This window comes from Pecten maximus, chromosome 12, assembly GCF_902652985.1.
Source record: "Pecten maximus chromosome 12, xPecMax1.1, whole genome shotgun sequence".
Taxonomy (NCBI): Eukaryota; Metazoa; Mollusca; class Bivalvia; order Pectinida; family Pectinidae; genus Pecten; species Pecten maximus.
In genome coordinates, this window is record NC_047026.1 from 6,512,534 (window position 1) to 6,584,622 (window position 72,089).

At 34.7% G+C, this 72,089-nt stretch overlaps 2 protein-coding genes across 4 annotated transcripts; both read left to right on the forward strand.

The window, feature by feature from the left end:
• The first annotated feature begins 23,172 nt into the window (after positions 1 to 23,172).
• LOC117339522 lies at positions 23,173 to 57,852 on the forward strand. 3 transcript variants are annotated; one of them, XM_033901172.1, is made up of 24 exons: positions 23,173 to 23,302; positions 24,757 to 24,912; positions 25,275 to 25,419; positions 31,140 to 31,274; positions 32,192 to 32,273; positions 41,572 to 41,647; positions 41,757 to 41,827; positions 42,213 to 42,291; positions 43,123 to 43,241; positions 43,485 to 43,615; positions 44,041 to 44,105; positions 44,472 to 44,653; positions 46,256 to 46,371; positions 47,053 to 47,209; positions 47,615 to 47,635; positions 49,533 to 49,613; positions 50,208 to 50,408; positions 50,960 to 51,112; positions 51,647 to 51,772; positions 52,303 to 52,498; positions 52,984 to 53,088; positions 53,427 to 53,517; positions 54,594 to 54,636; positions 57,071 to 57,204. In XM_033901172.1, exons 1-24 carry the CDS (start codon positions 23,248 to 23,250, stop codon positions 57,077 to 57,079), a joined length of 2,595 nt encoding a protein of 864 aa, XP_033757063.1. In that variant the 5' UTR covers positions 23,173 to 23,247; the 3' UTR covers positions 57,080 to 57,204. The 3 variants fall into 3 exon arrangements, with proteins under 3 accessions (XP_033757063.1, XP_033757062.1, XP_033757065.1); XM_033901171.1 differs by lacking the exon at positions 54,594 to 54,636 and having other exon boundaries at positions 57,071 to 57,852; XM_033901174.1 differs by lacking the exons at positions 47,615 to 47,635; positions 54,594 to 54,636 and having other exon boundaries at positions 57,071 to 57,852.
• Positions 57,853 to 63,793: 5,941 nt separating this feature from the next.
• On the forward strand, positions 63,794 to 69,748 carry LOC117339897. The gene is made up of 4 exons (XM_033901609.1): positions 63,794 to 64,109; positions 65,647 to 65,780; positions 67,457 to 67,620; positions 68,456 to 69,748. Exons 2-4 carry the CDS (start codon positions 65,722 to 65,724, stop codon positions 68,746 to 68,748), a joined length of 516 nt encoding a protein of 171 aa, XP_033757500.1. The 5' UTR covers positions 63,794 to 64,109; positions 65,647 to 65,721; the 3' UTR covers positions 68,749 to 69,748.
• The last annotated feature ends 2,341 nt before the right edge of the window (positions 69,749 to 72,089 follow it).

Genomic DNA, 72,089 nt, shown 5'->3' on the forward strand with positions numbered 1-72,089 from the left:
ACCCGTAAAGACCCATTACCTGTGCCACTTTTCATTAGAATGATACTTAAGAATCAAGGCAAACCTGTTGAATTGAAAATTCATCAGCAGAGCAGTCACACCTCTCAATAGATTAAACTAAACACATTTGAAAAGCACTGTTGAATATGATTAGATAGAGTGCAAGCCAATTTATGAGTCAAAACTGTATCAGACAGCCAACACGTAGTTCAGGGTTTTGTGAGCTGGTCGAACTTTGATAATATATTCAACCTTGATAATGTAGTATACCTCTTGTACATATTGTACAGTACATATCTGTTAAATCTCTGTCGCAGAAGCTTTATTTTTATCTTTTAAACGTCATCACACTGACTCGTGTTTTATTGATTATTACCCTGTTGTTCACACATATAAACGCTTATGGTAAAAAAAAGATAATATAACACGACAACAACAACAACAACAACAACGACAACAACAACCCGACGAGACGACGACGAAGAAGACAACATCGACGACGACGAAGACAACAACAGCGACGATGACGACAACAACGACAACAACAGCAACGACGACAACAATAACGACGACGACGACAACAACAACGACAACAACGACGACGACGACAGCAACAACGACAACAACGATGACAACAACAACGACGACAACAACAACAACTAGAACGACAACAAATATCTGACTTTGAATCTAAGTTGTCAACATTGGCCATTGACCCTGGCAACTCTATAAAATCATGGTTTTGTTATCTATATATTAATACAATGTACTGCCTTACAAAGAGTAACGATTTAAATGTGACATATAAATTACATAGCAGTGGAGACTGATAGATAGATCCTGCTGGATCGCGAAATGAATGTTTTCAGTTTTGTCATAAATGTGGCAATTATCAGCCAATTATTATTGCAATACTGTCGGGAAATGTCAAGACATTAAGCTAAATAGCAAAAATTACAACTACGCGAAACGATAATTCTCACCTGATTTTTTTAAATTGCGATTTTGTCACAAGCGAAACGGAAGCAATCCATCATAAAGCGGTATCATAGCTGAGGTTGCATAAGCACCAATTTTATGTTGGCAATGTTCCAAACAATGGTTAAAGCTATTTCTATGGCTGTTAATATCCACAGAGAAACGGTTTACCTCAGTACACCAAATCGCCAAGACCACCTGAAAGTAGAAGGATGAGGTCTATGAGATATCGATATAGAAATAACTCAACCCCATTTCATCACTGGACACAGACCCTCCAGTCAACTCTACACGAGATATTTTACCAGGGCATTTGTCTATAGAAGCTTACCATTGCAGTATTTTCACCAAATACGACACCGACGTTTTTGCATTATATGTAAGTGCTTGAGTAATGTTATCAAATAATGATCACATCGCTTTCCCGTTTTTGTTTTTTTTTGTTTTTTTGTTTTTCTTCTGGATTACTCAACTTTTTTTCCCTAGAATCACAGACGACTCCTACAAGGACAAAACAGTGCTGTCCCTGCCATCACTGACGAGTTGTAGAAACATGAAACAGCTGTGTGTTGTCCCTAACATTACAGATGAGTTATAGAAGGACGAAATAGCTGTATGATGTCCCTAACATTACTGACGAGTCCTAGAAGGACGGAACTACTGTATGACCTCCCTAGCAACACTGACGAATCCTAGAAGGACAGAACAGCTGTATTATGTCCCTAGCATCACTGACGAGTCCTAGAAGGACGGAACAGCTGTATGATGTCCTTAACATCACTGACGAGTCCTAGAAGGACAGAACAGCTGTATGGTGTCCTTAACATCCCTGGCGAGTCCTAGAAGGACGAAACAGCTGTATGATGTCCTTAACATCACTGCCGAGTCCTAGAAGGACAGAAACAGCTGTATGGTGTCCTTAACATCTCTGACGAGTCCTAGAAGGACGAAACAGCTGTATGGTGTCCTTTACATCCCTGGCGAGTCCTAGAAGGACGAAACAGCTGTATGTTGTCCATAGCATCAATGACGAGTCCTAGAAGGACGAAACAGCTGTATGGTGTCCTTGACATCATTGCCGAGTCCTAGAAGGACAGAACAGCTGTATGGTGTCCTTAACATCCCTGGCGAATCCTAGAAGGACGAAACAGCTGTATGTTACAGTTTTATGTTCATTATCCGGTTTAAACTGTATATGTTACATAAATTAGTATTGACATGATATTTTGCTTGACTTTTCTTCAGTACTTTTATCTATTTACGGTAATATCATGTACGATAAAGACATCAGACGATCACGGCGGCAACATGCCGCCTTAGTTCCACATCAAGATACCCTAAATTAATAGGTTTTCTAATATAAATCGTCGTGTTCTGAAATAAACAACATGAAATAAAAGATGTACATTATTGCGACATCACAGGAGGCTTAAATTCTCATTACACCATGTGTGTAATAAAGATGGCAGTAGGACCTTTAACATATCCTACATTTTAATACAATGATGGCTATAGACAGATGTCATGCTGACTTCTTTGCGCAGATAAATTGAAAAACAGTTATATCCCCTTGATTAGAGTTCGTTTCATGTACTTACTTTTTCCTTGGGCTATTAGATACCTTTTTTTATATTTCCCAAAGGAGTGCTAACCCAACGATAGAACTTTTGAAGGCAACGAGAAAGGATCGCTTCGTTTGTAAATACATGTATCTGATCAACTTTCGGAACAAAGCACACTTTAAGCATAGTCATCAAATTGGATTGATGCTTTAAATAGTGTTTCTAATCAATTAGTTCATCTTATCTCTCCTATTGTTGTGTGTATTGTCTTTTTTCACGCATGACCGTAAACCCCGCGGAAAACAGAAAGCGTTCTGACATCAGAAACGCGTCGACTAGTGGACACACATCAAATTCATCTGACCTCATCAAATGGGTTTAAATAACTTTTTAGTACAAAGCTATTTGGTAAAAGCATATACTGACAGTATCAATACTGTGTACTGGCATGGACCATTCCACATATATTCACACACATTCTCACCGACGCAGCATTTAGGGCAAAGGGGTTAATAGATATATGGGTTTGTGTTCCTATTTGGGACTGTATGACCATGTTTGCATTACAATGTTGTCCAGTATGAATGACGTATGTGTTCTGTAGGACGGATCACGGGAAAGACTTTACCATTCCATCCATCTTTATTGAATTCTCGATCACAGGGAGGCTTTCAATCAACGGTAACATTTGGTCAAGAGTGATTGGGTTCGTTGTAGCCTTTGTGATAACAGCCCTTCTGTGCCAGAAGGACAGGGCGCGTTCACACATCTCCAGACAAACACACAAAGCTATATTCTACAGAGCCTTGGTCAATCAAATTAATGGTTGTGTCCATACAATCCACATCACATTAACGCTATCATCACTCATACTTAACGCATTTTCAATTGACATATTTTACAAACTGTTGAATGTTAAATTTCAATCATGGCGAATTGATATCGATTTTTAGTGACTGGAGAATGTCCCAAGTGGACAATGTTGTTTTTTTCCGAAATGAAGTGTCCCGAAATCGTTTTATTTTGTATAAGGACACGTTGACACTAAACAGACAGCATGTTGTGTATTTGTTCTGGCTGTAGACATAGCGGAAATAGCCTCGCTGTTTTATAATTACAATATTTCAATTATGTATCAGTCCTTACCGGCCGGACGGGTCGTTAGCAACTTAAGTACTCTAGGTAAACCCCTGTTCTGTATTTTATTTAGAAATATTACGTGGTTGCATTATTGGATTGTTAATTTCTCACTAATATTTACACAACATGTTTTTATTATTTCAACAGTTTTCGTTTTATCTGTACACTTCTGAAATGTAATGTATATTATCCTGTATGATAAGATATTTATGATATTGAATTTACCAAATACACCTCCTCCAAAAAATTAGAAATTCGTAAATGTAAAGTCATAGCTTGAATTTCTGTTTTAGAAGAAATTGTCAACCAAAACAATTACAATTATCATAAACTTATAAACTTTGTCGCCTTTTTTTAATTCAAAAAAAAAAAAAATTGTCTGATTTCTGAAGTCTCAAAATTTCATGTTTTACCATTACACTGCAGTATACTTTCCGGTATTTATCCCATGCTTCCAGGTGTAGATGGACCAACTTGCATATGTTTACCTAAGAGATAGTTTCTACGCCGATATGGCTTGTCTATGACGTATATTTAGAATGTTCACATAAACAAAGGTCTGCGCTATCTGTAAGACGTCGGTCCATACCACATTGGTAACCATAGCCGCATTTATTTTTTCAAAAATACATTTATATTGTTAACATAATTTGTATAATTCGTTTGTCGTGTTAAGTTGAATATTTTTTGCTTACCATTTACTGGCATTAATGACCAGGTGTTGACTGGCCGTTCAGTATAGTTAAAGAATGATAATATGGACTACTCTGCACCTCACAAACCATATAACATTGCAAAACTTGACTGTACCCTAAACAACAATTTAGCACAGGTACATACACTGTAGAATACTAGACAACATTCACCTTTGATAAATCTCGTCAACAACGGCATTAGACGCCACGTGCAATTATTGACAAAATCCACGCGTTATTGTATACATAGAATAACAATGGTTTACATCTAAGTACAGTAGACTTTATGTCCGGTCGTCCTGTGTAATGATTGCTCCTAAGGGAAAACAACAGGAAGCGCTTTAGGATCACACCCTTAGATAAACATTGCCGAAGCAATTTTCTGCAATATTTGTCTCCGAAGCATTAGACATGTTCGTGGAATCGTGGCAACATCGCATCACCACAGCAATGTTCGTGTGCACTTTAATTTCCACATCCGTAGACTCCGGGATGACAGGTGGGGGTCCGCCATTATGTAAATTTGGTTCACACATGTTACAATTGTATCTTAATCAACATCAAATTGGTCTTAATTGGCAGCATAGGGAGATTACTACTTCTTGCTGATGTCGACAACATAAAGAAACATACATTTAGAGGATTATACTAATAGACGTAAACGTGATTCATACCTCTTTATATAGCGAAAATGTGCCATGCGCTGAAACAATAAATCCAAAACTGCACCACACAGATATTTCGGAGGTGATACTGAGGACATACTGATATTTCCTCCTTCTAGGACTCGTCTGTGATGTTAGGGACATCATACAGCTGTTTATGCCCTTCTAGGACTCGTCAGTTCTATAAAAGACATCATACAGTTTTCCGTACTTCTAGGATTAAAGAGCTCTGAAACAGTAAAAAAAATAGCTTAGAGCTGTTCCAGGAAATCATATATTGGCCGGGGGAGGCACTTTGAAATTAGGGGACCCACCGATAGAAGTGATTTAATTTTTTTTTTTTGTAAACGGTACCCTGGCATAGAAGCGAGTTTGATGTAAAAAAAAAAACGTACAAATACATTAAATTCACCTAACAACAGAATCAATTTATTTCACATTTCACCAACCCATAGAAGTTATTTTGATTTGAACCCACCCCTGCACATATATATTTTTTAAAGTGCCTTCCTCCTCCCTTTCCATATATATTTTCCTGGAACAGCCCTTACGTAAACGAAGGATTTAATTTACATTGAACAGACACTGCAAAGTGTTAGGTATTAATGACATGTTTTAACATCGCGTGGATATTTTTGCCTGATTAACTTTATATATATATAACTATTATCTTTCTGTATTTCGACCAATTAAGCTGTTTAATGTTTCAATAAATAATATTAACTATTGAAATAAAAGGCCTAAAGGATACGGCGATATGACAAAAGCATGCCTGTCGCGACGTCATCTGTGTTGTGCAAGATTTTAAGACGTTTATTGAAAGAAACTTATGTTGGGAATCTCGGAAGAGTTACCTCCTCTAGTGTGGCCTTTCTTGTGGCGGAAGATGCAATTCGCTCTCTTTCGACTAAAACTATGAACCAGCAGGACGTGTGGTAATTCCCCATGTCATTTACTTAGTCGGATTTGAGCGTTTGGTGGCCTCTCCGGGTCTTTGTGAGCGGGGACGGCTACAACAGGGATCTGTGTGACCCTTTCTATGTTAAATGTAGATTTGTTTAGTTGTTGTAAACCTGTTATCGTAAATAAAGTCTGTTGAAATCTTACACTTACATAGATAGTGTCGCGCAGATCCCTGTTACCAGCACTTTCGCTCACACTGATCCGGAGGACTGGTTTAATGCTCAAAACGAACCAAGTTTGCGAGGTACTCACAGAAACTGTATACTGGTTGGGTCGATAGAGAGCGAACGTTTCTCCCGCCACATGACAGTTCTCATCAGGGGCAATAACTCCGCCAAATATTCCAAACATTTTTATTTTGATCTTGTTAAGCATATAAAGCGTAAAACAGAATTTTATAACTACTTATCACAGGTCGTTGCGTATTAATCAATAATCAGATAAATATCAATAAAATGTTTAATATCTTTTGGTTTTAGTTAATATCCTCCTTAGGTAGGGATATTTATGATTTGTTTTTGTTTCTGAATTATTTGTGTAATATATCTGCAACAGTCTTTGCATTCATGTTAGATAGTGTATGTGGAACTTTGATGACAAAAAAAAATGCAATTTTCTGCATGCACAAATCAAAGATAAAAAATACTGACAATCAAAATTTGAATAACAGGATAAATCATTAATAGGTCGTATTTCATCAGGAATCGCGAATTACCTTAATTCCAATCTTCTCTAGATCTTATTTATATAATCATTGGTGTAAAACGATTGTTAGACATGTTATGTGTATTTAATGCTCGGAATGGCATTCATCGTTGTTTAAAGGTGATTTCCGTAATCAATATTTACTAGAATAAAAAAGAATAAAAATGTCTATCATGGCGTCGTCGACTTGAATTGCAGTAAAATAGCAATTAATCTGCCCGACAATCTTGATATTGCCTTATGGAGATTGTCGTGGACATTACCAATCTCCCACGTGAACAAAGTCTCATTGGTGGTAAAGGTTCAATGATTACTCGTTGGTATGTCCAAATGTATAAATTGAATTATTTTACGTCTTAGATGATACCTAAGAGAGGAGATATAGTTTGATGCGGTGTAATGGTTAATAAGATAGGGAGTAACCACAAGGATCTGTTCTCGGCCCACTTCTTTTTCTTCTTTATATTATTTGCAGATGTCTCTTCTTTATATGTTAGTGTATATAAAAACCGAGCTCAAGCAACACAAGCACTACCCACAGCCAACATAAACACTACCATAAACACTAACCAGACCTTTCTTACGTCAATGAATGGAAAGATATTGAGACATGAATTTTAACAATAACAAACTCAAAAAAAAATGTAAATTTTAAAACACAATTAAGAAAGTATGTTAGTTTTATGCTATTTCTTCTGGTGCCGCTTTATATACAACAGGGTGCATTGTATCTATGTTTTGTCTGAGCATGCGTAGGTCTGTATGTGTCTGATTATCTGTGATGAATTGTGAGTTATCGCCCTTTAGTTGATCAATTGTTTACTTGTTTCAAAGTACATGTGTATATGAACGATTTGTTCATCATTCTACTATTAGGTTGTAAATATTCGCGGGGTATTTGTTTTGCGATATTTGCAGTCATGAAATAAAGCAGGGAAATACATACCTACCGATTATCTATGTCTACACTGAAACGTGTGTCTACTAACTAATGTGTAGAATGCATGATTGCACGAAATTCACGACCCTAAAACTTGGTCCGACTGGAAAACCCGCGAAATATTAGGCTCTTGAAACAACTCTGCAGTATAATGTAATTCTACAGCTATAGTCACATACCGAAAACAATTTTTAGGTTTGCCTGTTGTTCAATCCATTTGACTTCTTGTCTTATTAAATCTATTGAAATGAAAAGATGTGGGAACAGAAACCTCCTTTTTTTATGGCAGACCTAAGCTCCACGAAGACTATTGTTTCTTATCTTCGGCTAACCTTCATTACATTATCACTAGCGAAACCCTGACGTCAAAGATGTCTTATATTTTTAATGATCGGGTGGCATTCTTCGTTGTTTAAACGTGATTTCCCTGAACGCCATCTACTAGCAAAAGAATAAAAAATATTTATCACGGCTTCGTCGACATAAAATGCAGTAAAATAAAACTAAATCTGCCTGATAATCTTGATGTTGCCATGTCGAAAATGTCATAAACATTTACCATTCTCCAAAGTGAACATAGCCGCAATGGTGATAAATGTTCAATGATTACTCATTGGTTGGCAGTGGTAATGTCCGAATCCATGAGAATTCATTGAATTATTTCATATATAGGATAAAGCCAAATATGGGAGATACATTTTGTGGCAGTGTAACGGCGAATCCGATAGGGAGTAATCACGTAGAGTAAGCCTGTGATGTTGTACTGTACGATATACATTTATTTCCACTTTATTGAGGGAAACTTTAATGTTTGATTAGAAAGTTAATCGTTTACTGTCTTCAATCGCATTTCTAATCCAAACGTTTTATTGCTTTTTCTGTACAGGCGATGTAACAACTATTCTCGCGAGAGGCACACGTGACAATGAGATAGCCGGCTTGTAGAAGGTTTTCAATATAAGTAACAGTTCATGTGACCTTTGGAGTGGATTGTATACACAGAAGGCGAATTTTATGTTGAGAAATTCAACCTGTTCATTAAGAATGTTCAAAGTGCATTGTATCATACTGTGTATAATGAAATTTTCGTTGTGTAAAAATCTTTGCGGTTTCTTTGGCTAATAATAAGCTTGAAAATCTAAACAAATTACATAAATGTTGTGCTAAAGGTTTATTCATGTATGCATATAAGGTTAACATTCATGTTTGTCAATTTTCTTTTTTAAGCACGCGATCTCGAGGATTAAATTAATGTAAATATGTACACTTAAATAATGTGAGAACGATTTGAGTACACAACTAGGGAATGTAAATAAATTAACAAATTATTCTATTTCCTTATGCAATATGACTTCAGACGTGGTTGAAGCATATTGATATACTTGGCGGGTCCATTGCCACTACTCTAACTTCCATTTCAGATGATCACTTAACCCGGATTTGACCTAGATTTGTATGGCGGGTGTCGTTGATTTGACCTAGATTTGTATGGCGGGTGTCGTTGATTTGACCTAGATTTGTATGGCGGGTGTCGTTGATTTGACCTAGATTTATATGGCGGGTGTCGTTGATTTGACCTAGATTTGTATAGCGGATGTGGTCGATTTGACCTAGATTTGTATGGCGGTGTTGTTGATTTGACCTAGATTTATATGGCGGTGTCGTTAATTTGACGTAGATTTGTATGGCGGTGTCGTTAATTTGACGTATATTTGTATGACGGGTGTTGTTGATTTGACGTAGATTTGTATGGCGGGTGTTGTTGATTTGACGTAGATTTGTATGGCGGGTGTTGTTGATTTGGCCTAGATTTGTATGGCGGGTGTTGTTGATTTGACGTAGATTTGTATGGCGGTGTCGTTGATTTGACGTAGATTTGTATGATGGGTGTTGTTGATGAAGCAGAAGACGTTCTCTCTTCCGGAGCACCAGATCTTATCAACCTTGTTCCTTTTTCAATGATCTCCATGCAAGTTTATATTATCCCCTCGAGTTGGAGTTTTGGTTTGGTTATGATGTCGGAAATCTTCATTGTTTTTATGATAAGCTGTAAGAGGAAAGCCCTCCTGCAAGAGATGAAATTTTGATGGTAAAACAAATCCAGTGTAAATTCTATTAATTTCGACTACAGAGGTTGTTTGGAATGACTGAACCATTTAGATGATAAATATTGTAAATTTGACCGATGGTATTAATACAGTGGAAAATATTGTTTATAAAAACATATAGACTTTTTGGGGCCACGTCAATGAAAATGAAATGTAAAAATCCTGAGCTCAGAGAAAAAAAAGGCAGCGTTAACGCAACTATGTAGTGACTGACATTAGTCATCAATATTTCCCCTCGTTGGCAGGCAGAGGTGTCCTTGAGATGTTTGATATGATACAGGACATGACATGGCCTCCACAAATCACCTCAACAAGATAAGGCTATGTTTTTTTGTAGCGTTAACCATTTTTATTTTAAACAGAATATTGATGTCAAAAGAAGAACAAGTGTAGCTATGTCAGCAGATCTAGATAGAATCACCAGTCGGTGACGATTCTGGGAGGCAAGGATCGGAAACCGTCGGCAGTTTCCATGAAAAAAAGTACGGAAAATACCGACAGTCCCCGAATGAGAGTACGGGTAGCCAGCCTTAGCCGTAAAGCAATGTTTTGTTTGTTTGGTTGGCTTTTGTTTTGTTCTTGTTTTTTGTTTTATTAATATATATATATAAACGAAAATAAGTTATATACTTTGATTAGCCATTCTCTAAAATTCCAGAAAGTTTTTGTCATTTGAGATACAATTATCTTCCCCTGTCTTTATTTGCAGATTTCATCACCTGATGTTACCAGTCTGCGCTGATTTCCTGTCTTAACATGAATGAGACATTCAGCATTATATAAAGCCATTTAATATTTGATTCTTGTAACTTTAGTTGACCTTCCTTAAAATTACTTTGATGAATTAGCTCATCCCAGGAGAATTTAAATCTTATGAATTATGAGTGCGCGGTCGTTTGAGTATCTCAAAGTGCGGCCATTACCAAACATACCATGTTTAGATTATTTTGAATAGCGAGTAGCTCAGAATGTGTCCCCGCATGGTTGATTTTCTTTTGAAATTATTCAGTTAGGAAATGAATGCATTCCTTTTCTATATTCTAACATTAGGTCAACCTCATAATATTGTTTTTCTAAACTTCCTTTCTGGATTTCAAAGCGTTTAGTCCCTAGTATTACTGACAAGTCCAAAACAGCTCTATGATGTCCCAAACATCATTGACAGGTCCTAGAAAGATGAAACAGTTGTATGATGTTCCCATAAAATCACTGACGCGTCCTAAAAGGACGACACAGCAGTATTATGTCCCTAACATCTCTGACGAGTCCTAGAAGGACGGAACAGTTGTATAAATGTCCCTTAGCATCATTGATAAGTCCTAGAAAGACGAAACAGCTGCATGATGTCTCTATCATCACTGACGAGTCATGGAAGGACAAAACAGCAGTATGGTGCAGATTCAATGAGGGTAATATACCACTTTGACACTGACGCCAGCGTTCAGTGTTCCTCCTTAACATCGCTTTTAAAGATGAACTATTCTTCTTCGACACCTGCTCTTTTGGTAAAGCCATATTTACTGAAAGTTTCAACGTAGCCTCCACTCCCTGTTCTCTCCTGTTGAAAACAATAAATAAAATAAACAGTTTACAACAAATGAAAGATTCCAGACAAACATACCAAGACGTCAGCCTAGGTTTGGCCCTGACGCAATGTCTAAAATAGACATGGTGTCAGGGCCAGAGGAACTAGAGCTAATCAAGACGTGCAGTTATAGGTACACATATAGCTATGAAAGAGGCAAATCGCAACTGTATAAGTCAACATTAAAAAGGAGAAGGAGAAAGTATTATTCTAAATTTCGGTGTTATTTTCCATTGACATACATTTATCTAGTAACAACTCTTTTCCCTTTGAATGGTGGTCGGGCAGTGTTGTCTGGGGAGTCTGGGGAGGAAATATGACGGGTTAGGGAACTATTCATTCGTAGTCTATCACGGAGCAATTTCCTCGGGAAGGGGTCGTAACTGCTCCCCAGTGGTGTCGTTACCGGACGATTTGTCCTTGGTCATTTACCTCGCTATTCCAGATGTCATCTCGATGAAATATCAATGCATTTGATTGGTCACTTTCTGTCTGGATATAAGATCCATTGTTCCGTCTGAATCAGACATCATGCTGCTGTCTCTGTTTCGTTCAAGGTCTCTAATGCACACCGTGTCTAATAAAGATATCCTTTACTCTCGATGTTGCGATATACTCGGGGCAAAATGGATAAACTCGTAGACGCTCGCCTTCCTCCTGTTGTAGTGTATCTTGTAATTTCGACACAAAGGCATGTGTCTTGTGTAGTAATAACTTTGACTGAACCACTGTTCCTAATCTGTCAATCCCAACTGAAAACTTAGAATCTAGTCCAAAAATCACTTCTATTGCGTGAAAAACGAGCAAACTTAATTTAACCAAATCGATTTGTTTCGTTTCCGCGATAGATGTCGACTGCTGGCGGCAAAACTTGCGACACCGCGTTTCGGGAGTTGCAGATTTATAAAACCTTAACGAATGGTTGAGGCACGCTAATATATCTGGCAGTTCCGTTGTCACTACCTTGGTTGTTATTTTGAGAATATGACATCCTCTAAATTGATTTATAGTGTGGAGTGTGGCCGATATAGCAGAAAACTTTTGCCATCTCTTGGTCTTATTATCCTTGTATTTTTTCAGATGCTGCGTTTGCATATATTTTCGTCCATAATCTATTGCGTTTCCGGTTTGCTACATCATTGTATTGTTTTAACCAACTTGAAATAGCATTGCTATATTTTGATACATTAAAATAAAAACAGATATAGACCATTTGAATTGTTGCTCAGAAATATGCTATGAAATGATCTGGTGCTGGCCCACATTTATGTATTGTATTGTATTAAATTGTATAGTATTGAATTGCATTACATTTTATTGTATTGTATTAAATTGTATTGCATTGTATTAAATTCAATTGTTTTGTATTGTATTAAATTGCATTAAATTGTATTGTATTGTATTGTATTGTATTGTATTGTATTGTATTGTAGTGTCTGTAAAGCCATGCATTGTTAACAGGTATTTGTATTATTGTAAGCATAGTGCGGTGTTAATAGAAAAAGAAGACCGGTATCAAAAGAGACTACAGCAAACGAAACTATCTATAAACAAAAAAAATAACAATAGTACATTGTAATAGTATTTTTCTTCATTTATTTGTAACCACCATAGTTCTTATTTCTATTATGTGATTTATCCTATATTTGACCTAGATTTCCAATGCAAGTGTCGTCGAGGAAACAGAAGACGCTTCCCCTACCATATCACCTGGGTTAATTCTCCTTGTTCTGTTTCAATGGTATACATGCAATTTGTGTTAGTATTTTACCCTCGTTTCATCCATTTTGAGTTAGAATTACGGTTCCGTTATTATGTCGGTATTCTGTGTTGCTTTTGACTTCGTTTTACAAACTTATAGTTAGAATTCCGTCATTTCCCTGAGTTTCTGTTGTTTTTGTGGCTTTGTTTTGATGTTGAATTGATTTTAATCATGTTGTCTCTTTTACTTTTTCGCTAGAGACGAATTACTCTCTCTAAAAGCCGAAGCTTGTTGCGATCTCACAACGTTGTCCGTTTTAATGTGTTTATATTTTTTGCTTTTCTGTGTTGAAAACGTAAAATACTTGAATTTTCATAATCATCACTTTCAGAAATTAAGTTTAACGGTTTGTTAAGCATGTGACAGTGAGCTGACATTTGGAAGGCTGCAGTCTCCAACAAGCGTGCATTAGCTCTTCCACTAGAGAGATCCGTCATGATACTGCCTGATAGTTTGCGCTGACATGCTGATCATTCGCTGGTAACTGTAGGGGGGTTCGGCTGTGGTAGTTTTAGTGAACTTATCAATACAAAATGACAGCAGGCGTCCGACGTGCATTTCTTGGGTTTCCAAAAATAAAATAAAAAGTTCTCAGCATCAGCGAACTATCAAATAATTTGTGTAAGAAGCTGTTCATAGAAAAATGTTTGGTATAAGTTTCTATAAATTATAGACAATTCATCTAACCGTCGCTAATCTACTGTGTGTAATCTATATAGAAACAAATCTCTCATTTGTAAAAAGTTTTTAATTTTTAGGGAAAAATTTCAGAAACATCTTTCTATTTGTTGCTGTTGTTGTTGTTGTTGATGATGATGATGATGATGATGATGATGATGATGATGATGATGATGATGATATTTGTACTGATAAACCGTAAGGTTTAAGGTAATAAATGAATTGAATTGAATCTATAAGACCATCATATGACAAATTGATGTGCATGAAATTTCCAAGAACACTGAGTTGCAAATATCTGACTTCAGTAATCATTAGATATTATGGGTCGCCTTATCGTATACACCGTACTTATCTTTTTAGTAGACTTACAGATGGGTTCCCGCCATTTTTGTCCAAATTCAGCCTCAGTAGCCATAAAATGTTTCCGTGTATCCGCTGAATAGCAACATGACCTTCTAGCTTTCTCTCCTTTTCATCCTGATTAATCCGTTGCCCAATGGGACAAACACCGTAGTCTCTGAGGTCATTACCTCGTCCATCTCCAGCCAGGCTGAACAACGTGTATAAGTCTGGTATCGCTCGATGTTCGTACAATTATGTCTCCTCTCCAAAAATATATATCAAAATGATAAATCACAAATCTGACAGAGCGTGAACGTTTGTGTCTAATTCGAGGATCATTATTTGTCTGGGTTGGTGTTTTGTAAGCTGTAGATATTACGGTTTTCCGACAGGAAATACGCTGATCTATGTCCGAAGCATGTCCGACCTACGCCTATTGACCATGGTCCTCGAACTTTTATGATTGATCAGTTTCCAAAACTTTTATGTTTCCGAGTTGGAAAAACAACTGTCATGCATAATGCATTGTGCTGTGTGAAATTTCATAATTTATAGACATTTTGTATCATGGGTCAGCTTAGTCCGATTTCCCTTTGACCACAACAGCAGACGACATATTTACCACACAAATGTCAATAAACGTGTCTAATGTTGTTGTTGTTATAAGGGGAATCTCGTGCTAGAGCCAAAAAGGGGGGGAAATGACCGGAATCGGAGATCAGTGTGTCTGTACCGGTCTTCATTGGGGCGAAAGGGCCCTTAAACAAGGGACATAACTCATCCATGTCTAGGTAAGATATATATCTTGTAATGGCACATTATGCCATTTCTACAAGACAGATGAGATGTGTGGATCCATAATGGATGGAAATACAACTTAACGAGATTCTGATGATGATCAATGTACACATTATAATGACGTATAATAGAATCATCGAGATACGTATGCTGACAGATCTTAAACTCTCGCGAGAGTTCCTGTCAGTCATACATCATATTGATACCGAGCAATATTGACTATCCTTGATATATATATATTAATGGTGTCATGACGTATCTTCATAATAATTAATGGCAATGTAGTAAACAAACCTTTTAGCAGGTGATTAAGTAATGCACGTGTAAGGTTATGACCATTCTCTAGAACAATTTCGCCATCAAACGCCGTAAAATCTTTGGTTGGTCGTATTTTGGATATTTATAAATGATTTATACTAAATGTTTTGCCATTTATTTCTAGTTTCAGAGACCATGTGACGTGGTACATTGGGGGAAACAAATCATCTACTTCTCATAATTATTGTCGCTATATTTGTGACATCCGGGACCTATTCCTTTTAGACTGGCAATGAACGAGTTTATGTCGCTGGTTTGAGTTGGTTTGTGTGTCATTCTAGTACAAAAAAAAACGAATGCATTCTAAAACAAACATCACACATTACATCTGATCTTTAGGTGTAATGGTCGTGTTCGATGGCGGGACATTAGGTGCCAGACCCCAAAAAAGGTTTCAGCGTCCTGTGTTGTTTTCTAGCATATAATACCAATTACAATATTGGCGGCTAATGTTCGTAACATTTAACGTATATTTTTAGTTTAAGTACCATTGTGGGTACGTTAGAAGTTGACTATGGGGCGCCATTTTACTATGTAAATAAAGCAATCTCATTTTTTAGTATCTCTGATTCAATAGAGGATACCGCCTATTCTCACAAGTGATATTGCCAAATGGGGTTAAAACAGCTCCCAGAACTCGATTGACTATTACATTAATTATGTATGGGGTGCCGAACTGTTGGAATGTGTGTGTCTACCGAACTGTTTGAAATGGGTCTGTTCGATCTATAAAATATACTGGATGTGGTGCAGTATTGATATTTGGTTTACTAGAAGTATTTTGTTTAACGCCATATTAACAGCCAGGGTCATTTAAGGACGTGCCAGGTTTTGGAGGTGGAGGAAAGCCGGAGTACCCGGAGAAAAACCACCGACCTACGGTCAGTAACTGGCATGTGCCCAACGTAGGTTTCGAACTCGCAATACAGAGGTGGAGGTAGTGATAAAATGTCGTGACACCTTAACCACTCGACCACCGCGGCCCCCATTGATAATAATATAACGGAAATTTTGACTCGTTTTGAAGAGTTAGCACACGTTAAGTATCCTTGATTTGTGCATTACATATTTAACTACATCACATGATAAAACGGCATGAACAAAAGAAAAAGAAAAATATACGTGTAACGTGCCAATGGAATACGACCAGGTGTTCTGGAAGAGTAAGTGTCCACTTATTCAGTAACGACACCTGTCAGGAGAATCAAGGTCAGGTTTGTCATGTTTTAAAATAGAACACTGGAGTAGTGACAACCAAACCAATATACATACATTGTAGTTACCGAGATAGGACATATCGATATACTTATAGCCCATACAAATAGAAGGTCATCTTTGATAGCAACTATAATACGTACCAATAGTCTTCGTCATCTTTCATCTCCAGCCCTGAGTTGTTTCTGTCAGATTTCAACCTGTTACGAAAAACATTGGTAAATATCCTCTTGTGATTTGTAAACACTTACGTTAAGCATATTACTATCGCCATTAGGATACTGGGATTATTACGCTTACGAAAAAGCTGACGGTAAGTTATCCTTGTCGGTAAAGTGGATTATGGTAAAGAGTGTGAAGCATTATTTAATTCAGGTTGACCAAATTAAGAATATATATGTTCAAAGATGACTACACATCATCGATATACAGGCTAACCTAATTGCTTGTAAGAAACATTTTCTTTGGCTTAAAATATATGTTATCCGCCAATAATATAAAACATGACGCCGCTGTTTGTAACATTGCTTTTGATTGGTCGATTCTTTTCACAAGTACCGTGTATAGTAGATCAAAATATAAGGATTACCCAGAGACATATTTTGAATTCTGAAAGTAATACCTATGTAAAATTATTGATGTTTACCTTCTAATAATAGTTTTCTACATGTTAACTCATATTGGTAGGAAACGTAGATACATTGTAACTTGATATACACGATACCTACGTATACTCCATTGTTTGACAATGGACATGTTGAAATAAAAAAAATGATTGGCATCAATGTATTTTACCTTATGGAGTCAACACACGAAAATCCGGACTATACTCTCACCGCTTCGCGTTTTATTTAGTGTAGACTACGCTGGGTTTATTTTTGTATTATTATCCGTATTATTATTTTATTTTTTTATTTATTTATTACTTTTTTTCATTTATGTTTTTTTTTTATTTATTTAATTATTCCTCACTAACATGAAGATATAGTATGTATATTATGTGGTCTGATAAGCTCTCTGATAAATTTAGCCCCGTTTGAAGATTAACAGAAGTTGGAAATAGAGGGACTTTGTTCGTTCCCATGGGTACCCCATTAGTCTGTTAGATCTCACCACATAACCCTACAAAGATTCTGTCATCCAAGATTTTAATCATTTTCTGTTAGCCTTAATCCTGTTGATCACAGAATCTGGTCCAGTATTGCGATCGTCTCTCTTGGGACAATTAAGTTTCTTTTTGCATTCTAACAATAAAACGAAAGCGCTTCAGAGTTTGGGTTGAACTTTTACAGTTGTAGTCTATGTGGCGATGGAAACGTCAGCTGTTTTATTAGAAAATGCATTTTTGAAAAGGGACCGAATATTCATAGTTGCTCGTTAGCTCTTAAGAGTTCTTCAAACACCACATTCCAATAATGGAGCATACATATCTCAATACAACGGTTATCATGATTTTCTGACACTGTGAGTGGCAATGAAAAGGTTCCGATAATAACCAGCCATTTGTTAATGTAATGTAAATGAGACCACACACTGTCGCACTTCATCAAACGTCTGGCATATAGATTTTTAATCTGTACATGTACTTTTATTCTCCTTGGAGCAGCGTGAACTTGCATGCCACAAGCCCAATCCAAACACATATTGTACAGCCTACTTGTTATGCTGAATTCATAGACTGATTATAAAATTCATATTGACTATTCAATTATTGACCCATATGGCATGTAATATGACATGTCATCGTATTGAAACATACCAGCCATGTCTTGTCTCCACAGGCGAGGTCATTCTCCCATGAAAACTCAGAAAATGCAGTCCTTAGTACATTTTCAAAATTATCAAATTCTCGTTTACGAGGACCATTCGGTATTTTTTCTATGGATTTCATAAATTGATATTAAACATACACTTTAAGATATGTTTTTGAAGTCCCTCAAATTCTCATCCCCGCTTGCCAGGGCGTTAACGCTCTGTGCACTACTCGGCCATTTGTATTCTGTTGAGACATTGAACCGACGAAGTACCCTGTGCACTTCTGGACACTAACTTTAAATTCAAATAGGATCAGACATGCGTTTAAAAATTATCTGATCCGTCTAGCACCAATGATAATAATATCGAATGAGAGTTATTATGGGCACGAATATAATGGAACATACTGTACATATGACGCAAATTACTAAGAAACGACAATTATGATGAAATATGTCAAAGTTTACCTTTAAGATAAAATCTTACCCTGCCTCAAAATGACCTTTTCTGTTCACGGGACGATAAACCCGGCAAACAAAAAAATGAATACCCGAGTACTGTATTAATTTAAAGATCATAATAGTTAAAAAAAAAAAAAAAAAAAAAAGACACACACAAAAAAAAAATATATATATATAATAGACTTCCTTCTCTATAAAATGATAGTATGGAAGCACCCTGTATATGTTATTTTTTGTTTTGATTAACATATAGGTCATCAGGGATCGCGATGACGCCGTTCTCAAGATCCCTGATAGAGATGTTAGTGACAGATTGCATGGGGTCGCGGTGGCCGAGTGGTTAATGTGTCCCGATACTTTATCACTAGCCCTCCACCTCTTGGTTGCGAGTTCGAAACCTACGTGGGGCAGTTGCCAGGTACTGACTGTAGGCCGGTGGTTTTTCTCCGGGTACTCCGGCTTTCCTCCACCTCCAAAACCTGGCACGTCCTTAAATGACCCTGACTGTTAATAGGACGTTAAACAAACCAAACCAAACCAAAAGTGACAGATCGCGGTGATTGACTCCTTGAATAGATAATTCGACGTGGGGGGAGGGGGGATTTTCAGGCATTCCTAGGGCCTGGACTATAGCCATTAATATTGATGCATTGCAAAACAAAATTTAATATCAAATTTCCCATAATCATAATTACTCCTTCTCAAAATTCACCAAAGTATGACATTTTTACGCCCTTCAAAAAACTACTCTTCCAGAAAGTAAGAAAAAAATACATCTGATGTAATAACAAAAAAAGGGTAAGATTTGAGAATGTCCATAATTAGATATTAAGCAAAAATGATCTTACATACATATTTCAATTACTCTTACTCTAAAGATTTTAGCTCAAAATTCACCAAATAAATGTATAGACCACTTTTATCACTAGCCTTACACCTCTGGGTTGAGAGTTCGAAACCTACGTGGGGCAGTTGCCAGGTACTGATCGTAGGCCGGTGGTTTTTCTTCGGGTGCTCTCGCTTTCCTCCACCTCCAAAACCTGGCACGTCCTTAAATTACCCTCGCTGTTAATAGGACAAAAACAAACAAACCAATGTAGTCTTGACGGGGACGTCGCCGCAAAAGTTAACACCATAGTCTCACTTTCGTGATTTTTCGTCGCGGAGACAAAAAATGACATACAAACTTCGTTTGTTGCTCCTGTTCAGACATTTTTTTTATGCTTCAAACACTTAAGTCAATACAACGTATGTGGTTTGTGCTGCCTTTTGAAATACTAGCCAGAAGATCTACATACCGAACCGCCTGGAATCAGTTTCTTTCTGTTTTTGGATGCGAATATGTAACACACAGCGAGATTTGATATACAGGCGCATATTTTACAAATTAAGTCCCAGTCTTCATTTCATTTCAGCATTTCCAATCATGTTACTGGTCGTGAGAGCATACCATTCCAAATGACTTGCCTTGTTCAATTCTTGTCTGGTTTTGTCAAAATTTTGCACGTGTCTTGTTTTTTAAATGTATTGGTCGTGTGCCAGGGCGCCATGCTATCATATTGTCTGTTCATACAGGAGCCGCTTATTGATAGAATTTACCAAACGGCCTTCGTGTGAAAATAGACAGACAGTTTAGACCACGGACGCTAATTAGACACGTCCTCGCTAAAATTGATAAGTCTTGAGCTAGAAATTACATATCTTACTCCTATCTCCTTTCGGAATCGGAGAAGAAATCGCCATTCTTTTATCACACAATATCTATGTCTGGGGCAGTTCTACTGTAAAAACTGGGTTTTGTTTTGAATCGCTGGCCAATTGCAATACTTCAGAAATTGTTCGCCTTTGCTGGCCCGGTGGAGTTCCTGCAATTAAGGAAATCCTCGACTTATTTTTTTTATGGTAAAACACAGTTGAGCTATGAAAATAATTTTAAGGAATTTTTCATTAAATTTTATAATGAATTTTGATTTTTTTAAGGCATCTTGATGAATTTTGGGCCAGGTCAGTAACATAACTTTTTTTTTCTATAGTAATTGTTTTTGTTTTTTTCAATATTCCTGTTTTGTTATGCATTTCGTAACAAAGAGCCCATCGTGCCTACTCACCAGTCAATCACAAATACATTCTGAGAATATGACCACGTGATCTGAAGTTAGTGTCTGCTTTAATCGAAGACACCCGCCATGCCAAAGGGGATAGTGGCTTGAGAATTTGTTAGTCTACATGTATTTGGACCTTCCCTAATATGTATAGCATATTTTGAGACGTTTTTTGGGGCTAGATTAAAATTCGGTAAAAATGGCAACCCCGGTGTTTATTTTAGGATTAAATTGTCTTTTTTGGTGTCTATGGTCGATATAGATGCCAGAGCTTTGCAAACAAACGTCATATTGTACGACAGTTTAATGCTTATATTTACATTCTCGACATATTCGTTGTGTTATATTTGAAAATTAGCATAAAAAATGCCAATATTCAGCGATTTCGTCAATGGGGTTCGACAAATAGAACAGCCTATTTTTTCAAAATTCATTTGTCACGTGCAGATTCGCAAACAAAAAATTGCATAGAAATACTACGAAAAAAACACAGTCTCTTCAATGTTTTTTTTTATTATTTGTGTAACAATATTGTATAAAATGTCTTTTTGATACTTTTTTATGAACATAAAAAACGATTTATGTTAGTTACAAGTAGTTCCGGTGGGTGAATATATTCGTGCGCGGCATGGATTGATGTCACGTTTTGGGTGTCAATTATGGTCACATAGACTGCAAATCTTTTTACTTAGTTTATATCGTGGCTTTGCCACCAAATATAAATATATGTGTATATATGAACACTGGGGGTGTCATTTTTACCGAATTTTAATCCAACCCCCAAAAACATCTTTTGTCACGTCCGGGCCTTTGTATGTTACGGTAGTATGATTAATATGTCTGGGAAGTCGCACTTTTCTGATTGACTGATAAATATCAAATATGCTTTCATTTATTGCAATCGCAAAAATTTCTTTATGCAGTACTACGAAAATTTGGTTTTTGAGTCTGTTGGGACTTTTCACGGCCGTTAAATAGAATGTTACATGATACACCTCTTGTAATACATACCGGCTAGACGCAGGATTAGGGTTCTGTATATTTCCCCTGTAATTTCATTTCAAATAAGAATATTGTATAAAGTCAGAAAGGATAAACGAATTTAACAGCCTATGTCATTGATTAAGTCTCAATATCTCAGATGTGCTCAGTATGTATCATATTGTACGGATAGTAGATAAGAACTCTGTATCTATAGAGTCCCTATAGATGTGAAGAACGTATACACATTATCACGCTCACGTGTATATCTCGTGTAGTCATATTGAATAATGTGATCAATTTCATTCTGACACGAAACACATCAAAAGGTCTGCAGTTAAACTACACTGATGTTCTGTGACCACAATTTTTTTTTTTTTTTTTTTTTTTTTTTGACGTGAGATTTCACATTAAATCAATAGAAAATCAATAGAAAAGTGCCGAGTATTTATAAAATTATATTATAGTAAGCTATTTATATAGAGAAACTCAACTTGGCAGTGTCGTTTAAATTGTTTAACGTAGTTCTTTCTTTTTTTTAGTCTGCTATGAAAACATTGCCCGGATCAATTGTTTTCGGTGATGGTGTGCATACATTTGGTATAAAATATTTCAATGAATATACGTGTAAATAAAAGGTGACATACATTGTTTTGATTTTTTTTTTAAATATGCTAGAGATCATTACTATAGTTGTTCCATTCTTAAAACGTTATTCACGGTTTTTTTAAAAATGTATTTTGTCTAAACATGCAAGGGAGACAAATCTTACAATAAAGCACGCATATATATATTATATGAAAAAAAAACATAACCTTTTAATTGCTTACGGTTCAGATTGCTTTTTTTTTTTAATTTAGTTTTTTTTTCATTATTATTATTATTTAGTATATTTACTAATTTACAATGGGATAAGCATTCAAAAATCTGATGATAATATTCTCTCGCGTAAACTTTATGTCCGATATATCGAAGTACAAAAAACTGTATATAAATGAAAAAAGGATAATGTCAGTTCATTGTAGAGGATTAATAAATAAATTTCATGATCATACATTTACATAGATACAGACCAAATAATTGATAGATATTTTCCGGGTCTTTTCGTTCAGTAAGCATTTATTTTAAAATCATGATCATTGCAAGAATAGAAGTTATTTTATATTAAAATAATACATTTTAATTTTCAGTTAGAAAATGATTATCACCGAATATACTGTATTGAATGTAGATAAGTAGGTATGTTAATTAAGCGGTGAAAATAACAAGTGAGTGTACTTCTCATAGTGTCCTTTTCTGGACTGCTAAGTCCGGATACAGATTCCGGAATTTGGTTTGTCATGTATAATTAACTAGGTTGACAAAACGCTTTAACATCAAGGCAGTATTTATTTCCCAACAAACATATGGCTGACTGAGATCAATTAAGGTTTAGCTTGCTTAGTAACGTATATAATGGTTAGTCAGTAAAAACTTCATTTTGCCGCCAGAATGGATGCTTCTAAGCAATCATCTCGTGTTCTTGACAGGAAAGGATATTCTGCAGGTAATGACTAAATGCTGATCATAAAACGATCCGAAATTTAGATGTTAATTACTTCTGCTATATTATGATCACAAGCGACAGGTGCCCATAGTCATCTGGTCATTGTACTATATGTACATGTATGCCTTGTACAATCATTGTACATACATATATGTATTGTTTGATATATGCATTGTATACTAAAGTAATTATAATGACCATTATTGCTATTTACCACAAAGATTGGTGATTACTGTTTCACATCTCGTAGTTTTAATTGATGACCCCTTTCAATTGAGAGGATGTATACTAAACTGTAGCCCGAGTTTCCTCTGACCTGATACCTACAACAGGCATAGTGTCATCTAGGGCCAGTGGAAACTCAGGCTAATTGTACAGTACAGTACAAAGGTCATGTATGTGAACATATTGAATCGGAACATAAACACAAACACATTCTACTTGATTATGAGATATTGAATTATCTTAACTTAAACTCATTCTGGGAGATCAGCAAATTAAGAATGGAATTATATTCATCGTATTTATATTGATTTTAAACTCAGATATTCATTTGCATATGCATGGGTTATTGGATAATTTTACATGTATCTCTAAAACATCGCACAGCACTCTACTTAATTGATCCTTGTATATCGTGTCGGTAAAAATGAGGCTGGTAAACATTTTACTCATCCCAAAACAATCTCTAACTGATGGAATATAGACACTGATAGAATATTGCAAACAATTCCCCTCGTTCTGTCAGCTAAGGTTCCTGTTACCATGTATACGACACAAAATAAAATGTCTTTTATCTTAATTGTATTCTGTTCACCTACTTGTACATATAAAAGAATATTTAAGGTATATAGGGTCACCTGTGAAACCCTGTGTGCTTTCTCTCTGGTTATCCTCCCCATATGAATTTAAGATCACCTGCTCACTTTCATCAATGTCAATAAGTGACTAAGATAACTTATAAAGTCACTTGTATCATAATTATTGTAAAAATTAATGTTTAAAAAAGAATCAAATGCATATATGTACCTGTTGTACAAGAAATAAAACATAATGTGACGTCCTGTCTCATCCGATCCCAATATTAGATATCACCGTTTTTCTGTAAAGATATCTGTCAAAATACAGTATCAGATCTAGCATGTGGTGTTTGTGGCAGAAGAAACTCTGGCCAGTAATAGTTTATGGTGTTTTGCCAGCAATTGATTATACTGTATATCAATGTAAAATTGTATATACATTATGTTGCTATATGTTTTTAGTGTAATTGAATATCAGTATGCCTTTCCAAATTTTTTGTTGTTTGTTCATATTTGAAATGTTCTACTATCCTTCTAATGACTTCCAAGTGGTCCTGCCCAAGTCAGTTCCCTATAAAAGTATGAAACCTATACACTGACTGTTGGTTTTATTTTTAGTCATATTAATTAACTTCTGTTAATAACTGTTTGCAGTGAACAAGTTTGAGTTGATGTGCCTTGAGAACCAGGCTAAAGATAACGGTCCTAATGAAGAGAGAACAAGACTATCCTTTCAGGTCCTGGATGATCTCATTCCCAAGCTCGGCGTCTACACACGAATCTTCGCTAAGGTCAAGGATGACCTCTTCGGTATAATGATGTATTACAGTACTTTGTTAAAAGAACTCATTCTTAAACAAAAAAAATATTTTTCTATAATGGAATTCTAACGGCATTGAATGGTAGAAATACATTGCCCCAAGAATTAAGATTTTAAGTAAATAGAAATGAATCTTTCAAATGATTGCTTAACAGAATTTATGATACAATTATATAAGATAAAACTATTGCTTATATAAGTCAACCATTATGTATTATCAAAGTTAAAAGATTAAATGTTTGAAATATACTTAGTAAATTCTACTGGTAAGTGTGAACCAAAATAACTGTTAAAATTGAATATAACAAAAAAATGATCAACTGAACTATAGACATTACATTTTGATGTCCAGCCTCAGTCTACAGTGAAAACTTGACAACAGACAAGGCTGGGAGTATCACCCAGATACCCTACTACACTCAAGTCCGACGTATTTATGACGAACATGACGACAAACTTGATGTCGTCACAGAACAGCTGGATATTGTTAAGCAAAGGTACTGTATCAAAACTTAAAAAAAAAAAATTGTGTTAGCATTTCAGGAGCCAACTATCTGAAGGTTATGAAGGTTATACATGAAATATGTATTCAATATGAAATATTCAAGAATATGTTACAGGTATGACAAAATGTCTGAATGTATGTAAAATACTGTACCACAATTAAGGCAGCCAGTTGAAAATTTTAAATAGCATTTAATTACCACACAGCAATTGTTAAAGGTACAATAGGTGAACATCTAATTACCAGAGAGTACGCAGATGACATCTGAAATGAGAATTACTGATAATTAATATATAATAAATGATTAATTAATTAATATTTAATAATTAAGTAATCAAAATGTTACGGATCTGATCATGCAGGTATTTAATGGTCAAATTTATAATTTTGTTAACATATTAAAATATCTAAAACTATATATAGAGGAAAAAAATGCCCTGCTTCATGTCTTATGAATACCGCAACCAACCAATGTCTTTCTCAACACCCCGGGGAGTATACAGCCGGATCTGACAATTCGACACTAACATCTTACACATGACAGTACTGATTTACTTGCTCTGCATGGCCTATACTCATTTACAGCAGAGTTGACTGAAACACAAGGGAGTAAAGTATCTTGTTTAAAGATGTTGTACAGTGTTCGTGGCGGGAATTGAGTTTAAGCGACCCTTTGGTCATTTAGCACCACTAGACCACGGTGTCTCTGATAATCTTATAAAGAATAGGTTTTTTTTTGTTGATATTGAAAAAAAAAAAAAAAAAAAAACTATTCTTTATAAGATTACAACAGAGACACCGTGGTCTTGTGGTATACTAAATTACCAAAGATTTTGTTTTAGTTGTTGTTGATATTGGGGGCCGAGTGGTTAAGGTGTCCCGATACTTTATCACTAGCCCTCCACTGTCCTCTGGGTTGCGAGTTCGAAACCTACGTGGGGCAATTGCCAGGTACTGAACGTAGGTCGGTGGTTTTTCTCCGGGTACTCCGGCTTTCCTCCACCTTCAAAACATGGCACGTCCTTAAATCACCCTGGCTGTTTATAGGACGTTAAACAAAAACAAACCATTGTTGATATTGTAGAGAAAACTGGTGTAGGGTATCACCAGCCTTCTCTAGAAGACAAACGAATACTCCCGTATCCTAAAACACGATATTGTAGTGGCAAGTACTCCCGTTTAGTGGCTGCACGTTCACATTGCGGGGTTCAGGATCAAAGGGACCTCTCTCTGACACCCTGCTGGATTAAATACTAGCTCACATGTGGAATGAGTTCCAATCAAGAGAGATAACTCCCCCAACTTTCACTACAATATCACAGTCTGTTTGATAAACTTGAATGCAGATTTTAGGTGCGGGCCATATTACAGCTCAATCAGAATTAAGAGCTTACATATATAGGACAATCGTAACATGCGGTTATAAAGATCCCTACCCAGGGTGGTTTGAGTTTTTTGTAGAAAGCTGCAGAGATCACAGATTATACTGTGCCTCGTGCATTAATTGTGTCCTTTGGCAGGAACTGATTTCTATTTAATTTTGATGAATCCCTAATTAACTCAAATATCAACACATATAGTAGGTAGCTATACATCACTTCATTACCTGACATATTTAATAAGAATAAATTGCTGTGTGTATGTTTATTATCTCCAAGTTCCTAACGGGAATTTCTGTGGTTTTCCAAGATGGCGGACATTGAGAATTGACGATCTTTTTTCTGTAAAAAAAAACTTGAAAACGTCTTTACCTGTATAATTTGCGCACCCCCAACTTAAAACTTTATATCAGTACAAAAAACTGCGCAAATTACACGAGTTTTTACGGTAACCCGATTTTTCTGAATTTCGTTTGTCAGCCTCCCATATATGTAACTAAGGTCGTTCACCAGCTACTGCAAGGAGATACTGGATTGGAATGAACTGCCTGTTTATGGGGTGATAAAACATTATAAACAAACAAACATGCAAACATATTCTAAGTCAGACTGGATTTATGCTAAGTTGCTCTGAGCACGATGATAGGTTTTATTACTAAGTTTGCTTTGAGCACATTGCCAGGAGAGGTTGTGAGCTATCTTTATCGATATTTGAAAGGACATAAGGGGCCTTATATCAGGGTATGGATGGTCTTTAAACTTTTTTGTTGTCAAATCTGAGATATATCCTTTGCCTTGTTATTTGCATCAAACAGGAAGCAGACACCATCTATAATCTGTAAATGGTATATATAATTTTACTGCCATTTAAGTGCAATGCTATACGCTGTGCACTTTCTGCACATTCAGACATATTAAGGATTGCATGATGTAAACTTGCGATTCACCATTTGAAAGATGTAGATGTGGCATGTGGTATTTATCAAAGAATCTCTAGACTACCATAATCATCTGCAACTTATAGTTTGCAATATACCTCATATAGGATTTGTCACTGAAGTATAAAATCGTCTGCAGAGAAATCTCTGGATTTTACTAAGAAATGTCACACACACACATAAAAAAAAATTCGTACAAGTACAGTAGATGCTGATTCTAAAATTGACTAGAAAAACAGGAAATGAATTTCTGAAGCTGGCAAATATCCAAAGCAATCATTTTACTGTGAATCCCTTCTTTCATTTATCATTTACAGTTGTGTGACAACTGTCCCCTGTTTTTTTTCTCCGAGACAGTCACCATGCAGATTTATCGTGGATACATATTAAGAACAGCAATATAAGAGAGTTTTCTTGGTTGTCTGCCAGACAAGGCATTCTGTCTACTGCAGGTCCGGTTCTTCTAATGAAAAGTGGCAACAATTGTCTGCTTTGTATTACTATTATCAAACAAGAATCACCTCCATTACAATAGGTTTCTTTGCTTGTTTTTACTTTATCTGTTGTGTGTCTGTATCACTAAATATGTATACTCTGTTAATTGAATTCCCAAGATAATGTTTCTGATGTGTTTGTATAAAATATTTTTTCTGTCAAAATGATATGCAATATATTTGTAGTAAGTTGATAATGAAGACTTGTCTTAATCCATAAACATATGTAATTAAGATACCATGTTTTGGACCTAATACAGAGCATTTACAAAACACAAACAGGTAAATAGATGTTTTTATCAGAAACACTGTTGGGAAAAACATGTTTTTAATCAATATAGAGTGTCTAGGTCGCATCTTCGCAATATCATTTTACATGCATTTACCATGGCCACTGATATACAGGTTATTATAGACCCTTATAGACAGGTTATTGTTGACCCTTATAGACAGGGTATTATAACCCTTATAGACAGGTTATAGACCCTTAAAGACAGGTTATTATGATCCTTATACACAGGTAATTACAGACCCTTATAGACAGGTTATTATAATCCTTATACACAGGTAATTATAGACCCTTATAGACAGGGTATTATAGACCCTTATAGACAGGTTATTACAGACCCTTATAGACAGGGTATTATAGACCCTTATAGACAGGGTATTATAGACCCTTATAGACAGGTTATTATAGACCCTTATACACAGGTTATTATAGACCCTTATTGACAGGTTATTACAGACCCTTATCGACAGGTTATTATAGACCCTTATAGACAGGTTATTATAGACAGGTTATTATAGACCCTTATAGACAGGTTATTATAGACTCTTTAGACAGGTTATTACATACCTTTATAGACAGGTTATTATAGACTCTTATAGACAGGTTATTACCGACCCTTATATACAGGTTATTATAGACCCTTATAGACAGGTTATTATAGACCCTTACATACAGGTTATTATAGACCCTTATATACAGGTTATTATAGACAGGTTAGTATAGACCCTTATATACAGGTTATTATAGACCCTTATACACAGGTAATTATAGACCCTTATAGACAGGGTATTATAGACCCTTATAGACAGGTTATTACAGACCCTTATAGACAGGGTAGTGTAACCCTTATAGACAGGGTATTATAGACCCTTATAGACAGGTTATTATAGACCCTTATACACAGGTTATTATAGACCCTTATTGACAGGTTATTACAGACCCTTATCGACAGGTTATTATAGACAGGTTATTATAGACAGGTTATTATAGACCCTTATATACAGGTTATTATAGACAGGTTATTATAGACCCTTATAGACAGGTTATTAAAGACCCTTATAGACAGGTTATTATAGACTCTTTAGACAGGTTATTACATACCTTTATATACAGGTTATTATAGACCCTTATAGACAGGTTATTATAGACTCTTTAGACAGGTTATTACATACCTTTATATACAGGTTATTATAGACCCTTATAGACAGGTTATTACCGATCCCTTATAGACCGGTTATTATAGACCCTTATAGACATGTTATTATTGACCCTTATAGACAGGTGATTATATACCCTTATATACAGGTTATTATAGACCCTTATAGACAGGTTATTACTGACCCTTATAGACAGGTTATTATAGACCCTTATATACAGGTTATTATAGACCCTTATAGACAGGTTACTACATACCCTTATAGACAGGTTATTATAGAACCTTATAGACAGGTTCTTATAGGCAGGTTATTATTGACCCTTATATACAGGTTATTACCGACCCTTATAGACAGGTTATTATAGACCCTTATACACATGTTAATATATATTGTACCCTTATAGACTACAGATAATGTCCATGTATGGTGTGGGGAAGATGTTTCTGTATGGTCTCTATATGACATCCTTGTATGATGTCCCTGTGAGATGTCTGTGTGGTGTCCCTGTGGAATGTCTCTATGATGTATCTGCATAATGTCCCTGAATGGTCTCACTGTATAATGTCCCTGTGAGATGGCTGTACGATGTCTCTGTATGATGTCTGTATGATGTCTGTATGATGTCACTGTATGATGTCCCTGTGGAATGTCTGTGTGGTGTCCCTGTGGAATGTCTCTATGATGTATCTGCATGATGTCTCTGAATGGTCTCACTGTATAATGTCCCTGTGAGATGTCTGTATGATGTCTGTATGGTGTCTCTGTACGATGTCTCTGTATGATGTCTGTATGATGTATGTATAGTGTCTCTGTAAGATGTCTCTGTATGATGTCTCTGTGAGATGTCTGTATGGTGTCTCTGTAAGATGTCTCTGTATGATGTCTGTATGATGTATGTATGGTGTCTCTGTATGATGTCCCTGTATGATGTCTGTATGATGTATGTATAGTGTCTCTGTAAGATGTCTCTGTATGATGTCTCTGTATGGTGTCTCTGTATGGTGTCTCTGTATGATGTCTCTGTATGGTGTCTCTGTATGGTGTCTCTGTACGATGTATGTATGATGTCTCTGTATGATGTCTGTATGATGTCCCTGTGGGATGTCTCTGTATGGTGTCTCTGTATGGTGTCTCTGTATGATGTCTCTGTATGATGTCTCTGTATGGTGTCTCTGTATGATGTCTGTATGATGTATGTATGGTGTCTCTGTACGATGTCTCTGTATGGTGTCTCTGCATGATGTCCCTGGATAATGTCTTAATGATGTCTCTGTATGATGTCTGTATGATGTATGTATGGTGTCTCTGTACGATGTCTCTGTATGATGTCTCTATATAATGTTTCTGTATAATGTCCCTATGAGATGTCTGAATGGTGTCTCAGATATTATGTCTCTTTGCCTTGTGTATGAAGTCTATATATTCTGTCTCTTAATGATGTCTCTGTATGTTCAGGTTATTTGAGAAACACAAACAACTGGAAGAGAGCCAGCAGAAAGGTGCAGCACTAGAGGAACGGATCGAAGAACTAAACCAACGACTTGTGATGGTAGACAGTATGCTTACTGATAAAACATCAGAAATTGTCAGGTAAGTCGGTCCTCCATGAGAGTTGCCAGGTAGGACTTTTCTTCTCTCTGCAACACAAAATGCATTTACCTCTGAATCATGAACATGTATGATTACTAATTAAATGGTGCAGGACTCCTTAAATATTATTTTACTCATTTTTGGTCAACATCCCTCAATTTTAAACAAGTAAATATAAATACACTTGCTTAAATGTTTGGTTTCCTGTATTCTGTGTATTTGTGAATCCACTTACAGATTTGCATACTGTTGGAGCCGACACCATTTTCTAGTCAATTGTAACGTAATTTACATCGGTACTTAAATTCACTGACACACAGTCGCTCTGATAGGCAAAATTGTACTTTCATCAAATGTTGATTTCCCAACTGAACTCGTGATGGAAGTTAAAGGTAGATAGAAACGGAAGATGTCGTAAAATATATCCATTATTACATGTAGCTGTAGCAGATCGTTGTCATTTAAAACAGTCGTATCTTTGTTATGTTGTGAACCATACCATGTATCATTAGCTGTACAGCAAACCAGAGCTCAAAGTGGATATTTTTACTGAGTGGCCTATTTGGCTACCAAGTCATAGAATGTAGGTGCCAATTGGAAAAGTTAGTCGCCCGGCCAAGTTGTCTTAACTTTAAAAAAAAAAATCTATTTATCATTTAGTACAGTATAACATCTCTGTAACTTTTTTGGTTGTGAACATCATTTAGCCTTGACTGGAACCTTTGAAAGACAAATCAAATCGTAAATTTACACAATTATTTAGTGGCCATGCAGGCGCCTTATAGGTCAATAAATGGTCGCCAATGGTGAATTTAAGGCACCATGGCCACTAAAATAGGTGCCACTTTGAGCCCTGAAATCCATCTTAGGTTCTGTACCAAACCAAATTCCATCTTATATATTTGTTTGATTTATAGACTAGAAGAAGAACTCAATGAGGAACTTGAGAAGAGTGCGCAGATGCAAGCACGATTTGAGGGTGATATAGAGGATCTCCGGGTAAGTTTTCTTCCCTAATAGGCGATAATTTGCCTGACAGACAGATGTCAGAACATGATCTGGGCAGGTTTGTGTTTTCAAATAAGAAGACAGAGTTGGAAGAAGATTTTTATAAAGTTTAGCAAAGTGTTGCAAAAGGTTATTGATTTTTTAGCAAATTAGGGAAAAAGCATGAATTGCTCATAAAAAATCAATATATTAAACAGTACTCGTGTGGAATGAGACAAATCAGAGATGGTTGTTCTAAAGCTAAATGGTCTCTGATGACAGGTGGTCTCTGTTGACAGGTGATCTCTGATGACAGGTGATCTCTGATGACAGGTGATCTCTGATGACAGGTGGTCTCTGTTGACAGGTGATCTCTGATGACAGGTGATCTCTGATGACAGGTGGTCTCTGTTGACAGGTGGTCTCTGTTGACAGGTGATCTCTGTTGACAGGTGATCTCTGTTGACAGGTGGTCTCTGTTGACAGGTGGTCTCTGTTGACAGGTGGTCTCTAATGACAGGTGGTCTCTGTTGAAAGGTGATCTCTAATGATAAGAGGTCATGATCTCTTTTGATACCTGGTTTTGATGACAGGTGATCTCTTATGAGAGATATTGTCTCTCATGACAAATTTTCTCTCTTGCGACAAAAATAATTGTCTTTCTTTAGAGAAAGCTTTTGTGACAAACCGACTCATGTGACTCTTCTAATAAAAATTTGTGAAGTGGTCAAAAGCTTGACGATAAAAGTTATAACAAATGTTCTGATTCATAAGAGATAGTTTAACAATAGTAAGTCTAAGATAAGTTTCTCATATACATGTACAGCAATGATACAGCAATAATATAAATCTATATCAGACCAAATTTCTTGTCTTTTATCCAGTGAAATTACTAAGAATTTTTTTTGCCATACAATTTTATAAGCTAAGTTATGAACCTGCATATTTATGTATTGGCTCTCTGAGCTTATTTCAAGATAAATACTTAAATAAAGTTTCTCTTGTTAATCAATTTAATTTAAGATTGGTCTTTTAATTTAAGAAGAACCATGAAAATTAAAACATATATCTGCCATTTACGGTGTCCAATGATGGTAGAAGTATAGTAAGATATGACAAAATTGTGTCAATATAGGAGTTCTAGCTGACCCCTGTGAACTTTGTCCCACTTTTCTCCTCAAAATAGGAAATCTTCGGAATTCCTAAGAATTCCCAGTTCATGCAATATGGGAAAGAACGGGATAAACCGAGACAGGAAACAAACTAATAAATCTGAGAAAATCCTTCTTTTATCATTATCAGACATGATTCCTTAATCCTCTCATCCGACAAGATGATCATCACATAAATCTCCCGGTATGTTTTTGTTGATTTTTCTGTCATAATTCTATCCAACATGGGTTAGACTATAAAACGTCACAACGGATAGACGGAAAATGTTATGTCCTTTTGTGTCGCAATAATTAAAGTCATATTTCAGAATGGCTGCAGGCAGTCAAGATTTTCATATGGTCTGACACGAAATTTATGCCTTTTTATATCACAAAAATCATATGTGGTTGCTTAAAAATTTCAATCATCTTGCAATTGATTGGTTGAAAAAAGCTTTTAATATGATCATATTTAACTGGCAAAAAGCTGACAGCTTTGTTAATTAACACTGAAATTTGTCAGCACTTGATTGGATTCATAAAGCTTAATTGTGAGATTTTGATCAAGCTTCACACTCACTCATAAAAGACAATAAATTCTTGGCAGCCTGAGTTTCAAAGATGTATTTTCAAGGTCAAGGTCTAAGTTTTTTGTTTTTTTTGCCAGTGCTTACCTCAGACTCTTTTTTTTTCTTTAAATCTAAATCAAACTTTCATGCTCTTCAGGACATCTATTATTGTAAAACTGTCGGGGTTGAATCTCAAAGGAATTTGTATTTATGTATAATATTGTTATTTTTAATCTATATTTTTAGTTGATTAAACTCAAAAAACGAAAAGATTCTTCTTTCAAAAATATCATGAAATGGACAGCATGATGACGTTTGAACGATCGACTTACACAAATATCACATGATAAAAAATCTTTTGAAGCCACAAAATGTATCTGTTCTAATTCGATATAATATTCACTGAAATATAATCATTTTTCAATCACACATGTATTGAAGATTCAGTTGAAATTACCGATATTTCAAGTGCATGGAGATTTTCTAAGACTCCATATAAGAAAGTTACAGATCGCTTTCTGTCCTCATTGATTGTGTCAGATTAAAGCTTGAAGAAGATCAGGGAGGTTGTAATCAAGAATCCATTGTTATCGGTATGACAATAGAACAATCGCTACATATTATCAAACAATTCTGTCGCACTTGTTCGTGATTATCGCCATTCAGAATATTGAAATGGACATCTGATACGATTGATCAGTTATATTCTTTCGTCGTCCGTATCTATTTTCCTGAAAACAGAATGCTAACAATGTTTGTAACTTTGAACGGTTTCCACAGCTGTAAAACTCATTTGAATGAACAAATTGATGGTTTGATAGATTGATGATTTTAACGCAAAACTTCAATAGGGATTTGGATTTTCAGATTTTCCTATTATATTTTTGAATTTCTAGAAAAATTCATTATCAGATCATGGATATGTTAACAGATGTACTTGTAACATTTATTGATTGGTTTTGGAGGTTATAGGTTTGTTCTCAACCAGTTTTACAGAAAAGTGATAAAAATTTGACTTTATATGATAAATAATAAAGATATTTTATAAACTGCTCCATCACAGCAACAAAGCTCTCTCAAAGTGGTTAACAAATTATTATCCATGACAAGTGGCGTTTAGCAACCAGTCATTGTCCGTCTCAACACCCTGGGGAACATACTACTGTCGGAGCTGCCATTTTGGTACAAACGGCTAATTATATAATACAAACAACATTTCTTGCACTGCCCTACCACACTCATTTACACAATGGAGTAAAGTATCAAATGAAAGTATCTTTATTTTTTTTATTATACACAGCATGGAGTGGGTGGGGGGTTAGAAATATTTTTATTCCCCAGCATTAGATATATAAATATATACATGTATTACACTTAATTTTTTTTTTTTCAACACTTATTATTATATATGGGACTTTATGAAATTGTTTTGTTAACAAACATGCATTGTGACGTCAAGTTATTTGTGACGTAATCAAGTTGTCCTTTCAAAAATAAACGTTCCTGAAGAGCAGCATTTAAAAGCTGTGAAAGCACTAGAAAGTTTGTCGTTAAGTTGTTTGTCGTTAAGATATAATGGTAGGTATATACTGTGGAAAAATACAACAAACATTTGCTTCATGCAGGTGCTGTCATTTTGAATATTTACTTATTTGTTTTCTAATTAATTAGAATAGGCCTTTAACTGATTAATTGTCAACGAGGGGATCGTTTTCACAACACAACAATATTTTTCGTTGTTTATCTACAAAACTGGTGTAGCTCTTCCATGTCTATATGTGATTGTTTGTACTTTACTTGTGTCTTGATAAAGGGGCAGATATTTACTTGTCTGTATATACTGTTGTTATTGCTACTCGACCAATTATATATAATGGTATATATATATAATTATCAATTGATTTGATTTGCCAGGCTGCATTCATTAATAATCATGTAATGGGGGTTCTGGGTTCAAATCTTGTCTGGCTCACCAATATTTAATTTCCCCATCTTTGACCAATTGATGATACTATATATCTTCAAGTTTAAGATTTATTATTATATAGGTCTGTTGGAAGAATCTCGTTCTGCATCAATTAATCAATACATCCTAGTCCTATAGTCCTATCTGGTTAAAATTTCTATCTTTCAAGATTAATAAAAGATTTAGTAATAGATACCAATAATTAACGAAACCAATAAAAAATTTTTTTTTTTTTTTTTTTATATATATATTATTTTACATTTGTAAAACTACTGTAAATACTTTAAAAAGCATCTGTATATGTAAATGTTCTCATGTAGGTGGCTTTCTCTGATACTGCGGTCAGTGTATTTTTTTTTTTGTCGATTATCTACTGGACAATGTGACTTTAACAGATGAAGTTATAGTCAGCTATAGCGACCCCAGAGACTTTTAAACACTCTTTCAACTGTACATAAAGCAGATGAGATGTGAAGTATTTGCCGTAGGGCATCCTTCAACGTGCCATCAAATGTATACTATATATGTATCCCCGGAGATAGACACAAACCATTAACATTGCCTTCAATTGTACCTCTTAATTTACTCCTGATCCTTCAACTACCACTTAGCTTAATTCTTAATCGGTACCAGCCTCCGACTCTTTACACTCCCTGACAATTCACGACTGTGTAGGGAATTCTAAAAATAATTTAATTAATCATAAAGGATTCTTGAATGTCTTTTTTCTGTGATAATTGGTTTTCTGGTTTTCAGGTTTTCAGACATAGATATAATACAATTGTAACATGCATATATATGTAAATATATCAAAATAAATTAGAACATCTAGTAAACTTATGCATTAGAATTTCATTCTTGAATCTTGGTAATGCATATACATGTATATAATTCATCATATATACAGTATTAAATTTGTACAATTATGGACCTTTGGTGTACGTGGTTCATATAACACCATATTAACCGAATCTTAGGTCCTTAAATTTTGTATTAGATATGAAACTTCTAATTTGCAAAAGGCTGGAAATGCATAACCTTAATCTTGATACCAGGAAATTAAATTTTGCACAGGCGATATAATTGTGACATCACAATGATTATGACCTCAAAAACATAATATTGACTCAGTATTTTTTTTTAAAAGCATATCTATATATATACATATATAGTTCAGTTTGATGAAGACATTGTGTATAGGTTGAATACTGCAAATCATGATCACTTAGATTTCATGAATACATTATTTTACGAACTTACTTGCCTCTTCATAAGTGATCTCCCAAACACTGATCTAGAAATGACATTAAATTCGTGATTGGTGAACTAATCTAGAATCAGAGACTCTGCGAGACTTTTATTTCAGTAGTTGATGGCTTTAATTGACTGTCATCCAAAGATGTTATTTAATAATCGTGAGGGATTGGAATACATAATTGACTCTAGATTTCCTTGCATATTAACACGAAAATAAATCCAATGTGAAATATGTCACTCGGATTTACAGTCATTTGAACATAAAAGATGAACAAGGCAAATAAAGCTGATTATTGCTTAAAGTTTTCAAGCAGCGTATTAATGGCTATCTTCCAGCGGTTACCATTCGTGTCTTGGTAACAATATTATAACGTAATACAATCTAGGATATTAAAGGGCAGATAATCATTGATTATTCTGCGTCATAATGTTGTTACGATTAGGTTTTAAAGGTAAACTTCTGGAGACTGACAATATACAAGCCTTAAAAATTTTAGTGATAATCAAATTTATTTTCTGTTTGATCTTTTATGTATATATACATATATGTTATATATATAAATATATATACATGTAGCACTAATTAAGAAATCAACACAGCATTCTGTAATTGCTAACACTTTCAGGTCTTACAGACCATCTTCAGGTGATTGCATTACATAAGTTAAATTTTACAAAAAAGATTTTCTTTGTAAAGAAAATTTTGTTTGTAAAATTATTCAAACCATTATTGAATGGCTATTAAGCACATAATGATAACTAATTATGGTATGATATCTGTAACTGTTGACAATACAGTTACCTCCCCTGCAGTTATTATCCATTTCGACGTAATACTGTATTATGACGTCATATTTCCTTGTAAATAAACAAATCGCCTGAAGATGGCCGCTGAAAGAACCTGAAAATGTTTAGCGATCACAGAATGGAGCATGTTGATTTCTTTATTAGTCCCCTACCGGTGAAACCAAGGGGACTAAAACATAGGTTTCCTCCTCGTCTTCATTCACATAAATATATATACGTATATAAACACATATACCTTATATATTCATCATTCAACATAAAATTGAATTGATACTCTTTTGAAAGAAATTTGATCAAACTTTCATTTAAATTAAAGCAAAAATTATCAGCATCATCCTTTCGCAGTTCAATTAATTTCCTCTCAGTACTATCTTGACGTGTAAGATATCGGGGAAAATTAATTATATTCTCAGATGTACTTTTAATGAATTGAAAAGTAAAAAAAAAGAAACTTTAGCACGGAATCATCAACTTCCTCTTGTCAGTGAAATGTCGGCTAGACCAGAAGCATTTTGACAGCTGCATATTGTAGGGCAAAAGATTATTCCACTCTCGAGTGCATATTTATATAGAAGCATATTCCATGATTAAGTTTCCATATCACTGCTGTCAGTAGTACAGGGTGTTCCTGATGTTGTCGGGTCTCATCAAAACTTCAACTGGCACGTACGTCCCCCTCAAAACCCCATCTCCCCCCCCCCCCCCCCCCCCCCTCCAGAAATAGATGTCATTCACAAGATGAATTTTATATTGTTGGATTTAATTTCTTGTCTGCCTGTCAGTATATGTTGAATAGACAGTAGACGTATGGGTATGTACTTTTCCTGTCAATCATGTTGTAATTTATATGACTTGAAGTAAAATATTCATTTTCATTCTGTCGAGGTTTAGTCTGGGAAATGTCCGATTATATTTGTTTGTCGGTACAAATGTGATCTAATAGTTTTAAAAATTGATTCTCCATCATTCACACTTGCTTACAGTACATCACATATTCTCGTATCTAAATTAGAGTACTTTGTGTATAATGCTAGAATGTCGCTTACTTGTAATATACAGAGTTTTGGCCCTTTGTTCACTTTTCAAAGTATATTTCAAGTGTTATATATCAATGATCATTTGAAATTATCTAGTTTTGTATGTTAGCAGTTTTTGGTGGGTTTTTTTTATCGTATTTATTTATTCATTTTTTTTTTTTTTTTTTGAGATTGCAGTGTTAAAATCAAGTATAATTTGCCCCAACATTTGTAGAGTTAATGCCCTTTATTCATTGTGTATCTGTGCCACATCTTCTCTGGAAGTACAGGATTTTTTGTTGATTTAATGTGTATATATAACAAGCATTTTCATTGGCTCAAAAATTTACATTATCAATCAATCAATCAAAAAATTAAAAATTTAAAACAACTTTTGATTCGCTGATGCAACAGGTTAGTGATTTCCAAGAGAAAAGGTTTCATCAATAAAAGTAGATTTCCATAGGGATTGTGTACAGCAGTTTAAATTATAAGAATTAACTTGAAACATTTTTTTAATTTATGGAGATATAACACAAAAAACTGGAGTATGCATGTACTCTTTAAATAAACCATGAGGTGGATATGATGATTGTACACTCTGGTTTTCTAATTAATCCTTAATTATACTAAAAATTCCTGAGTATATTACTCAACATCATACATAAATGCAACACACACTGTATAATGACAATTAATGTGACTCATCAATATTTTATGAATACTGATTCAATAAGGTAAACAAGTATTAATTAAAGGCCTTAAAAATTTTCAAATGTAAAGTGATTTCCAATATCAAAAAGACCATTCATACAAATTGAATAGCTTAAATTCTTATTTCAGCTGTTTCTAGAAAATATGTTTATTGAATAACCAATTGATTTAATGAAAAATAAGTTTAATGAATATCAACAGTTAAATGGAAAATAATGGTTTAATGGAAAGCAACTGTTTAATGGAAAACAATGGTTTAATGGAAAACAACGATTTAATGGAAAACAACGATTTAATGGAAAACATCGGTTTAAGGAAAAACAACAGTTTAATGGAACACAATCGTTTAATTGAAAACAATAATAGAAGACAATAGTTTAATAGTAAGTAACAGAAAACATTGTTTTAAGGGGAAAAAAGGTTTTATGAAAAGCATGCAGTCATTATTCAACTCATTTTTACCAAAAAATGTAAAAATTGGATGTTGGATGGAATTAAATTTAAATGTATATTTTCAGTGTTCTTTTGATTTATGAAATTTTATATTTAGACAATTTCTATGAGTTTAGATTTTTACCCGACATTGAACTTTTATCATTAGAAATATTGGGTTGTGCATGGTGACGAAGTACGTTGACCTCTTACCATTATAGTACACTAGTTAGGTCGCTCAGCTTATGACTGACGGGTTATCTAGAACTCTAGCAAAACCTAATTACCCTCTTGTGTCAACATTATGTCACAATATCAAAAACTCCAGTATCAATCTGACATCCACATCTCAGAAATAGATTAATTAGTTTACGGTGTAGAGAGTTGCCCTATAATTACTTTATGTTAGCATGGCTGATCTAAATACAATGAGGATGATGACAAGACACTCTCAGTATAACACGATAGTGTTCCTCTTCAGTTTATTGGCCTAGCTATCAAATAACTAGTTTACGATGATGACATCAAGTTAAAATGTTAGTGAACTTGATATATTAGAAATGGGAGATGGGTACGGCCATGATTGAGTGATTGAATCAAAAGTACACTGTACACTGCGAGATTATAATCTTAATGGCTAGTTTTTATAATATTATTAGTAGAGAGAATTATTTTTTTTTTTTTAATGGATAATTTCATTTCAATAGTAATATTCTTATAATCTCTGCAATTTAAAATTTCAAAGATGCTAATGCAGCATTGCAAAAGTCTAAAGGTCTTATAGAAATTAAGACTGATATTATGTATTTGTTGTTCTTTTTTTTTTTCATTTTTGTTTTTTTTTTTTTTCTGTGACACATATAAGCTTGTAATGTGTACCAGTATGCAAGTGTATGTAATGCTATATTATCTAGGGACTTAATTTACCTGTCCTGACAAGAAAACAGAAAAAAAATCCTATTTTTCATATTCTTTATTTCTTTATTAGTGCATGTGTCTTTGAATGAATAAAATAAGAGTCAAGTCAACCATATACATATATCAGATAGTCAGACAAAGTTAATTTGGAATTTTTTTTATGTATGGCATATTTCGAAATTTTGCAGTGCTTTTTAATAATTATCAAAAAAATAAGCTTTTCAAAATCATTTTTTTCTCTACAGCAGATCAACATGAAAGAGACTTGAATAAAAGTTTGTGATAATTAAGGATATTATCTCTCACACAGAAAGATTACATCTGGGTATAATATATACACACAATTAATATCAATTACCCTAATGAGCACCGCATGTGCAATTCTTGCTTAATGATAATTGAATATCTGTGTTGTTTTGTGTAGCAGATTGTCACGGTTATATATCTGATATATACAATACAGAGTGTCTGTAATTTCAGGAATCTCTAGAGGAAGCTCACGGAGAAATAGAGTACCTGTCTCGATACAAAAAAGGCTACGATGATCTGTACAACGGTGAGTGGGTCAGGGGAAGTAACTCTTACTGATCAAGAAATTACTAGACTTATATATTGAGTTGTTCAATGTTAAAATTATTGAATAACATTTTTTTCATACTTTATAGCATTTCTTGACCAACCTGAAATGGACGAGTTACCCAAAAAGAATCATCGGCCCGTTATATCTACAAGAAGGGTGAGATTTGGAAAATTTATGGATTTTGAGAACAAAACTAAAGGTTGAAGTAACTAATAATTTTTTATTCTGCTGAAAGAATATTCTACCAAATTAATTTATGAACCAATTTTCCTCCATATATGTATACCCATTATGTATACTGTATTTAAGTCTTGTAGATTTCTTGACAATACCTAATAATCTATACAATGAATGACAGTTTTTTTTTTTGCATATACAAATTAATAATATACACTGAATTTTAATCATTTGGATTCCCTTGCAATATCTTTATACCATCTATTCAATGGTCATCTGTCAGATTTTTGCAACTAGTCATTTATTTAGGTTTTCAGTGTTACTAAGAACCTATATACTAATTAAGATACTCCTGAACTTGTAGGCTAACCTGATGACTAACATTGAGGCTGCCCAGCGACTGGAGGAACAGATCATGAGTGTGATGAACACAGCTGTGGAAGGTAAGGTCAAGGTCAAGTTCAAAGTCAAGGTCATCTAGAGAGATGTTAAGAACATCTAATTAGTCATGGTCATCTATAGAATGTATGGACACATAAAAAGTCAAGGTCATCTGTTGAAGGTAAGGATATATACAAGGTCAAAGTCAAGGTCATCTGGAGATTAAGTAAGAGCATCTAATTAGTCACGGTCATCTATAGAAAGTATGTACACATAAAAGGTCAAGGTCATCTGTGGAAGGTAAAGATATGTACAAGGTCAAGGTCATCTGGAGATATAATAAGAACATCTGATTAGTCAAGGTCATTTATGGAAAGTAAGGACAAACACAAGGTAAAGGTCATAGGTGGAAGGAAAGGAAGGGTATACACCAGGTCAAGGTCATATATGGAAAAAAAGGACATCTACAAGGTCAAGGTCATGTATGCAAAGTGAGGACATATACAAAGTCAAGATCATTTTATGGAAGGTAAGAATGTCTGCAAGGTTTAGGTCAAGGTTGTCTGTGGAAAGTAAGGACATATACAAGGTCAAGGTTATCTGTGGATGGTAAAGGCATTTGCAAAGTCAAGGTCTTCTGTGGAATGTAAGGACATATACAAGGTTAAGTTTATCCGTGAAAGGACATCTGTTAGCTTTATAAGGTCAATGTCATATTTTGGACAGCTACCTGAGGTATATTGTATGAAAAATTATTGTATCAAAAAACCAGCTGAGAAAATTTGATAAGTAAGATCAGGTTCAAGGTTGAACATTTCAGCTTTTATGATACACTTTGTTTGACAGCGTGTTACTTATGTTTTAATTTGAATAAATTATCCATGGTTTGACAGAGTTTGACAAATTCCTGGAGGAACATAAGGAAGAATTACAGAAGATTGAGATTCGGGACGATCTGACGAATGCCGAGTTTGAGGTCCAAGAAATGGACATTGAACAGGCTGACCAGGAGGTAGTGTCTATTTATAGTATTTATATGTCATCCATTTGTTACTCATAATTATTCAAGGTCAATTTCACACTCTCACATTTAATTATGGTAGACATTCATGAAAGTTTATTGAATTTTCCATTTATTTTGTAAATTTTATGTGTATGACATTTTATAGAAGGGTGTATATTTTGTTGTTGCTGATTTATATGCATTAATTTGTGAGGAAAATTACCGCATTTATTTTATTTGATGACATGATAGCTAGAGGCCATGCAGGAGAGGTTCAGAAATACAGTAGGAGATATCAGCAATGAACTTCAGCTCCTCAAACAACATGGCACAATGTTGATGGAGCAGCTACAGACCCTGGAGCAGAACAAACCCACGCTCGCGTGAGTCAATATCGTAGACATTGTTGCTCCTCTCTTGACTCATGATAGCTCATGAGAGTCAGTAGCTGATAATACATTATCTAGCTGTTACATGTTGTAAAGTTAAAACAAACAAACATTTGAGTACAAATTAGGACAATTTTATACTAACATATATGGAAGATATATAATAGGTACAGAGAAGGTATGAAGAATCCAGCAATGGAAAGTTCAGCGTCATGTTTCAATAATTATAACCATGCTATTTAAAACCCCCTGTGATATGAAATAATGCCATTTCACCATATTATAAGTTGTTTATTTAAATCATCCATATCATGAAAAAGGTCTTTTGTTTCATGCTTGATATACCTGATCTTGAATAATTAAGCTTAGGTTTTTTACTTGTGTAATATATATATATATTTGTAAATAATATTTTGCAGAAAAAGAAACAGAGAAAGATCCAAGTTCTCTGATACAAACGTCCAGCCTGGTTTGGGGAAATCAGGTCAGTAATCATCATAGTAAGGTCAAGGTCATTTCATAATCATTAATAGGTCAAGGTCATTTCATGATCATTGATAGGTCAAGGTTATTTCATGATCACTGGTAGGTTAATTTCAATTCATGATCATTGATAGATGAATGTCATTTCATTATCATTAATACAGTAGCTAAGTCAAGGTCATTTCATGATCATTGATATGTCAAGGTCGTTTCAAAACCATGATAATGTAGGATCATCAGGGTAAATCTAAGTTGATGAACTTTGTTTAAAAAAACATGGTAAAAGAAAAGTTCTGCCTAGTTTTATCAAATCTAATTTTTTACTAAGGTAATTGAAATTTAACAATACATTTTTCATCTTATTTAGACTCCATTTTGTCTGTTGGTCTCCATGACACCGAGGGCGACGAGGAGGGAGATGCAGATCCGTTTATCCCCCAGGAGCGAGTGTTTGCTAAGTATGCAGCCATGCTCTACACCTCCAGTAACATGGGAAAGTCCTTCGATGAGTTCAAGGATGCCAAGTTCTGTCCCAGCTGTGGAGAGAAGGTAATTAGATATAAAATAACATACAAGTAAGTCACATGATAGGAACTTGTCACTGACATCTGACAGAGTGATTTTAACTAACTGGGAGGAAGTACATGGAGAGCTGTTGCAACACTGTGTCATTGGTTTTCGTCTGTGTCCATGGCAATCTAATTACAATTAGATGTTCAATATCCACTCCATAAACTCTGTATGAAGTATGGAGTTTACAGAGTGGATAATCTCCCTCTCATCCAAGCATCCCCATGTGATGGATGAGAGCGATTCTCTGTAATGAAAGCCTGAAGGCTGGACGGTTACATTAGCACTTGTCACTCAACAAGTAATAAAACACCGAGACATCGTCTCCGTAATGTGTTCTCAACACACACTGAGCATGTGAATGATAAAAAAACATGGAGAGACATGTTGCAGTGCCTTTTATAGGGTGACCTGTGGGTACAGGGGTCATGCACGTGTATTTGTTTGGTCTTTTAAGGTCAAATCTTGCGCACCTTGTTGAGTGACAAGTGCTAATGTAACCGGACTGCTGGAGGGCTGAATGGAAGAGAATGCATGAACATCTGATTTTAATTAGAATGTGTCTGTAGCCTCAGCATTGTGTTCTGTTTAGGTTAAAGTTTTTATAAAACAATGTTGTGTCAACACTGATGAGGATAAAGGTTAGGTAACTCACAATTGATTGTTGCAAGACCTTCCCATCTGTACAAGTGATATATTTGCTAACCTTGACTGTGAACTTTGACCTACTTTTTGAAACTTTTACCTTTGCCACAATATGTTAACCATGTAGAAAATGGCTTTTGCAGTTGACGTGTGCATACCCTGTGACAAGGCCAGTTCATCGGTACATTTATAGACCTGCTGACCTTGACCACAACCTTTGACATACTTTTTAAGGAACGAATTCCAAATTTCAACCCACACGGCGAGCTGTGGTTGTCTTCTGATAACTCCTTTTTGGATTTTAAGATTTCATTGATTTCATCCAATTTTGAGTTTCTGCCCTATCCTTAACATATTCAAAATCTTAGCCTCCCTTAAAATCACTGACAAACCCTCAAGAGGGCAAAATCAGTTGTATGATGAAGTTTAAGTTTAACATTTTTTTGGTGCTACTGATATCTGACTCAATTTATATTGAAATGTGCTTATACCCCATATGTTTTTTGTACAGCTCATCTACTCCTCTATATTTTTCAGTATTATTACACAACTAACATTTGTTACAGTTTCAATTATATAATGTAGGTATTTATGTATAATTAAAGTTGTCATACATTTTATTTAGTTTAAAGGGCATAATTAAACCTATAATGTTTTTAGTTTGATCTTCACGTATGTCCCTGATATTACAATTTGAAAGTTAATAAAGAAGATCTTTGATATTTCGTTTAACAATCATTAACATTCATAGTAATCTTGTTTGAAGGTCATATGGGTCTATCTATTTAAGTCTGAAGGTCATATACATTAATGATATTTTAATTTAGAAGTTAATAGATAAAAGTCATGAATATGACTGATTGTCTTACACTGTTTAAGTGACAAAGCTTGTTATTGTAACATCTTATATAATTGGTCTGTTTCTTCTCCCTGTAGACTGTGATTTGTCCACACAAATTGCCCGGTGTCGACAAAGTGATAATTCTACCTCACAACACATCTCACATCAAGATTACGCGACCGAAGGTCCGCATCAACAAGGAACTCATAGAGTAAGTTTATTCTGGTTTTGATTTGTTAACGTGGTAACATTACATTTAAACATTTTGATTCTTTTTCATTTAAAAGAATCAAAGAAAAAAGAAAACATTCGCAATAAAGATAAATACATGTATTTCTGCTAACTATCAGCTGCATTTGTGCATTAGGTTCTTAAATTTCACTGCTTTCAATACATAAACAACAAAATTAATTTTACTTTAACATATGTTTACTTTTATTGTATAGACTTAAAACTTAATTTTAAACACTAGCTATCATATTATTTTTAATTTTTTAATTCTTTTATCAATTTTTTTTTTTTTTTTTTTTTCAATATGTCATGATTTGATAATTTTTTTTCATTACCTGCACTCTGGTGTTGTATAGAAAATAGAAAAGTATATTATATGACTATTGGCATATATTGGCTTCCTTGTAGGTGAACAGATATTCCTTTTTTTTTTTCTTCAATCTTTGAGTAATGAATATTTCATTGGTAACACTTCTGAATATTTTCAGTATTTCATCTTTAGAATTTTCCAAATTGAGTTTCTCCTGTACGGGACGTACATTGTAATACATTAAAGAAATTATCTTTTTTTTGAGTTATTTATCAGATTTAATCAGATACAGAATGCCCTGCCTTTTGTAACATTAAGAAAGAAAAACTGCATGTGCATTTTTTATGTCAGTGAGATGATGAAACCGCGTAGTCCAGAACTGTCGTTTGACATGCCATCGACCGCCATGTCCTACAGTCGTCCCCGTATGGACAGTAGCGTGATGACCATTCAGACTCCGGCCACCTCAAGGGAGAGTCCAAGTCTAGTGGGCAGTGAGGCTCATATGGTAAGTACTGTTGTGTGACCGGTCATCACATTGTTTATATACCTGTATACATAAATTGATTGTAAAGATTTCTGAATGAAACTCTCAAAGGGGAATGTGATTGCAACATCTTAAAGAATTTGGTTCCTACATTTTTTTTCTCAAACTTTGTTCTCCATAGTAATTTTTTTTTTTGTATTTTTCCTTGATTGTCTTTGTTATGACTACCATAAAATTCCTCACCTACAAATTGGGTCACAAAGAGGTTTTATTTTTGGTGGTTTTTTTTGGTGTTTTTTTTCATTTCATTCTATCATCATCAATAGTGAAAAAAAAAATCTCAAAAATATGTATTTTCAGGTGATTTCATCTCAGATTTGATATAGTACAATGTATATATGTTTATATATGATGTTTATCCAATAGGACGGTTTTACAGGCAGACCAGTAAGTAATACAGAGTTTGTGGAGCTTGTTTTATTTAATATATATGAGCTATAAATGCTACAAGTTGACCTGCGTACTGATGCTGACTAAAATCTTGATCATTACATGTATTCATACTCCACCAGACAGGTATATAGTGCTGAGTGATACTTACCATTGATTCTATTTATATATTAACCTTCTACAGGACGCTGACATGTTTTTAATTGTGTGTGTTTGGTAGAAAATTCAGCTATCAGTTATTTGATTTAGACCTCTCTGCTGCTCATACTTTTAATGCCAGTTCATCCAAAAGCAAACCACCCAGTCTTTTCAAATAACATTTGAAGTGTCATGAAATAAAAAAAAATCAACATTTTTAAGCTGCTACAAAGATGTAGATATGATAGGAATTTTGAATACATTGCAGTGACTGGCCATCCCTAAAAAAAATAAAAATAATAATATTTTATTTGTCATTGAATTTAAATTTCATCGTTTCAAGCAGCTAAATCTGGTAGATTTACTATCATTGAAGTTAATATAAACGTCTGTTCATCTAGAATGTGTTTTTTTTCCAGACCATTGGGTCTTATTTGCCAAATATTAAGATAAAATTTGATAGATTACTTTCAATGTATGACTAGACATTGTGTAATGTACCGCTTGAATTCTCTGTACCCGAAAGGTCAAGGTCATTCATGAAGCTAAAGGGTCAAAGGGCAAATTCAAGTGTCCAGACTCTGCATAATAACCAATTGAACTTGATCCGCAGATGGGATTGATGCGTGTTCCTAATTTCAAGCTTTATTAAATTTTATGATAGACCTTGTATTGGCAAATTGATAAGCCGGCTATTTCTGTCAGATTAATTGGAAAATTCATATCGTGTAAAATCAGGAAAAAAAATTCCAAATGGGAAGTGTTGACATTTGCAAATTGAAAACTCTTCAGAAATGGGGCTAGATATTCCATTGATAAGCATTGTACTGTTTATCACTAGGCAGTATATATAATAAAATAAAATAATTATATATTTATACATGTTCAGCTAATGAATTATATTCATGTTCATGAAGTCAAGGTCACATCAAGGGGTCAAAGGTCATATCATTATAGCACTTTTTTTACATGTCTGTAAAATAAGATAAAAGTTATGTATACCAGAAATGTCAAGGTCACATACGGTATGAATAAAGAATGGAATTGCTGAACAAAATTGTGATGGTGTATGATTTTATAAGATATAACTTCCCAAGAGGAATGGTTTTGCGAGGCAGCAGTAATGGTTGCTACATTATATATGGACAAGAACAATCATTTTGGCTAAGATTGAAACCTGTGAGGGGTCTTACTGTGGGAGGAAATCCATGTGGTCAGGCAGATGACCCTTGACCTTTTTACGCCCGATTGAGGAATCATATCCTGGCCGTCGAGGTGAAATGTGTTACCACTTTGCCACCCGACCATCCGTCATTGTATACTTACTAATCATGCTACGTATTCTAGACTGATCTCCATTATATATATATATTTTTATATATTTGGCTTATATTTGAATTCCAACATCAGTATGATAATGAATTTTCGTTGTTACAATTGTATCTGCAGCACTGGAATTGTGAAAAACCTGTCCAGTAGTTTGTGTCAGTCGTTATAAGAAAACATCAATGTTGCAATACTATGATTATGTATCTAGATTGTTTGGATTAAAATGTGCAATTCGGGTAGACAATTTTTGACATGTGTATAAAAAAAACAAATAATGTTACACTTAGTATTAGTTATTACAAAATAAAACTTACATCTGAAAATTCCAAACTCCCTTTTTGATTCTGTTGCTTATAGTTAGTCACTGTGAAATGTATTCTCTATTTCTTATCATATGTACATTTGTAAATTTCATATCTGTCCTCAGCAACATACAATGCACAGACTATTTGATGACTACAAGGATAGGACCCATTTGGAGAGAAGCATTCCCCGACCACTCTCTCTGGTAAATATACTTATACACACATACATATACTTACATGTACATGTATATAGTTTTTTACATTGCTATGGAAACAGAGACTAAATATACTAGGATAATCCCAGAGGTGAAATATTCTATCAAGTAAGAGAAACATTCTCTCTTCTCCAAAAATTCCCTCTTTTTATGCATGGATATATAATTTCTCAAGTATGACTAGAAAGTCTTATTATTAAACAAATTGTTTAAAAGATAAATCTCTGGTCTCTCATGATCTGTAGTCTCTTTAGAGGGATGGTCTCCCATGATATGGAGTCTCTTTAGACGGGTGGTCTCTCAGCCAAGATTGTAAGTCTCTCTGGGAGAAGGGTCTCATATGATTTGTTGTCTCTTTAGAAAGGTGGTCTCTCATGATATGTAGTCTCTTCAGAAGGAGGGTCTCTCATGATTTGTAATCTCTCTGGGACGGTGGTTTATCATGATAATGTAGTCTCTTTAGAAGGGTGCATGGTGACAGGAGTTAAAATAGCGCTGTTTTCATAAGAGAGGTCACATATCTGCCTCATTCTGAAAATCAAATTGTTTATTCTGTAATATTTTTTAAAAACTCCATTTCAGGAAAGAACCTTGTCACAGGTGGAACAGTTCTGGGCCTATATGATCTGGACAGATGAGAATGGTGATGAGAATGACCTTCACCATTCGACCTTGGACCACGTCTACCTGTTTATGAGGGAGCGTTACATCATAGAGGACATCATGTTTCTATGTGCACATGACTTTCTGTCATCTGTAGCAGAGTCTGGTGTTACAAACAAGGTAGGTAATGTAATCACAGGGATTTGTATTAGGTATACACCTAATCTTGTTATTTTAATTTTATATTTATTAATTTTTTTTTTATTTATTTATTTTTTTTTTTTTGAGAAATACCTGGTACAAAGGGAAAAAATGAAATAAATAAAAATGAAAAAGAAATTGTTAAAACTAAAGAGAGAAAAAATTCTGCTTTTGTTGTTTTTATGACACAAATGTATGATACTGTTCAATTTAATCTTCATTATTCATTTCTTTATGTTTTATTTATTTTATTCATTTATTTATTGATTTATTCATTTATTTTCATTTACTCATTTATTTATTCATTTATTTATTCGTTTTTGTTTTTAATAAATTATTATATCAAATTCTTTTAATTAAATATCCTTAGGAAATGCAATCTTATTATATTATGATGATATATATTTTAACAAATGATGTAATTCTAAAGCAAATTTAATTTAATTAGTATTTCATGCAGAAAACATTAGTTTACATTATGCCCTCGTCAGCCTTAGGTTGACTCGTACCTGTGATTTTTTTCCCTTCAGACAGTGCAGGTGTTTGGCCATATCCTTGCTGGTAACCTAGATGGGGCTGTGTTCCGCTATGCCATGTTGATGTCAGACTTCATACAAGCTGTGGAATGGAAGGAAGTGGAGGACTTCCGTGCATTTGCCTCAGTTGTCTACCCTTTCCTAGGGGTATGTCTCAGTTATCTGCCCTTTCCAAAGTGTATACCTAAGTTATCTGCCCTTTCTTATGACTATATCACAGTTGTCTACCCTTTCCTAGGGGAATGTCTCAGTTATCTGCCCTTTCCAAAGTGTATACCTAAGTTATCTGCCCTTTCTTATGACTATATTGCAGTTGTCTACCCTTCCCAAGGGGAATGTCTCGATTATCTGTCCTTTCCAAAGTATATGCCTTGGTTATCTGCCCTTTTTATAACTATATCACAGTTGTCTACCCTTTGCTAGGGGTACACCTCTGTTATAACATTTTCTTGTTTCAGTTTTATCACCTATCCTGAAGTGGAAATTAGATTCAAATATTCAAAATCAAAACGTGTTGAAAGATACTAGGCCCAATTTATTTTTATCTTTTCTCTAAGGTTCTTGTGTTAAAATGAGATGACAAATGGATAATGGAATAACAAAAAAAAATTTAAATACAAAATTAGCATGCATATATATATATAAGCTTTAAAAACATTGTTTGTTGACTGATGTTTACAGGAAGATGATGTTGAGACACTACAGATGAGCTACACTTCCTTCAGTGAGAACAGAATCTCAGAACAGCTTGTCTGCCAGTTCCTTATGCACCTCATCCTCAAGTACAGAGAACCATGCTTCCAGGAGGTGAGAAGGCCAAAACTCCAGTGTTACCCCATCAGTCAACCTCTTTCTTTTAAATCTTCTTCACCTTTATTTTCTTCTGTATTGATAGCTTAAAATCATATGGGTTAACATCCTCATTGCATGGAAGTCTTCATCTTTGAAATGCACTATATTTTCTAGGACTGTAAAACAAATACTGAGCATAATTGTAACACTATCAGATCAATGGGAGCAGCATTACCATGGCAACAATTCCTTTATATTGAAAATGGTTTCTAAGGGTTAATAAAATGTTTGAAATAAAATCAAAGTATCCATACAAAAAAATGTCAGCTTGATACCTATATAGTATGAAATGTAATCACAATACACTATAAAAAGCATATAGCAGAGTTGTTGCCATGGTTAAACATTCAACATGATAAACAGTTAGTCTGGGTTAATAAAATGTTTGAAATTGGAAAACATGAATTGTATATTCAAAACTGGAAAATATCTGAACAATTTACATTTAAGACCAACAAATATGAATATAATTTTGTTTTTGTCAGATGGAGCACAAGATCCTGCCATTCCAGACACAGGAAAGCGGTCAGCCGACATTGAACGAGAAAGAGTTTAAAGACGCCATCGACGCCATTGTTCCACTGGCCAGTGATAAGCTGAGAAACAGACTTTTCTACGAGTCAGAAAAAGCTGTGAGGATTGATGGCTTCCAGGGGAAGGTCCCAATTATGAGACTTTCTCGTATCCTTTAAATATGTTTCTGACCGAGTATATGAATTTCATATTTATATTTTATTGAAGTACATTTGTATTTTGTGGTTCAATGATAAATTAACACAATTGTACACATTTCCACTGATTGATTTTAAAGAGGCCGCGGTGGCCGAGTGGTTAAGGTGTCCGGACACTCTATCACTAGCCCTCCACCTCTGGGTTGCAAGTTTGAAACCTTCGTGGTGCAGTTACCAGGTACTGACCTTAGGCCGGTGGTTTTTCTCCGGGTACTCCATCTTTCCTCCACCTCAAAAATCTGCCACGTCCTTAAATGACCCTGGCTGCTATAATGACTTTAAACAAAAACAAACCAAACCAAACCAAACCACTGATTGATTAAGAAAAGTATAACTCTATAGATTCTGTGATAGGATTGTCCTGTATTGGATTGAAGAGTAAAGTACTATTTTATGACATGCAAAGTAAAGTTATTAACCTTGACCACTGTCCAGAGATCTGTGGTTATCTCTACCTACTCCAGATTGCAAATGTGACACGTGAAAATGTGGCTAATAAAGTCATTCAGTGGAGAGAACGACCACATAGCTCAGGCTCAGGTAGGTTATCTCCCCTTTTTAAAGAATTATCTCCCTTGACTGATGGATCTATTAAAGTGTCAGGGATTATAATCTCCCTTGTCAATGAGTTATCGCCCTTGTATGATTGAACTAGTACTCTGCTGTATTTTGTTAATCTCTGCTGCAGATATATGAAAGTACTTGTAGATTATTATTTCGCTTGATTAACAAATGAATTATTATCCCTTTTAGCTAACGGAACTATAACTGCTACATTTTGCCAATCTCTGCGTATTTAGCTTATGTTCGGTGAACTCGTGTGCGAGTTCAACCTCAGTAGAGATGCGATATACATGAAATTCAATTACTGTTTTCAGAAAAGAAAACCCATGAGTTGCAATTAGTTGAGACTGACGAGCCATTGATCACGATGATGTCCGTCAAAAACCTGGCCACAAATATCGCTAGGTATGTCTAACTTTTATCATGGATAGAAATATTCATCCTTTAATTGTGATTCTTTTGTGATAAATTGTATTGCTCTTGTGAATTTCATGTGAATCTTTATAAATTTATCCATTAATAAACATACAATTTTCTATTTTTGATTAATTTTGTGTCAAATTTTTCCCTTCACTTTTATCGATTTTAGGTTCATTATCACATTTTCAGTCAAAAGCTCGTCTCATGCCCACTTCGCATTTGGCTTTAATTAATTATACTTTATAATATACCATTAAAACACATCAAAATATACGTGATTGACATGAATTTAATTACTTAGCCTAGTTTTCATGGTATTGAATTCGTTATTTTGTCATAGATATATATTAAGAATTTATCAAATTGCTAGTTTAGATTAAAAGTAAGTTGAGATATTTTTACAGTTCTTTTTCAATAATTTCATAAATAAGATATTAATAACTTTAGTTTGAGGTATGTATGGAAATTATATCAATTAGCATCAGTAACCTTTAGGTTTTAATGACCAAGGAAATGTTAAAATTTAACAAACTTAAACTTAAAAGAACTTCTTCAGTAATTTAATATACTTATCAAACTGTTCCATTCCATATATTCATTATTGTGTATTAAGAGCATCGTGTTATCATATATATATATATATATATATATAAGAGAATGCTATACTAATTTATTATTAAGTATATTATTTAGAAGTCAAACTGCTAAAGTATATATAATAGTTATTGAGTATACGAGACATTTTTTAACTGTTTTAGTTTAATACCTCATATCATCTTATAGTAAAATCATTTAGCTTGCATTTTGAACAATTCATTGACTTTTGAAAATGGTATGCTTTTATTAAATCTAGCTTCTGATGCAATGCATAATATTTTCTTTTATACTTAGATGAAATTGGTTGCTTAGATGCGGTCTTTGTATTTGATAGCATGTTCTAGTATTTTTGGAGGATTATTATCAGTGTTAAATCCCACATACACATTTTTACATATTAGATACCGCTAGCTACCTGTATTTTTGCCTTATTATGTTATCGTAATATGTGTTACCTTGAACAGGAGACTGGTATCCCGTACACTCAGAATTGAGAAGCTACGATTGGTTTGTGACATTATGAATATGTATATTTTGATATCTGTGCATGGTTCTATACTTATGACACCCTGGTTTAGGCCGATCTAGTATGACACCCTATGTAGTCTGATACCCTGTTTAGTCTGACAACCTTTTTAGTACGTTGTCTGTATATTGTTTTATTCACAGTCAGGATATTGAACAAGTTATTCATGATGTCTTGATCCGTGGAATTAGAAATGGGGAAAAAATCACTCACGAATTCTCCAAAAAAGGATTCCGATTTTTAACTTTTTTTTAATTTTTTATTTTTTTTTTATTTTTTTATTTTATTTTTTTTTTGAATGGTTGAGGTACTTATCATTAAGCATCTGTATTAAAATTTCATTGATTTGCTCTCTTACATATTGAAATCTCAAAACCTTTATACGTCAGAAAAAGTCCTTCCAAATTCTCAATTTTGCCAAAATTTGTAAAACCTGATGCCCTGTTTTCTTGATAGATTCTAGAAGTGTTTTTTTGCTACTTTGGTGGGGTCTTTTTAATTTTTTTATGTTCAAACTCTATCTTATTTTCTCTTGTTTAATTAAGTTTAATTTTTAGTTTAATCTATTTATTTCTGTAGATCTAAACAGTGTTTTATTTCAGGGTCGATATAATAATATTTTTGCTTTCGATGTCTGTAAAAGTTGCGGAAATACAAGCTATACGTACCTTTTAGCAAGCTTTGTTCTGCTTCTACAACGTGTTGTATGTGTTTATTGCTTGTAGTTATTGTTTCATTTAGTTCAATTTCATATTGCGATAGAGATGTAGGAAAACAAATTTGGAATCATCAAACCCCAGATACGACCTTAACCCAACACATGGACTTTTTTTTTTTTATCTTAAAAAGACAGTCTCTGTTGAATACTCTAACGGGACTTTAATTCGCATGCTGAATGTTTAAAAATATAACTGTAGACAAAAAACTTTTGAAGAACTGTTGTACTTTCAATGTAATAATTCAAGTTCCGGAAAAAGTAATAGATAGGACGTTTTGAGTTTTAGATGTTTAATTTTACTTATTTTCATTATCAATGGTAAACAGGACAAAAAGCAAATTGATGATCTAATTTTGATTTTTCTCGTATCCTAAGAAATAAATATGTTCCAAGTAAAAATAGATATCATGATTGTATTTGTGTATATGATTGTAGATGTAGTTCCTTAGTAGTAAAATAGTGTTTTACGATAATGTCACAACCTAGTAATTCTTCCAGTATGTTTTTCTTTAGGAGGTGTGGCCATTTCGTAATGTTTGTGATATATTGTCTTTTGTCTGCACAGTTATATGAAGTCTGCACTTATATAGTTTAGTTATATCTTATTATTATTAGCAGCAATGTTAGATATTATAGATAGCTGTGAGATATAGACTTTAGTGTAACATAGCTTTAAGAACTATTTATCGAGCATCATACATATACTTGTTATTAATTTTTAATGGCATAGACCATACTGGGGACATCTTTATAGAGTTGTGTGAATTTTTATCATCGTCGATCGAGAACGGACATGATTTTATATATTTTATATTTTGTATCTTGATCTATCTTACCAACATCTTAATATCATGCACTCATTTATGGTGGTGAACGGTTAACACTGAAAATACTGTTTATGATACTTTACACTCCATGGGACATATTGGTTTTACCTCTGATATTCGTTTCCTTTTCTGCATTTGTTTTGCCATTTATCGCCCAAACACCTGCGGTCTTGATCTTTTCCTTGAGTCAACGTTTTCTAACTTGACGTCACTACAAATAAGAAATCATAGCACGTGTCAGATCTAGGTTTTGGTAGCAGATTCTTACAGAAGTTTGCAAACAAAATGTTTTTAATACCCCTATGGAACTAAAAAATAATTGACATCAACGCTTATAATTAATTTTGAAAATAACTTTCTAATTTAAAACATGTTTTATGTACATTTTTACTGGTTTTATATGGGATTCTTTTGCTCAAATCAATATGCAACGTCAATTTTCGTATTGTTACGTCGCATTTTTTGCGCCATTCTCGGAATTTTTTCATAGTGGTATAATTAATTTTCCATTCTTTGTTCGCAGAATGCGGTTTTCTGATAAGTTGCGATTTTTTTTTCATTTAAGCTATTACAGGCTGTAACTGATAGTGGCATTGCATAAAGTATTTCCTTTGGTTCCATACATAAATTCTAAATGAAGATGAACCAGTCTAAATTTCGTTATACTATGTTTCAATTTTTATTTTGATTCGATCGTTAATTTCCACAATACATCATGTAGTGTATATTATAAAGCTGTAATAAACAGGGAAGTGATTATAGTAAACTGCATTACATAATTCGATTCATGGTTAATGACAAATCTAATTGATACACATTTTTATCATACATGTATATATCCTAATATAATTTATCCGATATCGTTTGAAGGAGGACTAGAATCCGACAGGAGAGAGTCGAAAATCAACAGGACCTGGAGTGGTACAGTTAGGAACCGAAAAAACAAGGTAAAACGCGCGAGTTGTCTTGGAAACAGAGGGAACGAGGTTGGTCTAGAAACAGGAAACGGTGGGATCGAAGATGGCCTAGGAACCGGAAGCACTGTTATAAGCAGACCTGCTTATAGTGGAAACATTGTAACTTGACCTGTGACTGAGTTTTCCGTTTCATTATTAAATGGAGATCACAAATATCATATTTGACATGAAGTATTGTGCTATATTTAGATTTTGACTGATTGTAACTGTAATACAAATAGTCTACACTGATGATTTGGAAGAAGTTTTAAACCTATCAAAAGGATGACAGTTCAAAATTGTTCGAGTGGCTTTCAATCTAAGAACATGTAATACACGCTTTAAATTGAATATCTCAGTGTTATATATTTTGTATATAATCTACTTGTTTTCAGTTGACTACAGATTGTTTAAGGCTAACTGTATATCATCGTTTACATGTGACATATTACATGTCACTTGACATTAACCTGCTACTACAGATAAATCATCACATTGGCTGAATATCGTACCTATGTGTGGTACAATCCTATCAGGTTTTCAAGATGGACAAGAGAGCAGTGATAATTTCATTTATTTTCATTTACCTTTTTTACAGACTGTGATATTTATTTTAAACACGAACTTTTTCCTGCTGTAAAAAATAACTATCTACATGTATCTGAATGTTGAATAAATGTTATTGTTGAAGATAAATTTGACTTTTGTCTGATTAAATGTTTATTATCCCGTATTGATAAATCGCGATGTAGCTCACATATGTTCAGCCATGTAAAATGATATAGACTTAACCGTATAAGTGTCTGAGAGAGGTGACACGCGAATGTGTCTTCAGATTTACGAGGGCTGATTGATATGTTGTAAGCCTCGTATTGAAGGATTTGAATTTTGCCGGATATATTGTTTTATTTTTCAACATAATCCCCTTCAGTATCTATACACTTTTGCCAGCGGTGTTTACGGGCCTCAAATCACTTTTATAGAACTCCTTTTCTTGGCTGTTCAGAAAGGCATCCATTGCATGTATGACGTCATCATCGGACTGAAAGTAGGTGCCTGAAATAGCTGTTTTCAATTTTGGAAATAGATGAAAGTCTGATGGAGCGAGATCAGGTGAAGAAGTATGATGTTCAATCCATTTAAAGCCATAATCGTGAATTGCGGCAATGGCAATGGCATACTTGTGAACAGGAGCATTGTCCTGATGGAATAGCACACCTTTAGTGAGCCTTCCGTGGCGCTTAAGTTTAATATTTTCCCTTAACTGCCTCAGAAGTGAAGCATAGTATGTGATATTGATTGTTTGGCCCTTTTGGAGATATTCTATCAGCAGAATACCATCTGCAGCCAGAAAAACTGAGACCATAACCTTCCCCGCAGATGGAACAGTCCTTGCCTTCTTTGGCGGGGGAAAGCCCTGGTGCTTCCATTGTTTCGTGTGTTGTTTGGCCTCTGGGGTAAAATGATGTTTCATCCATAGTGACAAATCTCTTAAAATAGTTGGCAGGATCTTCCTCAAAAAGGTTAAGATTAGCACGCGATGATGTGCGCCGAAAGCTTCCTCATTGCAAGATCCTCGGTCAGAATGGAATGTACTCTTTACTGTGAAATGTCAACTCTACTGGCTATACATCTTTCTGTGACTCGTCTGTCAGTCATAACAACATCATGAACTTTATTGACCATTTCTGGGTTTGCAACAGGCCTTCCAGGACGGGGGGTCATCCTCAAGGCTCTGTCGGCCGCGCTTTAATTCCGCCACCCACCTCTTCACTGTAGCATATGAAGGGACATCTTTCCCTGTGTTGCTACAATATCATTATGGATTTCCTTAGGTGTTACACTATTTTATGCAAATATTGTATCACTGCTGTTTCACCGATTTTGTCCATTTTGCAGAAGCCGCTTGTCTTGTTTACACTAACCAAATGAGACCAGTCCTTGGATACACAGCCGTATATAGTCAGAGAACATCCTTGAGTACCTCCTTCAATACGAGGCTCACATCATATCGTAAAATACCACAGCAAAAATGGTGCATATATACTAGTACCTATAACAGGTCCCGGTAATCATTTTAGGAGCAGAAATTATGATAGAAGATAGAACAATTCATTCGTATTTAAAATCACAAATCTTGCCAAACTTTATTGACATGCATATTACACACACAGTAGATATTATTCAGCAATAGACAATAATGCAATCTTGAAAGTTAAAAAGGTATGCTTTAACAAAGTCTAATGGATAAAATTATAAAGAGGAATATTACATGGTATACAATTTTGACAATTTGTTTATTCTCGTAAACAGTACAGTGTAGAGAATAAGAATACAGACAAATGGATAACAATGAAACACGATAAAACAGGATGGACATCAGTATTGTGAATTAATTATTATAATTATATCAATAATAAATTTAGCCAAAAAATAAGTTCATTTTTAGTTACGTAATTGAATAATGTATGAAATTTAAATGTATTTGGTCTTTCATAATAATATCTGGACATATATATTCCGTCTACTATTGAGTATAAGTTGCTGATCACAGTTAAATAAGTAATGAAATTGGTCGCCTATTTCTCTTAAATTACATAAAGTACATATTCTATGTCTCCGTGGTATATTAGACCATATACCACTTTCAATTGGTATTTTGGTATTACCTACTCTAAATTTACAGTACGCTTTGGCTAATTTGGGAGGAGTTCTAGTAAATAATTCTCTAAACAAAGTTCAGTCTTGTAAATTCTATAATTGATTCCTTTCGTGGAAGTAAAAATTTCATTTTTCCAGTTTGCTAAAAAAAAGGCCTTAAGTTTATAAAATATTGTACTCTTCATATGACATAGTGTAAACCGGGGATCTCGTCCCAGGAAATCTTCTATGACAAAAATATCTGTCTTTGACTCGTTCAACGTGACCTTGCAATAGTCATTTTAGTCGTGCAATAGTTCAAAATATAGATTATCCGTATAGTTAAGGAAAATAACACGCATTTTGTAATAAATGCATATATACATCTGTAGTACGGACTCGCGAAACTTCCGTTTTACTTTTGAAATTGTCCTCTTCTTATTGGGTGAAAACGGCGGAAGTTTTACAGTGGCTAATGTTTCTTAAGGGGCATCTAAACAGCAAATCCAGTCAAAACAGTGATATTTTACAGGCCTATACATCCCTACTATGGTGCAGTTTGACAGAAGTAACTTGTTTAACTTTTAGTATGTAGCATGGCAAACCATGAGTCTTGCTGTTGACATGTAATTTGTTAATCTGTTTGTAGATTTCAACATATCATGCAAAAAATGCATATTTCAAGAGGAAATAATAAACTCATTTGTATCGCACACATTGCACAAAATAGCCATGGCGAAATGCTCACAAGAGTCTAAAGAACAAAATAGGAGCATTGGTTTGACCATATCTGACTTTATAATATGTATCAACACTGTTTTTATTTTGACCTAGAAATGTAAATCGTGGCTATGAATGCTATCACCCAAATATGGCATATAAGGAGGCATTTTAAACATCAAAAATGCTCTTATTAGAACTCTAGAGAGGACAAGAAGACTGCTTTTAAAAATAAAGTGTTCAACCATTGAGTTTGGGGTAAAATACGCATATTTCTAAAAAAGGACCCAAACTCACCGGTTAAACAATTTGACTTAAAAAGGTCCTTCTTACTATGATCAAATGTCTTAAAAGTATGATATAGGAGCATTTTTATTTATTGAAATGCCTTCCTTTATGGCATATTTGTGTAATATCATTTACAACCGCCATTTGCATTTCAACGTCAAAATAAATTAAGTGTTTATTTAAGCATTGAACGGCTTTCAGTTGGCATTCATAGTCAATATGAATGCCAACTGGACAGAGGCAAATTCCATGAAGCGTGCTAGCGCTTCATGTTGAATTTGCCTCTGTCCAGTTGGCATTCATATTGACTATGAATGCCAACTGAAAGCCGTTCAATGCTTATATTTACCATCTGCGATTTTTTATTTGTCGTGCGATTTTTTTTTTAAATTTTCAAATTCAAATTTCAGTTGGCAGTTCATAAGCTGGTGAACTCGCAACTGAATTGGTAGGGTTATATAATGGCAGTGCCATACAATGGTAAATATACGTACATAAAGCCTAATCCGGTCATACAAATGGTCCTACCCTGTGCTATCGACACTTGTGAACATAACAGCTTGACTGTTTTTCAAGTTTGGTCTTTTGTGTGACTAAGAATTATTCCATGCTGCATCTTACTACAAAGTCTACAGACAAAACAAATGTTAGCATCTACAGGAAATTATTGGTGATTTTAAGAAAGTATATTACATGACTATTTTTGTGCAATTTTCTAGATATTTATTCGTGTTTGAAATTCATCAACATTTTGCTGTATAGATGGCCCTCTTTTTAACTTTTTGCAATTGTGTTGATATACATCATTAGGAATACTGTTATGTGTATGGTTTATGTAAGAATTTACGTGACATATTGTCGGATGAAGGTGACGGTGTACGTTCCGTATTTGTCATCGAAACGTCACGTAAAACCTTGTAAAAACACATAAACCATACTGAAATACTGTAATGTGCTTATACGGCGATCTGGAAACTGTAGGAAGGGCGATAACTCTAACAAGCAATTTTATGTAGAATTCTTTTTTATTGCAGAGAAAACATTTGAGAGAGGAAAACTTGAGAAAAAAAATAAAATGTCCTTTGAATTAAAATATTCCTGAGCTAATTACCCGGTACAACACTTCAGCATGTCTTTAACTACTCATTAGGTAATTTGGGCTTACTTACTCTACACACCGTGGTACCACGGCCTATTTTCCCCAGCGTCCGTCTCAATACATTGACGAAGTAAGCACTCTGCAATTCACAGGTACTTGGGGTCAGGACCTAAAGCTATAATGGAATTGTCTAATTTTAATTTGTAACATCATTTCTTGTCTACTTATGTACCGATACAACATTGAAAACGATTATAAATCTTTTTTTTTTTTTTTTTTTTTTTAAACACCCGTTTCTGGTTATTATTATGACCAGAAACGATTATTATGACCAGAAACGGGTGGTTTTTTTTTTAAAGCGCTTTATAATCGTTTCCAGTGTTGTATCAGTACATAAATAGACAAGAAATGATGTTACAAATTGAAATTGGACAATTCCGTTATAACTTTATTTCCTGACCCCAAGTACCTGTGCTGCAATTAAGCTAACATTGGATTTTGAGGAGAACATTGAATCTGTGTTCTTAAATGATTTGACCTGGATGACTACTTTCACAAGTTCTAGACTGGTGGGAAATTACTGAATGTGTAGCAGACGTGAACCCGGTTTCTTTTCAAAATAGCAATGTGTCCTTGCCTGAATTAAGAAGAACCAGAAAAAACACTAATTAGACATAATGTACGAGGATACAAGACAGGGGTGTTCCGGGTTTACCCAACAATGATACTGACTCATTATTTATCTTGCTGTGTGATCGGGTGTCGACGGCGGGATTTGGAAACTGTCTTTACCAAATGAGATATTCAAGATAGAACGCTGTGATTCACATGATTGTTTTTGGATACATGTCTTTTAACCCACACGGCGGGGCGAATCGTGATTTTATGCTATCTATGATATTAAGATCCTCTTCGTGTATTGTCACTTTGCAATTTCCAAATGAAACATGCAGGGTCTATATTTTCTAAAGATTCAGTATTTTTTTATTCATACCTGCCAAGTTCAATGTAATGTCATCGAGTCATTCCCGGAATTCACTCAGGAAGTTAAAAAATCTTCACAAAATCAGACATGTTAGCAAGTCTGGTGCTTGACATGTGATAGGTCGTTTTGTGACTTAAATTGATCTTAAATCAATCGACGATCAGATTAAAGCAGGCGTATATAATATAATGATCAACCCATGATTGACAGTCTGGCTAATTATCAGGTTCATTTCGTTACACTTTGTAGGAAAATCGACATTTTCCTCGATCAAACACTATGTCACATTTATTTATTTATTGCATTACATTAAAATATATCTAATTCTTTGACAATTCATCGCTTGTTACATAAACTATTCAAAAAAAAAGTAAATATTATTCCTATGAGCTTAATATGAAAATAATTTAGCCCTTCCGTATACATGTAGTATTGGTCATTCGAGATACATGTAATTTACATTTTGCCGAATGTATAAAATAGACTGGTTTAACATGGGGCAAAACAGCCTAATTTACATAAATTTAAAACGCCAAACTGTCGATAATGGTGTCGATTTGGAAAACGTATTACATCAGAAACGATTAATTAAATTAAATTGATTTTATAGCATTAAATTTAGATCATGTCCTTTTTAGTGCTTTAATATTAACTGTCCGTGTAATATCGTTTAGGCCAAAATATGCTGAATGTAAGTTTTCTAAGTTATGTGATCAAAAGTATTTTTTAATTTGTTTTCATTTCATATGAGACTATGAAACTTGTCCGGAGTTAAATGCTTATATGTTATATTAATTTCTTCGTTTTTTTTTGTTTTGTTTTTTTATTTCATATAAAATAAAAACTCATGTTAGATCATATATGTATGATATGAATATCTATTGAGTCTTTCCTACATTTGACTTTTTTTTTTTTTTTTCTAAATCCGTAACCTAAGTACATTTGTACATGTAATAACAATCCGATCAGGTATATGTAAGTATACGCCGGTGTATTCCTGTAATACGCCCAGACATGCCTTAAATACTCTCATCTATTGGTTTGCTGTGTGTGAGTTCGTGACTTGGTATACTACATTTACTATTGACAATAACCCTTTATTGTAACTTTAAACCGTAATCCCCCTGCCAGGTATGACGTAGGGTAAACATTTAAACACAGGTTGAAAAAAAATGGCGCATTTAATGCTGGCTGTGTTCGTCGTGTTTCTTCAAATCCTTGGTAAGTACTTGTCTGTTTCTCTCCGTTTGTGTATATTGTCAATCTCAGGTACAGGTACAGGTATGTGTTAGATAGTCATTATTGTTTAAATATAGCCATTATGGAGTATATTTCCCTGATATAGTATACACTTGATTACAGGAGGAAATCCAATAGATTTAAAACAGGAACTTTTGACAGGTGTTCACGTTTAAGCATGTTGTACATTTTATGCCTTTTAAAGTAAAATAGACTTGAGAAGCAGTTATGACGACAGTCACTTAATTGTATTAGAATCGTAAACACATGTACGTATACTCTGTATATATACAACATAGCACCACCCGTGTCAATATATAGGACGTTGGTGGAGGAGGTTCTAAACATGTCAGTCAGGGGCCGCGGTGGACAAGTGGTTAAGGTGTCCCTGACACATTATCATTAGCTCTCCACCTCTGGGTTGCGAGTTCGAAACCTACGTGGGGCAGTTGCCAGATACTGACCGTAGGCCGGTGGTTTTTCTTCCGGGTACTCCGGCTTTCCTCCACCTCCAAAACCTGGCGCGTCCTTAAATGACCCTGCCTGTTAAAAACTCGTTAAACAAAACAAACCAAACTAACCAAACTAAAGATGTCTATTGGGTTATTTTTTTAATTTTTGATAATCTAACCAAGTAACTTTTTATTTATTAACATTAAATTGTTTTGCTGACTCGACATATATCATACAGACTTGATAGCTTGGTAAACTACATGCGTCTGCTTCTGGTTAGTATTTATAGAAAAAAAGATACTAGCCCCCAATCCTACTGTACCAACAATCTCATTTCATATCTCATACAATATAACTTGTCAAAACCGGACCCTGTCTAATCCGGATCTCCGTCTATTCCGGCTTTGTATTTGATTTCCGTAAATATTGAGGATTTTAATTCTGCAAATACATGTCATAACATCTTTATTAAGATACATACGCATATTACAGATTTAAACATATGTTTAGATTTTTTGGAATTCCAAATATTCCTCTTCTAGGAACCACGGAAACAAATGATTTCCCATAGACGATAATGTTAACGAAAGTTAACCAAAGTTCTTCGAGTATTAAGTCATAAAAATTCTTAATTCGACCCGAAGTAACACTAATTACTGCAAAGACATATGGTATTTGTATACAATACGCCCTTTTTTTGTACATTCCGGCGTTAATTTCATTAAATGTAGGCACAGATACTCATATAATCATCGTTCAGACATAGCTTTTATCAATAGAAATTGTGCATGCTTCTGATGTCTGAACGAAGGAATGTCCCTGGCCTTTAACCCATCATTCAATCCATTTCTTATTCACAGATTGGGCTATTGAGTACGTATACGTGTATGTTCTTAAACGACGCCCCTATCTATAATAAGCGCATTTGAATTCCGTTTAAAGTGACTATTACCTTATATTTTTACAAGTTGGTAAAACTCGCTGACTAATCCTTTTGTCATTTTTGTATGTCAATAAAATATGTTTAAACTAAACCTTAGATTTAGATTGTTTTCGTCTTATGCAGGTGTTGGGGGTGACAGTGAGATTTGTTACGAGACAACTTTCCTCGGCTACAGGAGTTACTTCGCCTACTGTGACTATGGATGCTGTGGGAACGAGTATAATCGGGAGTGTTGTGACCAACGAGGACGATGGCCTGTAAGTATATAAAACCCAGCGTTAGTATAACTGTTCAGTTTCGATGGTTTCTGTATTTCGGCAGATAATTAATGGCACATTCAAATAGGTTTTATCGTGCAACCATTAATGAGAGAAATAATTTCTTCAACTGATTCCTTTGTTTCTTAGGGGATTTATTTTAAACGATGTTGTCAATCTGAAATTTGATAATGATGATAACCTACATTAATATGTGAACGGCTTGTTAAAACGGCATTTTATCAAAAGTGTTACTTGGCACAGTTTTCACTCATCAACAACCATCGCATTCCCTGCTGTTAACATTAATTCAGGGTTTGTTTGTTTGCTGTGTTAAGTGCCCTGCTGTTTTCCATTTATCCGGGACGTCTTGTTATTTTGAAACATGTAGAAAAACTTTCATCTCGTGTCGTGAAGTTTTTATTCTTCTCCCGGAATGCAGACTCCCGATCTCAATTACAAAACGGGATTGCTGTCCTTGAATTTATTAACAAAGTACATAATAAAATCTTAAACAGATTGGATAACTTTCCGGAATGAACAATTATTTATTTTATCATTCTCGACCAGTGATTCAATTACATATAACACTGTGGACAGTCTGGGTCATTTTGGTATGGGGTCTCCTTGTAGTAGTTGGTGACTACCTCACTGAACAACATACGGGAGGCCCGTCGCATGCTGTCCAGGGCAATAAAGATAAAACACGACAGCACAAACCGGCATGTTTCTAACATAAAGAATTTTCCGTTGTTTTGTACCGTTGGAATGAAGAAGTATGAACTTGTTCAGTTAAACTTTGAAATTTTATGTACGATAACATTATGACTTGTACGGCGGGTTATTGTGGAATATCTATATTTTAGTGACAGATGTCACTTAACTATACATGTTGAATTAGCGTGAGGTCAGTATCAAACTGACCAGGCGGAGTAGTATGGTCATCCTCTTACGTAACGCAATGGATAATTAACGGAGTTGTTATAAGACAGAAGGTATTAATTAAATAATTGATCAAAATACATGTACAGAAATAGTGATAAAAACTTGACATTCGGAACTGATCTTAATTATACATATAAAAGATGAAACGATATAAAAACTAATTGTAAATTCTAAGAAACCTATTTCACGAATTGTCTCTTGAATTAAAAATGTACAAATATAACACTATTACGAATGAAATCAAATTGAAGGTAGTCAGAGTCAGTTTTAGCACTTAACATTTTATCACTAAGTTTCCTCGTGATATTTCTCTGCTTCCCGAGAAACAGACATTGTCACGGGTTACGTGGCCGGCTCTCCAACAGACTGAGCTATCCTGGCCCATTATTTTAGGGTGTTTATGATCTTCATTAATTTGAAATGGTTCTATATTTATCTTTTTTTTTCTTTTCTTTTATTTCATTTTTATTTCTACCTTTATTTGTTTATTTATTTATTTATCTTTTTTATTTATTTCTTTTTTTTTTACCCTTTTCGCGCTAGTGTAGAATTTTAGAAAAAAAAAGTACATGAAAGTGGAAATTCCACAAAAGAGTTATCCTCTTTACCTCAAACATTTCGTAAACCCGAGAAATTTTGGTCAATCGTAAAAAAAGAAAAAAACTACTTTATGACGTTATGTATCATAGAAGAGCCGTTTTATATCACAAAACCCTGTTTTTATTCCCTAGGGTTGGCATCATCATCGGCTGTATCATCGGTGGACTCATCTTCCTTGGTCTAACGGTATCCTGTATTGTGTGTCTTGTTTGTATGTCAATCAAAAGTCAAGGTAACAGGGGACGTGTCATTGCTCCACTTCCTCAACAACAGAGAAATTCCAATGTGGCGTTTGGTAAGTACAGCTTGTTCAGAGTTTTTTTCACAAAAATGTAAAAATCGAAAATTATATCAGATTTTCATACGATAATTTAGTGTAAACGAGACTAAAACAACAAATTAAGCTTGCAAGCCATGCGTATCTGTTGTTAAATAATGAATATGAATAATCTTAGATGAATATTGAAAATATAATTAAACATAGATATTATGGGTATATCGAATATTGTAGAATGCACTCATCCAATAACTATGCAAGTAAAAACGTATTCGGGGTTTAACGCCTTCGCAACGGTCATAGTCATGATGAAAGTTGTCTAGCGAGAAAAAAATCAGGACGGTTGTCTTGGTGACAGATAGACAATGTCATATGAGGACGGTTGTCAGGGTGACAGATAGTCAATGTCATATGAGGACGGTTGTCTGGGTGACAGATAGCCAATGTCATATGAGGACGGTTGTCTGGGTGACAGATAGCCAATGTCATGAGGACGGTTGTCTCGTGGACAAATAGTCAATGTCATATGAGGACGGTTGTCAGATGTCTCGGGGACAAATAACCAATGTCATATGAGGACGGTTGTCTGGGTGACAGATAGTCAATGTCATATGAGGACGGTTGTCAGGGTGACAGATAGTCAATGTCATATGAGGACGGTTGTCTGGGTGACAGATAGCCAATGTCATACGAGGACGGATGTCTTGGTGACAGATAGCCAATGTCATATGAGGACGGTTGTCAGATGTCTCGGGGACAAATAACCAATGTCATATGAGAATGAAATTGTGGGGCTCCCAAAGTACAGTATACATCATTATAATATTTATTTTTGTCAATTATATTATTTCAGTAAGCACCCATACGAACTGGACGAATAGCTCCTATCCGACACAGCAACAGACAGCGGGGTATCCAATGGGTTATACACAATATACAAGGCCCACGGGAAACTTTCCACAACCACCAGCCTACGAAGAACGTGCCACCCCTGGCACGGCACCCCCAGAGTACCCTGAGCCGTCGGAGTTATACCGGTCACACAATCATCTTCAGCCGTTAGAGGGCGCTAGTACTTCCGCGGAACAAATTCCGGCAGCACTTCCGCCTATTGCACACACAGGCATGGATACCTCTAAAGTGTAAAGTAAATAAAACATGGGATGTTTAAAAAAAATCTGTTAACGTCACAAATGACTGCAACGATGGTGAATGGGTATTTTAACGTGTAAAATGGCCGAAACACAGATAAATGTGTGAATGTTGGCCAATAAGATACTTATTCATGTCAAACGAATTTTTTTTTCGTTTATTTTAAACAGGAAAAACAAAGTTTTACAGGAAACAAGATATACAGGAAACAAGATATATTTTATAGTATCTTATTACATGTTGGTGTTTTTTTCACACACAAAAAAGACAACCACAAAAACGACAGCAGCGCAGAAGTAAATTGTGAAAATATACGTTCCTGATTGTGACGTCACATACCCTGATATTTCTGACTGTGATGTAATACATTCGTGTAATATATATAAGGCCTATTGATGTGTCTACTTTTTGAGGATACAAATTAAGTATGTGTTTTGTGTTATTCATATCGAGCCATAAAATATTATGGCTGTATTGTTATTACTTTACTTGCATGACAACTATTACGTCTAGAGACCCTTCGATATTCCACTGTCTGGTGACGTAGACAGACGCATTTCTGTGATATTAATACCGCTTCCATTCAATATTCTGTCATGTTGACAACGTTTTAATTGGTGTATTTATAAATGTTTTTAGCCTGTCATTGTCACAGCCATGAAATATTATTTCATTTATTTAAAACCCCTTAAATACCCCCTCCCTCCTTCAGCTCCCCTCCCTCCCTTAACACCCCTCTCTCCTTCAGCTCCAATCTTTCCTATAACACCCTCCCTCCTTCAGCTCCTTCACTCCTTTAGAGCTCCTTCCTTCCTTTAACGCACCCTCAACACTTCAGCGCCCCTTCCGTCGATCTCTTTTTAGCGCCCCCTCCTTCCTTCAAAGCCCGCCGTGGTCGAGTGGTTAAGGTGTCCCGACACTTTATCACTAGCCCTCCACCTCTGGGCTGCGAGTTCGAAACCTACGTGGGGCTGTTGCCAGGTACTGACTGTAGGTCGACAGTTTTTCTCCGGGTACTCCGGCTTTCCTCCACCTCCAAACCTGGCACGTCTTTAAATAACCCTGGCTGTTAATAGGACGTTAAACAAAATAAACCAAACCAAACCAAACCTTCAAAGCCCTTCCCTCGTTTAGCGCCCCTCCACCCAACATACCTGACTTTTTATATGGCTTAACTTATGATAAATACCCTTGTACATGCACGACCAATGATATTTACATTTTGTTTTGTTTGAAATCTATATCTTTTGTAATATTTTGTATTATTGTTAAAATAAAATTACGCATCTTCACAAAATAGGTGTTTGTATTTGTTAACCATTTTAGATTAGTCGTTAACTTAAAATGACATTTGTGGCCCAACACTTTAGTACACTTATCTATGTCATATGATGGATTAGGACACCAATGATAGAAATCTGACTGCTGTCGTTATAAAAAAAAATTACGCAATCGCATAGAACCAGAAGTATTCAAGGCTGTTCTGAATAATTAGGGATTTCCATTTCGGATGGAAATCACTATTGTTATTGTTATGTTTTTTCTTCTTATTAGGGATTTCCATTTCGGATGGAAATCACTATTGTTATTGTTATGTTTTTTCTTATTATTATTATTCTTAACACTTTTTTTGTGACCAATCTCTAGCAAAAACGAAAACAGATATAACGTTCATATTTAAGTACATGATAGAGAACATCAAGCTGATGATCCCTTCACGATTTCATGTTCATAAGTTCAACGGTCAAGGTCACAGATCTATAAATAGAACATTTTTGGACGTTTTTTGAACGATCATAACTTCGTAACAAATCGTTCTATTGCGTTCAAGTTCAGTGTGCAAGACAGATCAGGGACAGAGCTAACTTTTCTCCATGCCATCTTATCAGAGAATATGTCAAGGTCATGACCACGCTATGGATTAAAGAAAATGTCGAAAAAAAATGTCTCGATCTGAGAACTTTCTTCACTGTAAATGAAAGAGTATGATGCACTGAGTCGAAATGTGAAATTGTTTTGATCATCGGATAAATAATGACGGAGATATGGCACTTTGAAAATTTCAAAGTTTTCCCCGCCAAAATTCAAAAATCGACCAAAAATGCCTAAAAAATTTCAGCTCCTTTATTTAAACACATACAGACCTGATATTTGGCACAACCATAGAACGTAATAGTGGCTACAAAAGAAGTTATTTTTCAATGACCTTGACTTTCATTCAAGGTCAAATTATGAAAAAAACTAAAATTAAACAAAATACTTTTGAGTCAGGCTCTTTTTCTGTTCGTTTTATTCCTTGAACAATCAGTGCATCTTGTAGTTTATGGTCGGCACTCACGTTTTTCTTATACATGTTATCAAAAAATATCTCAAGGTCAAGGTCTAAGCATGAGGTCATATCAAGGTCAAAAATTTTGAATTTAAAATTACTAATTTTTTTTATATGAATCGGAGAGCGCATGATTAATCATGACAAACGGTGCAAGTTTTATGGTCGTGCGATAAAAAATGACGTAGAAATGGCACTTTGAAAAATGTTGGTTTTCCCGCCAAAATTCAAATTTGTCCCAAAATGCACTTAATTTCCTTTTACTCCTATATCGTTACACATACAGATTTGATTTTTGGTACAGTGATAGCTTGGAGAAAGGGCTACAAACTTAATTGCTTTTCATTGATGTTGACCTTCGCTCAAGGTCACAAAGGTCAAATGATCAAAAATCGAAAATTTCAAATTCTTTTAAGAAAATGTTTATTTTGATCCTCTATAGAAGCAAATGCTCTTATGAAGATATATGCAATGTTTCAAGGTCAAATCATAAAAAAACGAAGATAACGGTAAAGTATACACGATACACAGTAATGTATACACGATACACAGTTCAGGATACACGATATTTTTACGGGATACACAATATACGATACAGTTAACACAAACACGGTACGGTATACACGATACTTTGTACAAAATACACGATACTTGGTACAAGCTACACGGTATAGTATGCATGATACATGGTACTAGATACACGATACACTGTACGATATACACGATACTTGCTACGTGATACACGGTACTTGGTACGAGATACAGGGTACAATATACACAATACACGTTACGGGATACACGATACGCTGTATGGAATACAAGATATACGGTCCAGTAAACACGCTACATGGTACGATATCACGGTATGACAAACACGATCACGATACAAGGTACAATCTACGGTATTCACGCTATGGAATACACGATACACGGTACGGGATAGACGATAAATGTTACTGGATACACGATACGTTGTACGGGATACACGATATATGGTTCAGTAAAC

Excerpts from the sequence above, each read along its gene's own strand:
- LOC117339522 (XM_033901171.1), top strand. The coding sequence starts at position 23,248 with ATGGATGCTTCTAAGCAATCATCTCGTGTTCTTGACAGGAAAGGATAT. Across the intron at positions 43,242-43,484 it reads TTGAACAGGCTGACCAGGAG|CTAGAGGCCATGCAGGAGAG; the intron begins GTAGTGTCTATT and ends ATGACATGATAG. Across the intron at positions 53,089-53,426 it reads ACCACATAGCTCAGGCTCAG|AAAAGAAAACCCATGAGTTG; the intron begins GTAGGTTATCTC and ends TACTGTTTTCAG.
- LOC117339897 (XM_033901609.1), top strand. The coding sequence starts at position 65,722 with ATGGATGCTGTGGGAACGAGTATAATCGGGAGTGTTGTGACCAACGAG. Across the intron at positions 65,781-67,456 it reads ACCAACGAGGACGATGGCCT|GGTTGGCATCATCATCGGCT; the intron begins GTAAGTATATAA and ends TTTATTCCCTAG. Across the intron at positions 67,621-68,455 it reads AAATTCCAATGTGGCGTTTG|TAAGCACCCATACGAACTGG; the intron begins GTAAGTACAGCT and ends ATATTATTTCAG.